Source organism: Musca domestica, unplaced genomic scaffold (genome assembly GCF_030504385.1).
Source record: "Musca domestica strain aabys unplaced genomic scaffold, Musca_domestica.polishedcontigs.V.1.1 11, whole genome shotgun sequence".
NCBI classification, from domain to species: domain Eukaryota; kingdom Metazoa; phylum Arthropoda; class Insecta; order Diptera; family Muscidae; genus Musca; species Musca domestica.
Window position 1 is genome coordinate 2,849,010 of NW_026712133.1, and position 72,089 is coordinate 2,921,098.

A 72,089-nucleotide genomic window follows, 5' to 3' on the forward strand; every position below is an offset into this window, starting at 1 on the left:
GTCTTTCATTCACCGTAAATATGTATTGTTCACTCTGAATAAATAGGTTGAAACGAATACAACAATGAACCACAAAAAAAGGAAACCAGCAATAAGCATGAACACCGCCAAATTTGTAGATTGACGATAGTTGCAAGCCTAATATTATTTATCTAAGTTAAGGCTTTTTAAAGAGAAAAGCTAACAATTTTAATTTATATTCGGTTCTTTAAAATTTGCATTATATGCTAATACTATGGACCCACAAATACCAATTTTTAGACATATTCGTGGGAAAATGTGGCAAAAATCCTCAAAACACCGAATATCGGGAGGTACCGCTATATAGGGCTATACAAAAACGTGGACCTATACATACATCCCAAAAACCCCACTACATCTTCGCGAAGAAACTACAAACAATCTTGTGAACAAACTCTCCCAAATATTGGTTAAACCTAATTTTCACGTGGTATCTCTTAAGAGAGGAAATCTTCAAGAGACGAAAATACAAACTTATACTGAGTCGCATTATAAGGACCTAGTTCGTGTTCTGGATTCTGAGAAGAAGAATTATTACACCTATTAGATCAAGAGCTTAAAAGGACTAGTCGTCGTGATTAAAGGGCTTCATAGTTCTACACCCATAGAAGACATAAAAGATGCTCTCGCAGCAGAAGGATTCGAAACAAGGTCTATCATCAACATTTTCAATAAAGATAAAGTTCTGCAACCTATGTTTAAAGTAGAACTAAAATACGTATCTTCGCAACTAAAGAAAAAGCGACATTTTCATTCAATTTATAGCCTTAGGCTTCTTTGTAATCGAGGTGTGAAAATTGAAGAACCTCAAAAAAGAAAAGGCCAACCTCAATGTACAAACTGCCAAGAGTATGGGCATAACAAAACGTATTGCAAATTGCTATCGGTTTGTGTTACTTGTGGTGACCTCCACAAATCATCGGAATGTCCACATCCCAAAACTGACCCAAACGTCTAAAAGTGCAACAATTGCGGTGGAAATCATACTGCAAACTACAGAGGATGTCCTGTATATATCCACTTAACAAAATCTAGCTTAGCCACAAAAAAGCGTGCAAGCTACCGGGTACGGGAAAATCCACAATTCAATATCAAAACAGCTGGGTTCCCTGAGCTAAACAAGAGGAATGAAACCACCGCTCCTAATTACAATCTCCCCTCACAGAATATGCAATACACCTAAGTCTGTTTTTACACGGTCTTTCTGTACACGGTTTTGATATAACACGGTTTGAAAATTGAATATTTTTAATTTCTTTACACGATTTTATTCCATTTAGCACGATTTGAAATTTTATGTACTTAAATTTTTTAGTCAAATTTAATTTTTGCGAAGTATGTTCATATCACAAAAAAGTATTTATGAATAAATAAAGGTAAGCCAAAAAATATTTTGTATTTATACAGTTATTTATGTTTTTTAATTTTGTTAAATATTTTATGTATTTTTTACACGGTTTTTTTTACACGGCTTCTTCTGGAACCAATCTACCGTGTAAAAACAGACTTAGGTGTACTTATATTCTGATGCTTTGAGAAATGACTCACCCAACTATAAAAATTCAAATATAGAATCATCTATCGAAAAACTAATCGTCACCATGAATTCTTTTATGACAAGTATGCAAAGCATGATGCAAGAAATTGTGAGAAATCAATCTATGATTATGCAAATAGTTTTAAGACAAAAATAGATAAAATTCGAATCTGTTTTTGGAACGCAAACGGCTTAAGCCAACATAAACACGGGGTCGAAAACTTTATTCACTCACTCAACATACACATTTTACTGGTATCTGAAACTCATTGCCCTTCTAGAAACTGTTTTAGAATAAACTGTTACAGTACATACGACACTAAACACCCTAGTGGGAGAGCTTGCGGTGGCACCGCGGTTATAATTTCTAATAAAATTCAGCATTACCCCATGCCAGTATATAAGTTTGACCACCTACAAGCTACAACAGTTGCACTATCTTCAACGAATACAGCTATATCTGCTATATATTGTCCTCCGAGACATAGTATAAGCAAAGACGAATTCGCACACTTGTTCTCATCTCTTGGTAGTAGATTCATTGCAGCTGGAGATTATAATGCCAAACACACCTTCTGGGTATCTAGACTTATTACACCCAGAGGTAGACAGCTTTTAAACTCCATTTAGTCCGCTAAACTGGGCGTGTTACCTACTGGCCAGCCTACTTACTGGCCTTCAGACCTGCAAAAACGTCCTGACTTAATTGACTTTGCGGTAACAAAGAATATTAAGAGAAAACAAATGTCCGTGGTACCCTCGTTTGACTTGTCGTCAGACCATTCCCCAACTATAATAACATTAAATGATGTTCAACTCGCAACTTCCCCGGATTATCTACCAAATAAATATACAAACTGGATGAGGTACAAAAAATATGTCAGTACACATGTGAATTAACACTTCTCTAAAGTCCGGAGAAGAAATTGACAATGCAGTTAAAATATTTACTTCGATAGTCAACACCGCTGTAATGTATGTTTTCACTCCCACTGAATTTTCTAACCTAGAAAATAATTCCTACAATCTATCGACCATTCGAAAACTCGTGTCTGATAAAAGGGAGGCCAGAAGAGAATGGCAGAAGCACCGCCCACCTAGGTTTCGGGAAAAACTAAAAGAGTGTGAAAAACTCTTACAACAAGCACTCAGATTAAATGAAGAGCGAAACCTAAAAATATTCCTAAATAACCTGGAACTCACAGAGAGAACTAACTACAGCTTATGGAAAGCCACAAAAAACTTGAATAGACGAATCTCCAATTCGCCTAGAAAATGGGACTTGGGCAAGAACTACAGAAGAAAAAGTAAACGCATTTGCCAAACACCTTGAATCTGTATTTACCCTAAATCCCGGACCATCGACAGTTGTTCAACCTTTAATTGACGACATTGTTCCGAATCCAATACGATTTTCTCTAAAAGAAATCGAAAGTTCTATAGCCTCTATGAAACTAAAAAAATCCCCGGGTAAAGATAGAATTACTCCAAACTTGCTCAAGAAATTACCAACACCGGCCATTAAACTATTGTTATTTATATTTAACAGCATTCTTCGAGTAGGGTACTTCCCGAAATATCTGAAATAGTAATGATTCCGAAACCTGGAAAAGATCCAACGCAGGTAAAATCGTCTTCTATCTATACTCTCAAAGCTGTTCGAAACAACAATACTAAGGAAGTTAACTCCCCATATTACAAGTAGCAATATTATCCCCGACCACCAATTCGGCTTCCGTATAACCACAGTACTATTGAGCAAGTGCACCGCATAGTCACAAACAATAGAATGGCATTCGAAAGGAAGGAATACTGCTCCGCGTTATTTATAGACATTTCCCAAACGTTTGACAGAGTCTGGCATCTTGGAATTCTATACAAAATTGGTGAAACTCTACTTAAAAAACTCATAAACTTTTTTGTAGTTATTTTTCAAATCGTATGTTTGTTGTTAAATCGAAAGACGTACTTTCAAATTCGAGATAAATATTAGCTGCCTACCCACAGGGTAGTATCTTAGGACCAATTCTGTATGTGTTATTTACTGCCGATATGCCCAACCCCAATGAAACTCTAACCTCAACGTTTGCTGATGATACTGCTTTCATTAGCATACACAAGGATCCTCTGATTGCGTCGGAACTACAATACCATGTATATCTTCTCGAAAATTGGCTGACAAAATGGAGAATATCGGTAAATGCAATCAAGTGCATACACGTTACTTTTGCTCTAAGACGTGAACTTTGCCCCACGATAAAAATCTTTAATACTCAAGTTCCACAGAAAGATACCGTAAAATATCTCGGAATGCACCTAGACCGAAGACTTACATGGAAGCAACACATCGATGCAAAAATCACGCAAATTAAACTAAAAAAGGCCAATCTTGAGTGGTTAACTGGTATACGTTCTTCTATTAAATTAGAATACAAAGTCCTATTATATAAGACTGTAATAAATCCAATTTGGACTTATGGCATACAGCTCTGGGGCGCAGCTAGTGCCTCTAACGTAAGTAAACTACAAAGAAGACAATCGAATATTCTTCGATTTATTACAGGTGCAGAAGCTTTGCCGAAAGTACTTAAACAAACTAGCACCCAAATAGCTTGGCCCGCCAACTCTTACTATTCGGAGGACACGATAGACTGCGCAGACATGACACTCTTTCTATCATATAGTTTATTTTTTGTCTTACTCTCTCATTATTTTCAGCTCTTGTCTGGCCAATTGAACGTCGCCCACTGTTATACTTCTACAGGTAGTAGTATGCTAAATTGGAAGCTGCTTCTGTGAAGAAATCGAAAAGACTATTACTGTAGTCCGCGGGAAGATTGGTGAAGAAATCGATAAGACTATTACTGTAGTCCGCGGGATGATTAGATATAACTGTATCTAAACAAAGCAACATTATATCCTTAAGACTATTTCTGTAGTCAGCGATTCACTTAGATATAACTGTATCTAAACTAATCTTAACTACCTACTCAATTAATTCACGGATATAACTGTATCCAAAAGAAAAATTGTGGCAAAAATCATCAAAATACCGAATATCGGGAGGTACCGTTATATGGGGGCTATACCAAAGCGTGGACCTATACACGCAAAGTTTCGCCACCGTAGCTAGAACCCATTACGACCAACAAATACCACTTTTTAGACAAATCCATGAAAAAATGTGGAAAAAATCATCAAAATACCGAATATCGGGAGGTACAGTTATATGGGGGCTATACCAAAGCATGGACCTATACATACAATGTTTCGGCGCACGAACTAGGACCCATTATGACCAAAAATACCAATTTTTAGACAAATCCATGAAAAAATGTGCAAAAATCATCAAAATACCGATTATCGGGATTTACCGTTATATGGGGACTATAACAAAACGTGGAACAATATATCTTATTTTCAATACCAACCATCCTAGACATAATACAAATTATCCTGCTAAATTTTGACGCTCCACAAATAATGTGGGCTGTATCGTGATTTCAACAGACAGACAGGCAGACATCGTTAAATCGTCTTAGAATTTTATGCTAATTATGCGACGAATATTTAGGCATGTTGCAAACGGAATGACAAAGTTAATATGGCCTCCTTTGCAAGGTGGAGGGTATAAAAATCAAAAATTCATACCGATCTTAAAGATCAAACAATGAGATTTGTTAAGACGTGAAACATGTCGAACAAAAAAAAAACTTACCTGTACTCACTTCATCACCCCATTTAAGCAAATATTTCACCGTGACATCTTTACCAGCTGATGTCCCAGCATTGACCCTCTTCTTACCTTACCTCTACCGAATTCCTACCACCTGTTAAAGGGCTTTATGTCAAAGACTTTTTTAATCCAATTTTCAAAATATGCTATTATATATGTAAGTTTTTACAAGGATAAGAAATTACTTCTCAAAGGTTAGAAATCCGAAAAAAAAATCAAAAGAATAATGAAGAAAAAGAAAAAATTTCATCTGAAAATAAATTATAATTTGGCAGGTAATTGACAATTTGAAATTGTATACCAACGTTTCTCTTTCTTTTGTTTACGTTTCCAGCGGCTTGGATGGAATCTTGAGGATTTGGTGTTGGCTTTATTTTTCTTGTGGTAGCAGAGTAATTATATTTTCTATGACAATTTTATCGTTAAATTTACTACCGACTAATTCTAGATGTGGCTTCCCAACTCGGACTTGAGCTCAACCCTGAGTATCTGTCTATGCCCAAAAATCAAAGTAACACAACTAAATTACACCTAGCCATTTCTAATTCGAAATTTTTTCTCTTTTTATTAAATAACTCGCGGGATGTAATTAAGGTTTTCTGTCGTCTGTTGGGAAAATTCCAAAAATTTCGGAACGACCAACCCGAAAATCTGCACCTCCATCGTTGGAGTGAACGAGCGATGGTGTGGCTCCAGGGATAGTTATGAGTTAAATTAAGATTTATTTTTCATATTATTATTTTTTTTTTTTTCAAATAGTATTTCATTGTACAATTCTTAAATTGCTGTTAAGTTAAGCTTTCATAAACCTTTTTTTAAATTTCATGTATTAAAAATGAATTTCCATTTTACTTTCAGTCATTTAATTCCTTAAAGAGTCTTTTTGAATTTTCTTTGATTATACTTTAAAAATTTGTAGCGCCAAATTTTCTTTGACATATATTTTTATATTTTGACATATATTGACATTTTGATTATTTTTGCCACATTTTTCACGGTTTTGTCTGAAAATCGGTATTTGTAGGTCATAATGGGTTCTAGCTTGTGTGGAGAAACATTGTGTGTATAGGCCCAGGTTTTGGTATAGCCCCATATAACGGTACCTCCCGATATTCGTTATTTAATGATTTTTGCAATTTTTTTCAGCGGACTTGTCTAAAAATTAGTATTTGTAGGTCTTAATAGGTTCTAGCTCCGGTGACGAAACATTGTATGTATAGGTCCACGTTTCGGTGTAGCACCCATATATCGGTACCTCTCGATTTTCGGATTTGTCCAGAAAATGGTATTTTTTATTGGGTTGTAGCTAGTGTAGGTATAGCCCCCCATATAACGGTACCCGCCGATATTCGACAGTTTGATAAAAATCGGTATTTTTAGTTCATAATGAGTTCTAGCCCGGTGGCAGGACATTGAATATTTAGTTCCACGTTTTCCTATAGCGCACATATAACGTTATTCGGTATTTTGATAATCCTGGTCACATTTACCCACATAATTGTTTCAAATTTGGTATTATAGAAGATTTGATAGATGACAATCCTTGAAGTAAAAAATTGTCTGTAGAAGATCCCGTTTTGGTATGGCCCCATATAACGGCCTCACTTACTTTATGGTTTTTTTGATAAGTTTAACTGCATTATGCAACAGGTTTATTGGTATATGAAGTTTAAGTGAAATACGCTTGAATTCAGGTTCTTCTATAACTTAATGTTTGTTTACTTGGTTTTTTTTATTATATAATTTTTGGTTAACGCTTTAAAAGACGTACAGATGCAGGCGCTTACTTCTATTTTGTGTCAGCTGACGATATCAAGAAGCAGACGTGAGAAATGATCGATTGGCAGAGCGACACCTCTGTGAGGCACCTCCTCCGAGTCTGATAGAAAGGATTGTATGCATCCCCAAAATCTTATGGGCGATGAACTCCTTCAAATCTTTCAAGACACCGGGACAGGACGTCCCGCCATGTTACAACATGCATCGACGGCAATAATACCATTTTTGGAAGTGATATTTGAGGTTTGTCTGCGTCTCTCTCACATTCCATCACTGTGGATGGAAGTTGTAGTTGTACTCCCAAAAGACTACAGGCCTATCTGTCTTTCATCTTTTCTATTGAAAACTCTGGAGAGACTAATAGACATTGAAATCAGATCTCGACTTCGATGAGCACTGCTCAATATACCTACATGAAAGGAAAATTTGTGTAAAACAGCGCAGAATGACGTCGTGGATTTTATGGAGAAGAACCTGAATGACTCGCGCTTCACCTTTTTAGCCTTTCTCGATGCAGAAGGGGCCTTCAACAATGTCACACTTAAAACAATTTATGGTTCCCTTACAAAACTTAATTTGCCACCACTCCTAATTTAATAGATTGAAGTTATGCTCAGTAGCAGAATCATCAACTTAAACATCGGGGAGTGCTCTGTCAGGAAATCGGTTACTAGGGGTACCCCACTAGGAGTAACCTTTTACCATTACTCCCACTTTTGGTGATAAACGATATACTAAAAGACCTGGAACATGACGGAACAAAAGTAGTGGCTTACACTGACAATGTGGTTCAGCTGATTATGGGAAAATTCTTGCAAACTGTTTCAGATCTCATGCAGGGGGCTCTTGTGAAACTATCTACATGGGTACGATGGACCTGGAACACCCCACCTTTTAACGGTATAGCCGTCTATACCAATGGTTCAAAGATGGAAAGTGGAATGGGAGCAGGAGTCCTCTGTGAACGCTTGAATATCCGGAGATCCTTTAAACTGAACAACGACTGCAACGACAAACCCACGGCGGCCGGTTCTATGTACCGGATTGACTCGGAGGCACACTTCTCCGACCAGGGGCCGCCAACCCAGCAAATACATGTTCGTGTTCGTCCATTTTTCTGATGTGGGAGCAACATTACCCGGAATGTTTGCTCCGTATTCTCATGGTCCGAGCCGGGATCGAGACCAACCCCGGACCATGGTTCTGCTCCGTTTGTCGTAATCGCATCCACCACAGATCGGTTTCGATGAGATGCAACGGTGCATTTCCGGAATTGTTCCGGCCTAAACCGGATACAGGAGTATAGCGATAGAGACTACATTGCTTCCTGCTGCGTCAATGTAGACCCCAGTGAGTCTTCATCTTCGGCGTCCTCATCGTCGTCGCAATATGAGACTCCCCCGCAATCTACTCAACAGCAATCTACGCAGCAGTTGACGCCACACATTGCTGTTCAGGTTCCGGATAATGCATCATTTCTCCAATTTAATTGCGATGGTCTCAGAGGTAAGCTTAACGAAATTGTAAGCTTTATGAGTCGGAAGATCCAGGAAACGAAGCGATCCAGGAAACGAAGCTGAGTACCACCTGCAGGCTTCAAAGTTGTGATGGATACAACGTACTGAGGAAGGATCGCTCCAGAGGTGGAGGATTAGCGTTCCTATTGTACCACTCTGTCCAGTACAGACCTATCTCGCCTGAGCTTGACTCTAGTGACCCGTACATGGAATGTATGGGGGTAGCGGTCAAGTGTGGAACCGCCGAGGTAGAGGTGCTCAACGTGTACATTCCGCCGTTAAATAGCTGTGCCTTACGTTATATGCCTAATATCAGTTCACTACTGGTAGGCAATAACCGTCTGGTGCTAGGGGATTTCAATGCCCATCATGAATTATGGCATTCCGTCCTAGGTAATGACCAGAGAGGCATGGCGCTGGCTGAGCAAATAGATAGCTCCACGTTTTGCACAGTGAATGAGGACGCGCCCACCAGAATAAGGGGAGTATGCCACAGTTCTCCGGACATATCCATCGTGTCCCCAGGTCTGACGAATGACGTAACTTGGCAATCAGTCATTTCTCTAGGCTCAGACCACCTCCCCATTATTATCGCCATCAACAGACCACCCGACTTCATTGACTCTGAACGCCGCACTTTCCTTAACCACGGGAAAGCCAATTGACAAGGATTCAGAGAGTATACCAATCGCCGCTTCAGAGAACTGCCCAACCCATCTGATGTTATGGTGATATAGGTGTTTCCGGGTGATGATAGGTGTTTCCTGGACATCATCAAAGCTGCAGCCGATCGCTATATACCTGCTGGTCGAATACCTGAAATAAGACCAAATTTTCCAGCAGAGGCAGCGTCTGTCTCATTCAACGGCGTAGAAGTGACAGATCCGAAGAGGTGCGCGTGTTATTTTAACCGGCAGTTTGTAGAGCACCCCGAGAGTGACAGGGCGAAGAGAAGGATCCTACGCCGTGTACGATCCCTTACAGCCGAGGAGGTACCACCACAATTTACGTTGGCAGATGTTGCACAGGTCATCAGAAGCGCAAAGTCATCCAAAGCGCTTGGTCCTGACGGAATCTCAATGGTGATGTTGAAGCAACTGGATGAACCAGGAGTTGAGTATCTTACAAAGCTTCTCAATCTGTCGTTAGCCACCCTAGTAGTTCCCGATGCCTGGAAAATGGGCAGGGTGGTCCTGCTACTGAAGCCAGGCAAGGATGCAAAAGTGATTCATACAGGCCGATATCACTTTTGTCACCAGTAGCAAAGACGCTTGAGGCTTTACTCCTCCCCAGCATAAGAGAGTGTTTTCCAGTAGCCGATCATCAACACGGATTCCGAAAATTGCACAGCACAACAACAGCTTTACACGCTTTACATGTCAGCAGAGGTCTCAACCAGAACAGGCCGTGCGATAGAACAGTTATGGTGGCACTTGATTTAGCCTTTGATACAGTCAATCATGCCACACTGTTCGAGGACATTGAGCGCACCACCCTCCGGCTAAGTTTGAACGTTGGATAGTAAACTACATGTGTGGACGCCAGTCGTACGTGGAATTCAGAAACAAGAAGTCGAGCATCCGTAGAGTTAAACAGGGAGTTCCCCAAGGTGGGGTGATATCTCCGGAACTGTTTAACCTCTACCTTTCTGACATTCCACGCCCTCCAGACGGCATAGAGATTATAACGTACGCAGATGATTGTACGCTTGTGGCGTCCGGACCCATTATTGATGACATTTGCGATCGGTTAAACGCTTACCTTATTGATCTTACAGTACGTTTATATATATGAGGGTTAACCCACTGGATTTGGATTTAATTGTCATATCCATTACTTTTAATTCAAATAAATCCTCTCAAAGTAGGTTAACCCTACAAAAAGTTCTAACGTAAACATGGCATTACCGCCTTTTTCACTGCGAGGAATGTAAAGATATCCGCCACTAAGTCGACGGCCACACTTTTCACCACATGGACTGCGGAGATTGGGCTATCTTTGAATGTGCAGGTCGATGGTGCTATTATTCCGACCACCAACTACCCCAAGGCATTAGGGGTCACATTCGATAGCCTCTTTAAGTCGTCCGCGCATACCACAGCTATCTGCGACAAGATTAGAAGTAGGAACAAGGTCCTCAAGTCTCTGGCCGGCAGTACTTGGGGAGCTGATAAGGAAACCTTGTTGACTTCTTACAACGCGATAGGCCGGTCTGTGGTAAAGTATGCGGCTCCAGTGTGGTCCGCTAACGTCAGTGCTACGCAGTGGGAAAATGTTCAGTCCTGCCAGAATGCCGCCTTTAGAACCGCAACAGGGTGCCTTCTCATGCCATCTGTCGATCACCTACATGAGGAGGCGAAGGTCTTACCGGTGCGACAGCATAACAAAATGCTGTCAATGCAATACCTGCTTGGGTGTTATAGACAAAGCCATCCAAATCACCATCTTGTGGATAGGCAACCCCCGCCCAGGCACGTTAGGAAAGACCTTCATGATCTAGAGAGAGAGGTACAGAGGTATAAGAGAGAGCCTCTAGATCATCAGGCCTATCAAGCGGGACTGAATAGTATTCACTCTAATGCGGTCTCAGAACCCATTGAATGATATAGAGTAAATACTGTGCTAGAAGACCACCCCCCTCCCGTCGCAGCTGAAGAACGAGAGCTGCCCCGACAAAACCGAATAGTTTTGGCTCAATTACAATCCAGATGGTGCAGCCGCCTAAATTTCTACTGGGCCCGGATTAACGGCGACGTACAGAACATCTGCCCAGCATGTGGCACAGGTCCACATGACACGCTGCACCTACTTCGCTGCCAGCCAAGCCTACTCACCTAACTCCAGTCTCGTTATGGACACAACCCATACAGGTTGCATCCTTTTTGAGACTGGACTTAGAGGCAGAACCTGATTGAATTGAGTCAGAAAATGGAAACCGAACGAAACTGCAGCGTTTTTCAGGCAGAAATCTTTGTTATCTTGAAAGCCATGGGGCTGCTGGAAACAGAAAGAATGAATTAGATCTGTTAAAATCAAATTTATGGCTATTCCGGAACGTAGAAATGCTCTAGAAAAATTTAAGTCGTCTGTCACACGTTGTTGAGTCCCTGTCATTGTAACATATCCGGCAATGAATCAGTGGCTAGAGGCGGATCTGAGTTAGTAGATCTAGATATCGATAGCTCAGTGAAGCCACAATTATGTCACTTCTTCCAAGTATTACATAAGCACTACCTTGGGAGATTCAATAAGAACTGGCTGATTGGAAGGGGATGTAATGTCTCCAAGAAAATATGGTCGATGATCTCCGACCGGAAATCAACGTCACTCACCTCCTTGACGAAATCTGACCTAAAGTTTACGGTGGGCCTAATTACAGGTCACTGCAACATAAGGGCCATGACTTTTACAACAGACGTACTATATTCTGCCGAACATATATGAAAACATTAGCCGGCAAATCGAGTACGAAAAATTGAAGAAACGATGTGGCTTCTTGATTAAATTGGCGTGATTAATCCTGTGAAATGCCTCTTCCAAATCGAGTGATAATAAAGCACAACAATCACCGGCACTAATAGAATTTCATAAGAGTCTCGGAATAAATATACAAGTGTCCATGATCCCTGGTTCGACGAGACGAACAACTGGCGCCTCGAATTATCCCGTGATCGGTGTTGGTCTACCGAAGAATAAGACCCTCTAACGCTGGGGTGTTACGTAAACCGTGCCCATCAGTGTTCCTCGGTTTGCAGTCAGGGTACCGACTGTATTCGTACAGTTGCCTCACTGATACCTGGGTGCCTCAGTGAGTAACAGGCTTAGTTGACAAGTCCTTGCCATGGTTGGGAGGCTATGCCATGGTGGACCTCGTCTCCTCCAAGTCCGACCTTTTCACATGGAGAAGAACAATTATAATAAAAATAAAAACAAACCCCCAACTACCACCAATGACACCATTGTTTCCAAGGAAGCAACGACCAAGGACCGGCCACAGGACACGATTTCCAACTCGGGAGGGGACGACTCCATACTGAACTACAGCGACGTCATCCACGACAACATCCAGCGACACAGCGAACAATTGTCCGCCCTCCTGGAGAAGACAAAAACGCTAAGGCTCAGTCAGGAAAGTATTTCTTCTGGCTTGGGAGATGACTCACCACTTTCGGATGAGGAACTTGACATCACGGTCATTTCCTCGTCTCAAAGTGGTAAGTCATCTCAAAAAGCCACCAAGAACACTCCCAGCGAGACTTGCGCAGAGTCCCAAATCCAGGAGGGACTAACGTCGGCCACTACCGATGTCACCAGCCTCGATCGGCAAGACGCCATCATTGTAGGTACTAGCGGGGATCCTGCCAGAAACCCTACATCTCATGATGGCGCCGACCCAAAGGAGGCGAAAGCAAAGCGGGGCTATAAAAGGTCGGTAAATTATTGTTAAAAAATTATCGGCCAAGACCCCGCGCAGATAACGGAGACAGGATTCTGATCAAGATAAACCTCAGGGTAATTGCAAAGTTCGAAAAGAACCACCCGCATTTACCAAGCTGTTCTCTTAACCAGACTCTTCTACCTCTCCTACAATCTGCTATCAGCAGTAGGGTAAACCAACCTGTGGTTCAACCCTCTGCTGAGGGCCCTGCGGAGGTCAGCAATTCCACCGCCGATAACAAGACCACCACGGTCGTTGTTCACGAGGTGACGGCTAATGCTGACCCTGCTGGTTCAAATCCACCTGCCAAAAAGCGCAGGAAAAATAAGGCCAAGAAACCGAAGCCCATTATAGCCATAGCCCATTATAGCCGTAGCCCCTGCAGTTCCACCGGAGGCCGATACCTCTTCACGCCCAGCGTTGAAAAGAGGTCGGTCTACAGAAGAACCACACCCTGAGGCCAAGAAGGCATCCACGGGCCCGGCTTCTCGGCCTTTGCCCACAACTTCCACTCCGTCCGCTAGCAAGTCGGTCGTGACTAAACCGCCCCCACCAGCCCCTTCTAGCTCTAAGCCTGACAAGGTCCACAAGGGAGAGGTCAAGTCACAAACGGCAGGCCAAACGGGACGGAAGAGAAATACTCACAAACCATCTACCCGGACAATCTTCGGGTATCAATCATCGACAAGGCTGAACCGGAATGTTGCTATTCGAAGATCGTCTGAGGGAGCTTGTCTTCACGGGAGAGGGTGACCCACGACGTATGCAATTCGGCAGTGCAACCGTTTACAAAGGCGTGAAAGTCATGTGCTGTTAGAACCATGAATCTAAGGATTACCTGATCACCGCAGTACCCGGCTTTCGCGACCTCTGGCAGGGATGTGATCTAGCGGCTGTATCCTTAAAGGACATGCCCTGCCGTAAGGTATTGACAGCTTGGGTGCCACCACCATCCGTGGATCCGGCACGCATCCTGACAATACTGGGCAAGCAGAACCCCAACCTCAAAACGGACAACTGGCGTCTTGTCAGTTCAAACACTGAGGGAGGGGGCCTGGTCATCAAAGTATCTATGGATACGGATGGCCAGGAATAGCTTCAAGCTCGTGGGGGAAAATTGCATTTCGGCGCTGGATGGATCCGCTTCCATCTAACGCCGTTGCATTAGGTGGAAGAAAACAGCGGCTACTTAGCATCATGCAGATTAATCTGCATCACTGCAAAGCTGCTGCTGCCGAACTCCTCCTATCCCTCTCGAAAGCTGAAGTAGACATAGCTCTGGTTCAGGAATCCTATATATACAATAATAGGGTAACTGGACTAGGGAGTGGGCAGTACGTCTCTTATGCGATCTCCAATGGTGATAAGGTAAGGACGTGTATTGTTGCCAAAAAGAGTGTAAATCTTATCTTCCTTAGCAACTACAGTGGAGGAGACGTTACGGTATATCTCTCTATCTACCGTACGAGCGACCTGACGCACCTGGACATGAAGTAGAGGAGCTGCTCGAAGATCTGGCTGACAAAGGACATATAATCATAGGTTGTGATGCCAACGCACACCACTTCCAATGGGGCAGCAACGATATCAACGTCAGATGTGAGTCCATTTTGGATTTTATCTTAAAATATAATCTCAAAATTTGTAATAGGGGCAACGATGCAACATTTCAAATCACAGATAATGCAGAGGTCATTGACCTCACCCTAACTAACAAGGATGAATCTCTAATACATGTTTGGAAGTCTCTCCTGAGTGCTCGTTTTCAGACCACCCGAAAAGATAGTTTTTAAAGTCTTAGTAGATGGTAATCTTCAAAAACCACATAGAAATCCAAGAAAGGCACATTGGGACAAATTTACGGAACTGGCTACACCCAGGCTTCACTGTTTCGACAACATGGTCTTAACCTCAACCCTCGATATAGACAACTCCGTAAATGCGATAACGAGTGCTTTGATTGATTTCTATGAAAAAGTCTGTCCGCTAACCTACCCAGGGAAAAAATGTCAACCAGTTTGGTGGTCAAAACATTTATCCAACTTAAGGAGGGACAGTAGGCGACTGTATAATAGGGCCAACAAGACCAAACTACGTACGGACTGGGACGCCTATAAGGCATTCTTTAACAAGTACAACAGTAAGATCAAGAAGGCCAAGCGCACCTCTTGGGTATGCTTCACGGAGTCGATAGAAAGTGTCAACGATGCCTCCAGATTTCGTATAGTTCTTTCGAAGGTTCCTAAATCCATAGGAAGTATAAAACGGACTGACGGCACATGGACTGACTCTGGACTAGAAACCCTTAACCTGCTAGCCAACACACACTTCCCTGGCTGTATCGACACTGCAAGCAATCGGCAAACCGATCAAGTGCATCGTGATCATACGGCTAGTGACCAAAACCTGGCTAAAAGAATAGTAAGCTTACCCAAAATCAAATGGGCTATAGATACATTCAAGCCTTTTAAATCTCCAGGACCAGACGGTATTATTCCCGCTATGATCCAGCGTGTCTCAGCATCATTATCCCCAATACTGGAGGAGATTTTCAAAGCTTGTCTGTGTCTATCCTACATTCCGGAATCATGGAGAGAAGTCACAGTCACTTATATCCCCAAAGCGGGGAAACCGAGTCACTCACTTCCCAAGGACTATAGACCGATAAGTCTCTCATCCTTTTTATTGAATACTTTGGAAGGGTGATAGACATAGAGATCAGATCTCTATTACCCAAGACCGTCATTAGCAATGCTCAGCATGCCTATATGAAAGGTAAATCTATTGAAACAGCGCAACACGATGTCGTAGGGTATATAGAGAAGAACATGAATGGTTCCTTATTCACCTTGGCTGCCTTCCTCGATATTGAGGAAGCCTTTAACAACGTCACGCTAGAATCCATTCATGATTCTTTATAAAAACTTAAAGTACCCCAACTCCTCATAGACTGGATTGATACCATGCTTAGCAGCAGAATCATCAACTAAAGCATTGGGGAAACATCCGTCAGGAAATCGGTCACTAGGGGCACTCCGCAAGGGGGGGGGGGGGGCCGATGTCACCAGCCTCGATCGGCAAGACGCCATCATTGTAGGTACTATCGGGGATCCTGCCAGAAACCCTACATCTCATGATGGCGCCGACCCAAAGGAGGCGAAAGCAAAGCGGGGCTATAAAAGGTCGGTAAATTATTGTAAAAAAATTATCGGCCAAGACCCCGCGCAGATAACGGAGACAGGATTCTGATCAAGATAAACCTCAGGGTAATTGCAAAGTTCGAAAAGAACCACCCGCATTTACCAAGCTGTTCTCTTAACCAGACTCTTCTACCTCTCCTACAATCTGCTATCAGCAGTAGGGTAAACCAACCTGTGGTTCAACCCTCTGCTGAGGGCCCTGCGGAGGTCAGCAATTCCACCGCCGATAACAAGACCACCACGGTCGTTGTTCACGAGGTGACGGCTAATGCTGACCCTGCTGGTTCAAATCCACCTGCCAAAAAGCGCAGGAAAAATAAGGCCAAGAAACCGAAGCCCATTATAGCCATAGCCCATTATAGCCGTAGCCCCTGCAGTTCCACCGGAGGCCGATACCTCTTCACGCCCAGCGTTGAAAAGGGGTCGGTCTACAGAAGAACCACACCCTGAGGCCAAGAAGGCATCCACGGGCCCGGCTTCTCGGCCTTTGCCCACAACTTCCACTCCGTCCGCTAGCAAGTCGGTCGTGACTAAACCGCCCCCACCAGCCCCTTCTAGCTCTAAGCCTGACAAGGTCCACAAGGGAGAGGTCAAGTCACAAACGGCAGGCCAAACGGGACGGAAGAGAAATACTCACAAACCATCTACCCGGACAATCTTCGGGTATCAATCATCGACAAGGCTGAACCGGAAGGTTGCTATTCGAAGATCGTCTGAGGGAGCTTGTCTTCACGGGAGAGGGTGACCCACGACGTATGCAATTCGGCAGTGCAACCGTTTACAAAGGCGTGAAAGTCATGTGCTGTTAGAACCATGAATCTAAGGATTACCTGATCACCGCAGTACCCGGCTTTCGCGACCTCTGGCAGGGATGTGAACTAGCGGCTGTATCCTTAAAGGACATGCCCTGCCGTAAGGTATTGACAGCTTGGGTGCCACCACCATCCGTGGATCCGGCACGCATCCTGACAATACTGGGCAAGCAGAACCCCAACCTCAAAACGGACAACTGGCGTCTTGTCAGTTCAAACACTGAGGGAGGGGGCCTGGTCATCAAAGTATCTATGGATACGGATGGCCAGGAATAGCTTCAAGCTCGTGGGGGAAAATTGCATTTCGGCGCTGGATGGATCCGCTTCCATCTAACGCCGTTGCATTAGGTGGAAGAAAACAGCGGCTGCTTAGCATCATGCAGATTAATCTGCATCACTGCAAAGCTGCTGCTGCCGAACTCCTCCTATCCCTCTCGAAAGCTGAAGTAGACATAGCTCTGGTTCAGGAATCCTATATATACAATAATAGGGTAACTGGACTAGGGAGTGGGTAGTACGTCTCTTATGCGATCTCCAAAGGTGATAAGGTAAGGACGTGTATTGTTGCCAAAAAGAGTGTAAATCTTATCTTCCTTAGCAACTACAGTGGAGGAGACGTTACGGTATATCTCTCTATCTACCGTACGAGCGACCTGACGCACCTGGACATGAAGTAGAGGAGCTGCTCGAAGATCTGGCTGACAAAGGACATATAATCATAGGTTGTGATGCCAACGCACACCACTTCCAATGGGGCAGCAACGAAATCAACGTCAGATGTGAGTCCATTTTGGATTTTATCTTAAAATATAATCTCAAAATTTGTAATAGGGGCAACGATGCAACATTTCAAATCACAGATAAGGCAGAGGTCATTGACCTCACCCTAACTAACAAGGATGAATCTCTAATACATGTTTGGAAGTCTCTCCTGAGTGCTCGTTTTCAGACCACCCGAAAAGATAGTTTTTAAAGTCTTAGTAGATGGTAATCTTCAAAAACCACATAGAAATCCAAGAAAGGCACATTGGGACAAATTTACGGAACTGGCTACACCCAGGCTTCACTGTTTCGACAACATGGTCTTAACCTCAACCCTCGATATAGACAACTCCGTAAATGCGATAACGAGTGCTTTGATTGATTTCTATGAAAAAGTCTGTCCGCTAACCTACCCAGGGAAAAAATGTCAACCAGTTTGGTGGTCAAAACATTTATCCAACTTAAGGAGGGACAGTAGGCGACTGTATAATAGGGCCAACAAGACCAAACTACGTACGGACTGGGACGCATATAAGGCATTCTTTAACAAGTACAACAGTAAGATCAAGAAGGCCAAGCGCACCTCTTGGGTATGCTTCACGGAGTCGATAGAAAGTGTCAACGATGCCTCCAGATTTCGTATAGTTCTTTCGAAGGTTCCTAAATCCATAGGAAGTATAAAACGGACTGACGGCACATGGACTGACTCTGGACTAGAAACCCTTAACCTGCTAGCCAACACACACTTCCCTGGCTGTATCGACACTGCAAGCAATCGGCAAACCGATCAAGTGCATCGTGATCATACGGCTAGTGACCAAAACCTGGCTAAAAGAATAGTAAGCTTACCCAAAATCAAATGGGCTATAGATACATTCAAGCCTTTTAAATCTCCAGGACCAGATGGTATTATTCCCGCTATGATCCAGCGTGTCTCAGCATCATTATCCCCAATACTGGAGGAGATTTTCAAAGCTTGTCTGTGTCTATCCTACATTCCGGAATCATGGAGAGAAGTCACAGTCACTTATATCCCCAAAGCGGGGAAACCGAGTCACTCACTTCCCAAGGACTATAGACCGATAAGTCTCTCATCCTTTTTATTGAATACTTTGGAAGGGTGATAGACATAGAGATCAGATCTCTATTACCCAAGACCGTCATTAGCAATGCTCAGCATGCCTATATGAAAGGTAAATCTATTGAAACAGCGCAACACGATGTCGTAGGGTATATAGAGAAGAACATGAATGGTTCCTTATTCACCTTGGCTGCCTTCCTCGATATTGAGGGAGCCTTTAACAACGTCACGCTAGAATCCATTCATGATTCTTTATAAAAACTTAAAGTACCCCAACTCCTCATAGACTGGATTGATACCATGCTTAGCAGCAGAATCATCAACTAAAGCATTGGGGAAACATCCGTCAGGAAATCGGTCACTAGGGGCACTCCGCAAGGGGTGTCCCATCACCCCTACTCTGGCTTTTGGTCATTAACAATATAATTATAGATCTAGAGGTAACAGGGACGAAAGTAGTCACATACGCTGATGACGTCGTCCTATTAATTGCCGGGAAATTCCTGCAAACAATCTCGGACCTAATGCAAGGAGCTCTAGTCACCTTATCACGGTGTGCGCGTCGCAATGGACTAGACGTGAACCCATCAAAGACAGAGCTCGTCCTTTTCACTAAAAGACGTAAATATCCTTCATTTACACCACCGAAACTAGATGGAGTCAGTTTAAACCTCTCGCTATAAGCCAAATACCTTGGCACTATCCTTGACCGCCGACTAAGTTGGAAGAGGAACACCGAGGAACGAGCTAAGAGAGGCTTGATTGCACTCTATTCCTGTAAGAATTCTATAGGCAAAAGCTGGGGCCTCAAACCGCACATCATCAAATGGATGTATGAGTCAATCGTTCGCCCCATTCTAACCTATGGATCTCTAGTATGGTGGCATTCTTTGAAGAAGTTTACTTATCTACGACATATTAACAAAGTTCAACGGGTCGCATCCTTACTAATAACGGGTGCCTTCAGGAACACGCCTCAAGCAGCACTGGATACTCTACTGGGCTTAAGCCCGCTGAATGTATATGTGGAGGAACAGGCATCCAGGAGTGCTCTTCGACTCAGAGAACTAGGTGAATGGCGCAGTCAACCCTTTGGACATTCTGCGATTCTAAGGCGTGTAAGGAATGTGGGAGAGATAGACTTTGTAAGTGACTATATTTCACCACGACTAAGCTTCTACCCACCTGACATACTCATACCTGATAGAGACGCCTGGGCTCAAAACAACCCACCTTTCCGCGGCATAGCTGTTTATACAGACGGTTCAAAGATGGAGTGTGGTACGGGAGCTGGTGTCTTCTGTGATACTCTTAATATTCGTGAATCCTACAAGCTTGGAAACAACTGTAGCGTATTTCAGGCGGAAATCATTGCGGTCAAAAAAGGCCATTGACCTGCTGGTCACGAGGAGCATTGAAGTCAGTAGTCCGGTGACTATATATGTCGATAGTCAAGCGGCACTGAAGGCCTTGAGTTCCTTTACAATCAAGTCTAGGACTGTTTTGAACTGCAGGGAAGCCTTTGAAAACACTGGGTTATCCATCAAGCTCTGTTGGGTTCCTGGACATTTTAACATCCCAGGCAACGAGACTGCAGACGAATTGGCCAGACTAGGATCCGAATCAACTACAATTGAAGTAGACAACTCGGTTAAACCACCACTGTGCCATTTCCTACAGGTTATTCACAAACATTACTCTGAGAAAATTCAACAAAAATGGCTGGATGAAATGGGATGCACCATCCCCACACGAATCTGGCCCACACTCTCGGAGAAGAGAACAAGGTCGCTGATGTCATTGTCAAAACCTGATCTAAAACTTGTGGTGGGTATCATCACAGGTCACTGTAAGGTGAGGGCTATGACATCGAAATGGGACAGCGACGGCATTGACTACTGTAGGATCTGTCAAGATGAAGAAGAAATCGAGACAATCGAACACTTGCTCTGCCACTGCCCAGCACTCATTAATGTGAGACACAGGCTAGTGGGAGAACTAGTGTCACATGACTTGTCGTCTTTTTCTAACACTGACCCTGTAGTAATACTTCAACTAGCCAGAAGATTCAAGTGGCTAAAGGCGACAAGGCAAACTCCTCAGCCGTAGATCAACCGGAGATTGAGATCTTCTCCTCTGCTGTATGTCCAACGTTAGCTAGTTTTTGTACACATAATAGCATTTCGTTAGCTAAAATGCAAAAAGGCGGAACAACAAAAAAATCAAAATCGAATTTTTAATTGATTTTTATAAATGCCTTTAAACTAAATTTGTTAAAAAATTAGTATCTATTATTCGTCAAATGCAATAGCACATTGATCCACAAAGCTGATCAATGCTGACTACATATTATGTACAAACTCATATTTCAACACCTCTACAAATATGTAGATTAAGTTTTCTTTCTCTATTCCATGTCATAATCTGTCAACGTGACAATTACTAACGTCGATAGTAAAAATACTCGTATAGAAGTTAAAACATTTAAAGGTTTTCTCAAAGGAAAACTGATGAGTAAACCGAGATCATTGAAAAAACGTGCAAATCTAAATTTTGCGAAAAAAAAAGTATTAAGACTTTTTGAGAAAATGGTTGAAGACGTTCCAAAATTGGAATCAAATTATCGTCGACAATATACAGCAAATATATTTCTAGGTGGACTGGATATGCAAGCAGTCAGTCAAAATGATACGTACTTTGGCATATGATCCAACTGGAGTTATTTATTTCAACACAAACCCTACAAACAGCTTCCACAAAGAATTGGAAGGAGATTCTCAGTTAAAGTTCATTTAAAAACTGGCAACATCTACTGGATTTAAAAAGACTCCCTGCAGACTGTCATTCTTTCTATGACAATATTCCTTTTCAAAAGTAGTTTTAAAATGTAATTCATAATTAACAAAATTACATAATAAATAAAAAATATATAACTGAACTTACTTATGAATATATGTATAAGAAATGCAATTAATAAGGAAAATCTTTAATTTAAAATTTTAATTATTTTAACCAATGGACGTAGGTTTTATAATCAATTATTAATTCATTTACTTTCTTAATGACAAAAAAACGTTTACAATTTTACAAAACACCTTATTATTATGTTTAAGCCTATTTATTTTGGATACCCCTTTTTGTGTTTCACAAAAACAGAAGTCAAAAAGACGTATCTAACATAACTCTCAAATAATAGAAAATAAGTAAAAAAGCTGTAAGTTTGTCCGGGCCGATCTTTGAAAACCCTCAACCATTTGAAATGATTTTGGCAATTCAAAAAAAAAATAAAATCCGTTAAAAATTTTGTTAAAATCTTAAAAATACCGAATGTATCCGCTATATTAGGGTCTATACGACAATATTCAAATGCGAAAATCATCATAATACCGAATATAAGGAGGTAGCGTTATATTGGTGCTATACGAAGGCGTGGACCTGCACAGACAATTTTCTGTCATAGGCTGTAGTACCCATTACGAACTTCAAATACCAAATTTCAAACAATTCCGGTGAATAATGTCGCTAAATTCATCAAAATACCGAATATCGGGTGAACCGTAATATGGGGGTATACGGAGACGTGGACCTGCACAGACATTTTTCTGTCATAGGCTGTAGTACCCATTACGAACTTCAAATACCAAATTTTAAACAATTCCGGTGAATAATGTCGCTAAAATCATCAACGTACCGACGTGGACCTGCACAGACAATTTTCTGTAATAGGCTGAGTATCCGTTACGAACTTCAAAAACCAAATTTCAAACAATTCCGGTGAATAATGTCGCTAAAATCATGAAAATACCGAATATAGGGAGGTAGCGTTATATTGGGGCTATACGAAGACGTGGACCTGCACAGACAATTTTCTGTTATAAAATATTTATTTTCTAATCATTCTACACATTTTTTCATCGATGGACATCCCAGCTTTCACTGCCTCCTGTGGCCTTGATACCGTGAAGCTTTCTTCTCCCTTGTTTGAGCTCCTTCATCTCTTCCACTAATATTAAACTTCTATTGAATTCCTGCAACTTTTTTAATGCCTTCAATCTGAAATGAGATTCACCCTTACTTACTAAATTCGCATGGTTTAGCTTTCTACCAAGGAAAACTATTTTTAGCTGACAATTTTTACACAAAAATGAAATCAAATTTGTCAAAAGAGGGCAGATGTTTGTGCAACATATGTTTTTCTCCAGCATTGTTAAAAAATGCTGCTTACGACAAACTATTTTTATATTATTCTCTAACTGTATTTTATTTTTGGAATGTTGTTGTAGCATCTCATACTTCTGTGTTTGATCTAACTCTTCTCAATCGGGTTCTGCCTCTAAGTCCAGTCTCAAAAAGGATGCAACCTGTACGGGTTGGGTCCAAAACGAGACTGGAGTTAGGTGAGTAGGTTTGCCTTGACAGCGAAAAAGGTGCAGCGTGTCATGTGGTCCTGTGCCACAAGCTGAGCAGATGTTCTGCACATCGCTTTCGATCAGGGCCCAATAGAACTTGAGGAGGCTGCACATTCCGGATCTTAGTTGAGCCAAAACTACTCGGTTTGTTTTTGGTATGTTGGGATATTTGTTAGAACCGCAATTTCGACTCAAATATTCAGGTAATCGGGGATAAACACATTACAATTTCTTAAAATTTTAGGCGTAGCATTTGTTTATACCCTTGTTGCCTTTGCCATATTGAGGGCACGAGATCCTAAGCGTGACTCTTTTGCAACAATAAATAGCAATTTGTTACTACATTTTATTGTAAGATTTATTCCGATTCAACATTCAAGGTTTATAGCTGCATAATATTGCCTTTTTTAGCTGCATATTGCCTGTGCTTTTTGTGAAGGCTTCTGTATTGGCAAGAACAATTTAAATTCTGGTGGTAGCTCATCTTCTGAATACAGCCTGTCCGAAAAGTAAACACGACGAATTCGGCAATTTGCATGTATTTGCACTCTCAAAGTTTCAATATAATTCGTGCCATACGCACGTCTTGTAAAATCGGATAGATTGAATTGTATTTGATTCCAACCTTCATCTAAGCGCATCGGCATTGTACATATGAACGGCTTCACGCGTGTCGTCGACTGGTAATTGCTGGCACGGAAACGTCTTCGTACGTTTTTATCATCCAATACCTATAAATTAAAATTGAATTAAGATGTCTATCTGATTTGTAGAGTAATGCATGCTCACTTGTACTTCAAAAGTAAAATATTTTTTTACATTCTTTATAATCATAACCAAAAAAGGCAATTTTATGCCTAACGTTTTTTTAGGGTCTGCAGGACATGTTATAAAAGTGGTGCTGACATTTGTACCCACAATTTCAAGAACCAAACTTTGTATATCATTGTCAGTAATACGTTTGATATGTCCATTCCTCACTTTCTTATCCCAAATTTGGAGTGGCTTGCTACCTATACTGTAAAGCACAGACAGAAATCCTGATTGGAAGGTATTCTTAAACATGACGATTAAATTTTACATTCGCAAAATTCCAAATACTTAAACTGAGTAACTTATTTTAAGGAAATAAAAATGGTTTGTTTGTTTTCAGCAATGGAGTTGCTCAAAAATGAGGAACTTCAAATAAACTATTCTGTAAAAGGGACTACAAGAACTTAACTAAGTAATGCTAAGTTCACATGGCACTTGATTCGCTCTCTATTCATTTTTCGACCAATAACAGCCTGTTTTTGTAAAAAAGCATGATAGAATATAGGTAGATGCATCAACGCTTAAGAACATACAAATTTTTAAAATGTTTTATCAAAAATAAGTATATTTTTAAATGTTTTCGTATACGGTGGTTTTATAATATGAATTTTTGAACAATTTTTACAAATTTCAATAATTTTTTATTCAACATTTTCACTTCCAAAATCAGTTTGACAGTTCATTATCTCAGCAGCAGTGTCGATGCGACTACCTGTATTCTATAATTTAAAAAAAGTAACTTTCACTGCAATCGTTTGTATTCAAACTTATTCATTTTTATATGGATTTTTATAAAAATTTTAAAAGAGGAGAGGAAGGTATATTTACTCTATCATTCCATTTATAACATCCCTAAATATTCATCGTAGACCCCATAAAGTATATATATTCATAATCAGCAAACAATTCTAAGTCGATTCAATGATGTCCGTCTGTCTGTTTCAATCACGATACATCCCACATTATTTGACGTAGAGCAGAACAACACAAATTGTATCTAGAATGGTTGGTATTGAAAATGAAGTGTATCGGTCTACGTTTTGGTATAGTCCCCATATAAGAATACCTTTCGATATTCGGTATTTTGATAATTTTTGCCACATTTTTCACGGATTTGTCTGAAAATCGGTATTTGTAGGTCATAATGGGTTCTAGCTTGTGTGGAGAAACATTGTGTGTATAGGCCCAGGTTTTGGTATAGCTCCATATTACGGTACCTCCCGATATTCGTTATTTAATGATTTTTGCAATTTTTTTCAACGGACTTGTCTAAAAATTAGTATTTGTAGGTCTTAATAGGTTCTAGCTCCGGTGACGAAACATTTTTTTAGTTCGTAATGGGTTGTAGCTAGTGTAGGTATAGCCCCCCATATAACGGTACCCGCCGATATTCGAGAGTTTGATAGAAATCGGTATTTTTAGCTCATAATGGGTTCTAGCCCGGTGGCAGGACATTGAATATTTAGTTCCACGTTTTCCTATAGCGCACATATAACGTTATTCGGTATTTTGATAATCCTGGTCACATTTACCCACATAATTGTTTCAAATTTGGTATTATAGAAGATTTGATAGATGACAATCCTTGAAGTAAAAAATTGTCTGTAGAAGATCCCGTTTTGGTATGGCCCCATATAACGGCCTCATTTACTTTATGGTTTTTTTGATAAGTTTAACTGCATTATGCAACAGGTTTATTGGTATATGAAGTTTAAGTGAAATACGCTTGAATTCAGATACCTTTATATATAAAAATGTTTCCTTTACCCTAAGGTGGAGGGTATTAAAAGTTCGGCCCGGCAGAACTTAATGTTTGCTTACTTGTTTCCGACAATTTCGCTTGCATATTTTCGTTACAAGAACCAAAAATACAGGGAGAAAAAAAATTTTCTTGTGTTTGTCACTCACAAAAAAAAAAAAACATGCACTACAAAAACTCCAAATATATTTTCTTTGACTAAAATTCCAAACAAAAGGAAAAATACTCTTACAAAGACAGGCTGTAATTACATAGACTAATGGAAATATAGACAAAGAAATGCTTCCACTGTTCAAAGACTGGACAAAATGCATATAGGCTTTAATTTTTCTACTAGGTAGTAGATGGCAACATAACAGAAATGCATTGGAAATTTCAAAAAAAAATGTTTTTCCAATATCGGCGAAAAATGGCGGAAATACGCGGAAAAAATATCAGGTATGATAGACATGTTCTCAAAAATCCATTCCAGAGCGTTTCTTGTACATTGAATCGATAAAAATCAACAACAACCCTTAAAATGTGTCAGCCCTGTTAAAGTATAACATAATGCTATGTCACGATATCGTGACATCACATATTTTTCCACAGCCAGCGCCATTTTTTGAAGAAAAGTAACAATGTAATGTCCCACATTATAATATTATATGTCTTTGCACCGTTTAACTTCGAAAAAATTCGTATCAGCAGATGTCGTCTACATCGTTTCAGGAATTTGAGTGAGAATATTGAACTTACTCAATTCTTAAAGGTTAAAAATATCATAAACTAAATTATATTTGCTAGTTGACAATTGTTCCCAAATAAAAGAAATGTGAAAAGAAAAATTCGAAAAATTCTGGAATAATCAAGTGCAAATTTTTAAAAACGATGAAATGTGTTTTCGATTTCGAGTGGTGTAAGAAAGAAAATATGTTCTTACGTATATGTTCCTTACGTACTACCGTAACTAATCTAACTTAACCTAGTCGCAGTCACACAATTGTTCTTATCTATTATTAGATTTAAAAGGAAACATTGCATGGCTGCGTGTCCCTTCATTCAAGTGATCTTGGCTACCTACTGGCGCATCGATATCTGTGTGTGTGGGTTATGACCTTTATTATTCTACACATTATCGTATGCGACAGCGCACAAGATCACTGAATTGTACACATGTAATATTTTATGACCACTGGGAAGTTTACAATTTTGAAATATTTATTTTTAATGGTTAGAATTTCCCACTCAAAAGTATGTACAAAACATTTTGTACAAGCGGGTCGATCGCATTAATCAGTATGTTGACTATGCAAAACATGATGAGAGCCATCTGGATAAAAAGACAAAACTAACTTTTCGTTGTCTATTTTTTCATTAGGTATGTTAATTTTTAAATATTATCTTAATTCCCCGCATAAAAATTGCAGAGCGAACAAATATTTTTGTTCTTTGTTCCATTCAAATCACTCATCATCTCATTCTCACTCATCACACTCATTCTCATTGCACCATAGACAAATAAATGTGTAGACTAAAAAGTTGTCTCATCTGTTATCTTTGAAAAAAAGTGCTTCAATAAATGTCGTTCATGCTTAAAATATTTATGATTTATTTTTATGTATGTATTAAAAATAAAACAGTGACTTTGTTTACATTGACATTACCCAATTATGTCGTGAAATATAAAAATTTAGAATCATTTTGCAACAACAACATATAGAACTTAAATAGCAGAAAAATGAACAAATTGTTTTTGAATTCGAGTGACTTTCCTAGCCCTGAGTAACTTTACTGGCCCAAGATAAACCATAGTGACATCTGCCGGAATGGCTATATTTTAATAGTTCTTTGTCTATACACCTAAGTCTGTTTTTACACGGTAGATTGGTTCCAGAAGAAGCCGTGTAAAAAAAACCGTGTAAAAAAGACATTGATCTTATACAAAAATGGGTGATTTGTTCCTAATCTTTAAAACCTATTAAAATTAGTGAAAAACAAGAATTTTTATTTTTTTCTTTACCAAACACGTCTTATTGCATTAACAGTTCACAAAATATTAACACGTTTCAATTGCTCTGACCAGTAAATTTTATTGTATGCACATAGTGCTATTCACATTTGCTTTGACCAGTAAAAATTGTTTGTACGCGCTAAAGGGGAATTCACTTAAATCTTTAAGCTAGTGTTCGCAAACTATCGATGGTTTCAGACTTTTTTCTTTCATAAATCTTTTTTGTGATATGAACATACTTCGCAAAAATTAAATTTGACAAAAAAATTTAAGTACATAAAATTTCAAATCGTGCTAAATGGAATAAAATCGTGTAAATAAATTAAAAATATTCAATTTTCAAACCGTGTTATATCAAAACCGTGTCCAATAGACCGTGTAAAAACAGACTTAGGTGTACATTTATTTGTCTATGCTTGCACTTTCAATCAGGTTTTTCGCTCTTAGAATTAGGTAAACGAATTAACCCGTGCATACGGCACGATTCGTAATTCATAGTAACATAATCAATTTTTTTTTTAAATTTTTTAGTTGTTGATTTTTATAGAAATTTGTAAAAAAGTACATGAAATTAGGATTAATAGTAATAATAGAACAAACTATCGACGACTTGGTCGACGTGTATCACAACACAAGAAAAACACATGTATTTATATGAATGTTACCCGAATACGTTGGCCGTAAAAAATTTCAAAGTTGAACAATTTCACATTGATATTTTTTTAACAATTTCTTTTTTTTTGTGTGTGTTCTAAATAGAAATGAATGATACGAAAAATATGAATGTTTGTTATTGGAAAATATTACTATTGTATGATTTTAAAAACTATCACTTTTTAAAACGTTTTACTTTTACTCGAAATTTGTTTTCCCATATTTGACTGAACAAATGCGAAATTCAAACAGGGTTGATTCGATGTTCACATTACAGTCAAATATTTGACAGATTTTGCAAACAAATTTTTTGACATATCAATGTTTTCAGAACCTACAAGAATCTACTAGTTTTGCAATTTTCTTCGATATAATAAAGGGGAAATCGGTTTTCGTTGTAAAAACATTTACATTCATGTAGTTCTGGAACAGACTATATATTAAATATTTTACTAAACATGAAAAATCAGTAAATTCAAAAATTTCAAATAAACAAAACCACTTATTGCATTCGTTTGTTTTTCTATTCATTAAACATCATGTTACAAATGTTGTTCACATGTGTGTTCACATTATGGACACACTGGTCAAATTTTTGTTTTCTGGCAAATAATTTTGTTTTCCCAAAATCAGCTGTTTATGTATTTACCGTCAAATAATTTGAATTTGATATTCCCCGGTGTATCAGTATGTTAAATGGTGATGTTATTTCTGCTGTGGAAAATACTTCTGTTGGTGGTGTTGATGCTGTTGTTTCTGTTTCACAGCGGAATGTTGATGTGCTGTTGTAAGTGGAGCTTGTTGAGTAGTTTAGTGTACTGTATATTATTTATTTGATATTTATATTTTCTTGGATTGTTTTTTTCGATTTTGTTATTTTTTTACTATTGTTTATATTTTGATCTTTATTATCATTATGCGTTTTTCAACCAGCTTAGGTGAAGTTTTTAGTGATAATCGTTTTTTGTCGAATCAGCTATTTAATTTTAGGGAAAATATTAATGTTGGACATATAAATGTTAGAAGTTTTAACTTAAATAAGACTTCATTTAAAATTCATGAAATAAGAAATATTTTAGAGGGGAAAAATCTTAATATTTTTGGCGTGACAGAATCTTGGTTGAAGCCTACAATTTCAAACGAAGCCATAAAAATACTTGATTACGTTTCATATAGGAGTGATAGACCTGGTAACGGAGGAGGTGGTGTTGTTTTGTATGTTGCGCAGGACATGTGTCATTAATTTGTGTGTAGGGGAAGTTCTTATGGTGTTGCTGAATTTTTTTTGTGAGGTAGTTGTTAATATTAGTTCTTTTTTAATTAGTGTCGTTTATTTGCCTCATGGTGATATAATGGCAATGGAAGATGAAATTTCTGACCTTGTTGTAAGGTATTCCAATGTCATTATTATGGGGAAATTTAATAATAATACGTTTGGTCTGACCCGAAGTGTATTGGTGCGAGATGTTTGTAATCGTTTAAATTTGTCTGTGGTGCATAATTCAATGCCAACACATATTGACGTTGCGCACAATTTAACTTCTTTGTTGGATTATTTTTGGTGTCGCATTTGAGTCCGTTATCGTGTTCAAATTCTCTTGTCCTGGCATTTCTGATCACTCGTTTATATTTTTGTCTCTGAATGTACCTCATTGTCGTAGCCGTCTGTATTATGAATATGCGGACTACAGTTCTGTTGACCCAGCAGCTATTTCGGATGCTTTGGCTTTATGCAACTTTGAAGAGGTATTTGCTACTATTTTAGGCCTACCTAATATATCTCTGTCAGCGACTTTTGAGACACATTAAACTCTTTGTCTCCATTCGGTGCAAAAAAAAACTTTAACGTCTAAACAAACACAAGAAGATTATCTGGGCGTTCATTTTTCTTACAAAAACATAGATATTACACTTACAATAAAAGTTACAAAAACACTGAAGAATGAAAAAACTTAACCAAATATACTCATTTTGTTGTCACTTACAATTTTAGTTTAATGTTCACACATATGAATAAAAACCTGTAAGGAAAAATCAAAAGTTTGGTGGGGACGACTTTATGATACTCTACACTACTATGCATATTTAGTAAAGCTCCCGTAACAAAAGAATTTGTTTCAAGTAGATCATACTATATGGTCATTGACCATGCTTATGGTAGCTACTGTATGTAAGAATTTTAAATTTGCGGCTAGCGGTAAACAATATGTACATTGGTGCATATCAACTAATACATGCATACGTGCTGCCGCTAGCCAAACACTTTTCCAAAAAATCCTGGAAGATTCAACAGCTCTGGTAGCCCAAGCGCATGATAAAATGATACAGGTAGACACTTCAACACAGCTGCTGGTACAATGAGCTGTGAAACCAAATTTGGAATTGAAATTTTTGAATGAAAAATATCGAAATTTGTAAAAATTGTTGAAAAATGCATGTCATAACAACCTCCGATTGGCATCGTATAAGAAACCATTTATTTTTGGAGATGTTTTTAATTTTATTTGACATATCAATGTTCGCGAGTGTTGATGCATCTACCTATATTCTTATACCATGCTCAAGGCAGAATAATCCTGTTCAGTTTGGAAAACATCTTCAGACCGACAAGTGCCCCGTGAGAACATAATGCTAGGAACACAATTGGAGCGAACGACGAATTTTTTCGCGGCGTATGTTCGTCGTAAAAAATAAAACACATATGTGTATATGGAAGTGCACACAATCACGGCACCGGCGAAAATTTCGTCGGTCGCCGCGAACTCAATTAGCTTTATTTACAAGGTGGCCATACTTGTACGAATTTTATGTGTTTTAGTAAATAAAGTTACTTTTTACTTTAAAATTTGTTATGGTCACTCTACTATCTGTTACTCGTATAAAAAAACATAATTAATTTGTTTATTTATTTGTGTACTTGCGCCTGAGTGAAGATGGATATCAGTGAATTTATAATAGAGAAGATGGACATAAGTGAAATTATAATAGAGAACGTAAAGAATTATGTGTTCTTGTATAATTCATTGTAGTCAACAAATGAGCAAAAAGTAAACGACTTCATCAGCTGTTTTATAATTTCGTCGGTATTGTGTTCCATACGACGAATTTTCGCGGCTCATTTTGTCGCCGCGTAGGGCGAAATTCGTCGTTCGCTCCAATTGTGTTCCTAGCATAAGTGCAGTTGTTTAAAATGACATAAAAAGTATTGAAGTTTGCAAACACAAAATTAACATTGTACAAAACTAAACCAATTGAATTACGTAAAATTGTACAATATTAGAAAACAAAATTCTACAATATAAACAAACAATTGTACCTACACATAAACAACAAAGCTTTAAATTACAAATAAAATAATACTTTGAATTAAAATTACACATTCAAATATTTAACAAATTAAAAAACGGGAAGTAAAAGTTAAAGATAATAACATTTGATCCTCGAGGAGCCAGATTATGTTTTTTAAAACAAATTTAAAAAAAGTGCAAAGTGAAGTGAAATTAAAATACAATTTAACAATATTATAAAAGTGAACTAAAATACGCTAGTCATAAAAGTGAACATATACAAATTGAACAACAAAAAGAAAACAAAGCAAACAGTGAATGATGTTGAGCAAGAAATCAAAAAAAAAAAAAAAAAAAAAAAACATTTGAACAAAAGGTTTTTAACAGAAAACAAAGTGGTATAAAAAGAGACATTCAAAAAAGAACCAAAAAAAAAATAGAAGTTTTTCAACAAGACAGTAGACACCGGCAAACACACACATACACACGAATACAGAACAGTGATCAGTGGAAGCAAATAGTGATAAAACAACAAGATACAGGAGTGAGAGACCACTGGAAAACTTAAAGAGACAAAAAAATAAACCACAGTAAGTCAAAACAAAAAAATATAAAATTTATTAATTTTTATAATTGCAAAAACAAAGAAAATAACAAGAGTGAATAACAAATTTTACTATATATCCACAGAATAAAAGCAACAAGCAAATCGAAAATTAAAGAAGACACAGCGGTTCGGATGTAACTAATCTAAATTCAAACAAGTAAAAAACCAGTAAGTTCGGCCGATTCTCCACAATATGGAACGAATTAGAAAATTTTCAAAAAATAAAATCCATTAATAATTCTGTTAAAGTATTTAAAATATCTAACATCGGAAGATGCCGATATATGGGGGATATACGATATTGTGGACCTATATAGACAACTACCCTTCAGGGGTTAAAGTGCTCACAGATAACTCCTTGTGTGGATTTTCAGACAATACCATAGGAAAATATGGCTATAAACATCAAAATACCGAATATCGGGGGTACCGCTATATGGGAGATATACGATATCGTTGACCTATATAGAGAATTCTCTGTCAGGGGGTAAAGTGCTCACAAAGAACCTCTTGTGTACAATTTCAGACAATTCCGTTGAAAAATGTAACTGAAAACATCAAAATACCGAATATCGGGGGTACCGTTATATGAGGGCCATACGACATCGTGGACCTATATAGATAATTCTCTTCCAAGTGATAAAGTACTCACAAGGAATTCATTGTGTGGATTATCAGAAAATTCCGTTGAAAATGTGTTTAAAATCATCAAAATACCGAATATCAGGGGGTACCGTTATATGGGGGCTATACGATATCGTGGACCTATATAGATAATTCTCTTCCGAGGTATAAAGTACCCACAATGTACTCCTTGTGTAGATTTTCAGACAATTCCGTTGAAAAATGTGACTAACATCATCAAAATACCAAATATCGGGGGTACCATTATATGGGGGCTATACGATATCGTGGACCGATATAGTCCATCTTCGAACTTGACCTACCTGCAGACAAAAGAGGGATCTGTGCAAATTTGTAGCTTCCTATCTTAATTCGTTTAGAGTGTAGCGTGATTACAACAGACGGACGGACGGTGCTAAATCGTCGAATTTTACACTGATCAAGAATATACATACTTTGTTGGGTCTAAAATAATTATTTCGATGAGTTACAAACGGAATGACGAACTTTGTAATTAAAAATCATTCGTTGTTAAAAATATATTTGGAAAGTAACATTCATGGTTTTGCCAAGGAAAATCCTTGATTTGTTTGTATCCAAATACAACAAAGATCAGTCCTCTAATCGGTCAATTTTGTCAAATTCTTGTTATACAAAATTTTGTTCTAAAGTCTGGGCGTACTACAACAAAGATTTTGCGTGAATGATCTGAAGGATTACACATCAATTGTGAGCATCGCAGGCACAAATGACGACATACACACATTGGAGGCTTCGAGAGTGGAGCTAAATTCATTTTATGACCAAGTAAAAAAAGCATATTTAGAATGCCGATATTTTATTTCAGAGGAAGGAAGAAAACCGGTTGATAGAACTAAACTGAGGACCCAACATTTAGAGGCAATCGACATATACAAAAATGCGATAGGAGTAATCGATGGACAAATCCAAACTCTCAAAGAAAATGAAGCAAAGGGAGAAATCAGAAGATTGACCCAGTTGGCTCAATAGGAAGCTGATTTTACCCTACCTTCGAGATTACCAACCTGCGAAGCTAGAGAAGTTATAAGCCAAAGTTTCAACTGCAGAGTAGCAGGATGGGATCCTATATTGATATATCTTTGTTCTAGTAAACTTCCCAGAACTTTTTTTAGCAGAATCTGAAGATTTTAATAACTTTCTGACCCACAAATTCAAAACGCTTGAATCAGTCAGGTTTTGAGATCAGATGAAGATGTTTTATGTGAACAAAATTACTTGAAAGCAACCAAAAGAAATTCGGAAGGGCGATATTTTGTCACCCTCCCATTTAAGGAATGCGAAGAAATTGGAGACTCAAGATATATGGCTTTAGCTCAATTTTATAGAATGGAACAAAAGCTTATGAAAAGTCCTGAGATAAAGGAATTATACGATAGCACGATTCTCGAGTAGAACTCTAGAACTCAGACATATGAGAAAAATATCTTCAAACGTATAAACAAGACTCCAAACTAATATCTCTCACACCACGCAATCATAAGACCTGAAAAGATTACATCAAAATTACGAGTTGTTTTCAATGCATCAAGTCCCACGTCAAACAAGCGAAGTCTCACTTACAATTTATATGCAGGTCCGGTTTTACAGCAAGATATTGTATTACAAGTACTAAAGTTGAGATTTCTCAGACACGTTTATAATGCTGACGTTACAATGATGTACAGGCAAATTTTATTGGACACTTGTCAAAAACAGTTACAAGGAATATTATTCAGAAAATCTTCGTCTGTCCTTATAAAAGAATATGGATTGTTAACGGGAACATTTAGTGTTAATTCTACACCTTTCCTGGCACTTCGAACGCTCATTCAATTAGCCGAAGACGTTAAGGACATTTATCCACTAGCTCCGAAAATAATTTTGGAAAACGTTTATGTTGATGACGTTTTAGCAGGAGGTCATTCGATAGAAGAGATCATAAAATCTCGCAAGGAGTTAATAGCCGCTATGGAATCGGCCGGATTTAAGCTAATGAAGTGGACTGCTAATGATCCAAAATTATAAATGACCTGCCCAAAGAAAAGCATAGCCCAGTGAATTTTATTAAACATAGCGCAGATATTAAGTATTTAAAAAAAGGCAGTGTAGTAGAAATTGATAGGTTCTGCGATGCCTTGGAAAAAGCATATGCAGCAGCATTATATATCCGACTACAGAATGAAGACAACGACATCAGAACGTTATTGCTTACTGCTAAAACGAAAGTTGCTCCAATCAAGAAAATTTCACTTCCCAGATTAGAACTTTGTGGAGCCGTCCTTTTGTCGAAATCAGCATCAACAATTTTGAATAATCTCCAGATATCAAACTTTGACCTAACAATCGTGCTGGCTGGTTGAAAAAACCGCCTTGCCATTGGTCAGTCTTTGTGGGAAATTGTACATCTGATATCTTAGAAAGAAGTGGAGCTGAACAATGGAATCATGTAGACTCTGAATATAACCCCGCAGACATTGCCAGTCGCGGATGCCCACCCAGTGAACTTATAAATAACAAACTCTGGTGGCATGGACCGCAATGACTCAAAATACCTAAAGTTCGTTGTCCAGTACATAAGATCCCCGATGATACAAACTTAGAGGCAAAAACACTAAAAGCAATGACTCTATTCGAAGAAGAAAGTGACCCTCTAAGAAATTATCCATCTTCATATGCGTTAAGATTTTGGAAAAACGCTGGAAAAAATAGACGAAATCTTAGAACCTCTTCAACGGAACTAACCGCTGAAGAAATTCAGGTTAGCAAGCGTGCTTGTATAAATCATACCCAGAAATTCTTTTATGCTGTCAATTATGAATCACTTTTAAGGAAAGTTCGAACATCTTCTTCTAGTTCATTACTGACACTGATGAATGGCCGATTAGTACAATCGCCTGCGCTAACTTACGATGAACGGTATCAAATAATACTAACTCATGGAACTCATGGCAATATTAAGCAAACTATTAGTAGAATTTGCTCACAAGATCACATTGCACGGTGGTAATCAGTTGGTGATCAGATTATTAAGATCCGAGTACTGGATATTCGGACTAAAATCGTTGGGTTAACAAACGATATATAATTGCAAAATATGCTTAACGCACAAGAAACGCACACAGAGTCTAATAATGGCATCACTACCTCCTAAACGAACTCTATTGGCAAGACCCTTTATGAACACAGGCGTTGATTTTGCGGGACCCTTCAGGCAGAGTCTGTTTCATTACGAGGGCCTATGTCTGTTTGTTTGTTTGCTTCGCTACCAAAGCCATTCATTTTGAGCCCACAAGTGACTTGTCGATATTTGCCTTTCTTGCAGCTTTCTCTAGATTTATTAGCCGTTGGGACTGTCTGTCATGTATCTATTCCGGTAGGAGCAGTTGATCTGTTAAAGCGGGATCGACTAGCCTTCATGAAAAATATACAAAATAGTACAGTTCAAAACAATTTTCATCAAAGCATTCGTTGGTAATTTATCCCGCCTGGCGCTCTGCACATGGGTGGCTTGTGGGAGGCCGGGTTTAAATCCTTTAAAAATCATTAAAGAAAGAGTATGTCAAAAATGAATTCTACATTAAATCACCATCATTTTAACCTGCATAGAGGCATGTCTTAACTCTAGAACCTTGACTTCAGCTAGCGAAGATCCTAACGATTTGGCGCCTTTAACCCAAGGGCATTTCTTAATCGTTACCCCGATTTTAGCTCCGCCCGAACTGAGTAAGATATTAGTCTAGTTAATAGATGGAAAAGGTTAAAAATCATCTACCAATAATTGTGTAATCGATGGAAGGTTGAATATTTAAATGAGCTTCATCGACGTACCAAATGGAAATATCAAAAGGATAACCTTAAAGAAGGTGACTTAGTTGTGATTAAAGACGAACGTTTGGCACCACATGAGTGGTAACTCAGGAGAATTATCAAGACCCTTCAGGGAACAGATCAAAATGTTAGAGTGGTAGACATAAAAACTGCTGGTGGCAACATCAGTCGGACCCATCCTTTCATAAGAATTAGTACTCCTTCTTCTCTTTTACACAGACGGCAGCATATTTACCAGTCCAAAATTGGAGAGAAACCCGTCGATTAATTTGCTGAAAGAAGCCCGCAACGCCCTGACCGCAACCAACATTCTTTTTCACACAGTTGAATCCATTTCTGTTTCATTTAAATTTGAAACAATTTCAGTTTGTGTTCTTGTTTATTCAAAACATTACGCACACATAGACAAACTGTTATATGCTTTGACAGAATAGGGACACCAAACGAAAAATATTGTATTTAGGAGGTAGCTTTGTTCTACCTCCTGTAATTGTGCCATGAAAGCAATAAAACAATTATAGCGGAACCGACTATACACAAAAAACATACATGAAAACAAACACTACATACTTCGGTGGCAAGGGTCGTTTAGCATTGAGTTTTTTTACCAATTTGGGCTAACGCTACTATTTTAGGCCTGCATAATATATCTCTTTCAGCGGATTTTGAGACACATTAAACTCTTTGTCTCCTTTCGGTGCAAAAAAAAAAAAAAACAAACACAACAGGATTATCTGGGCGTTAATTTTTCTTACAAAAAACAAGGATATTACACTTACAATAAACTTTACAAAAACACTGAACACGACACAAATTAGCCTACTCAAGTTTTCTGGCTGCTTCGGAGCCATTTTGAAAAAATAGGTAAAAACTTAGTTATTTACCTATTTTTTTTTGGAAAAATGTGCTGTGTTTTTTGAATCTTGCTATCTCGTTTTGTGGAATATTCCATTTACAATTAACTAGCGTTCTTTGGAAATCAATTTTGACGCAAAATATGGCGCCATAATTGCGGTACAACAATTTCGAAAAATTATTAGACATTTTGCTAAATTTTTGCCAAAAACAACACGAATTCTACGTGGAATATTATGGCGCAATTGTTGGCGTCATAATTTAACAACACCAATAACCTTGCTATCGTACATTTTTTTGTGTATGTTTTTTTTTTTTTGAAAAATTGCTGGTTACCCTCTGACATATACATACATCCATTTACATTTTACATAAACACAGACACATCGGAATATTACCAAATAATTATAAACGCCATGTTAAATCAAAACAAAAAATAAATAAATAAATAAAGACTAATAATAATAATAATTTTGGGGATTATTGAAAATAAGACGCGCCTTTAAAATATACAAGTTAATATAAATTTCTTTGGCGGAAAAGCGCCAACATTTTTAAGATAAACTAACTAACCTAAAAATTTCAAAGTCGAATTGGTTTTAAACTTATAAATGAACATAAATACTTATGAGTCTGTGAATAAATCGTCTTATTTTTTTTCTGGTATTTTTTCTCGAAATTCTGGGAAAAACATCCATATCTCTTTTAAATTAAACAATTCAACTTGGGGGACATAGAAGCATTTCTTGAAAGACACTTTTACATTTTGCTGAAATTTTTTTGGACTTTCAATTCGATGAACAATTTTGAAAATTTTAGATACGATTTCTGACCCAACAGTTTATACAAATTAGCCATTTTGTAGAAGTCTCAAAACATATATTTTTTTTAACAATTTTTTGAATTTTTTTTTTGAAACATTTTGAAATTTTTATTATGGTAAACGGCTGGCATTTGACCTAAAAATATTTGTTGATTCTTTATAATATTCTGTAAAATCGGTGCTGCGAGACTCTAATCTGAGATCCACAATATTTCTTTTTATGTAAATAAAAATTATCTAAAATTTTAAACAATTTGGAAACTTATTTGCCGCATAGATTACTAAATATATCACAATTCAGTGGAAGTACAATTTTTGAAGAACAAGAAGGAAAATATTATTTTTCAAAAAATTATTAATTAATCAAAATCGAGCGTTTATAGAATATTTTTTGACTCAGACAGATATTCAAAAGTTTTTTTAATATTTGGATAATTTGCTGAAAAATTAACCATCGTTTGTAAAAAATAAACTTTTTTTGACCCAAAATTTTTTTGTTGTCAAACAGTTTGTAAATCTTTTTTGGTGAACTCTTTCTTGAAAAAATTGCTATCTACTCAAAACAAAATCTTCCTAGAATAGGAATTCAATGTTATTATTGTAATTTTTTTGATTTTTTCTTTGAAAATTGGTATTTTTCGTGGCAACCCAGCACACATTTTTCTGCGATTGTTTTTTGAACAATTTTAAATAATAAAAACGGATATTTTGTTTACAGAGATAATTGTATAAATGCTTATTGATTTGCCGAACTTGGATTTTCAATTTATTTCGTCGAAATTTTTAATATTTCTCTGACCTCTTGCAAAGTATTAGCTAGCAAGTATTGTAAAATTTCCGCATTCCGAAACGCGATTTGCAATTAAAAATCACTCGTCGTTAAAATATATTTGGAAAGTAACATTCAAGGCTTTGGGAAGAAAAAGCATTGATTTGTTTGTATCCAAATACAACAAACAAACAAACGCAACAAATTGCGTGAATGATCTGAAGGATTACGCATCAATTGTGAGCATAGCAGGCACAGATGACGACATACACACATTGGAGGCATCGAGAGTGGAGCTAAATTCATTTTATGACCAAGTAAAAAATCGTATTTAGAATGCCGATATTTTATTTCAGAGGAAGGAAGAAAACCGGTTGATAAAACTAAACTAAGGACCCACTATTTAGAGGCAATCGACACATACAAAAATGCGATAGGAGTAATCAATGGACAAATCCAAACTTTCAAAGAAAATGAAGCAAAGGAAAAAATCAGAAGATTGGCCCAGATGGCTCAAAAGGAAGCTAATTTTACGCTACCTTCGATATTACCACCGTGTGACATGGACACTTTAAATCGAAGTTACAATACTTGGCCGACTTTTCGGGATCTATTTACCGCCATTTATATCCAGAACTTCAAATTGAGCAATTTCAAAAAACTTTTTCATTTGACTCAAAAAACAACTGGCGAAGCTAAAGAAGTTATAAGCCAAAGTTTCAACTGATTCGAGTTACAGTATACAGAATTTACAGCGAACAGTAAATAGCTGCATTCGAATTTTGGAGACACAACATGTCCAAGTAGCGGGATGGGATCCTATATTCTTTGTTCCAGCAAACTTTCCATAAAAGATTGCAAGACTCTACCATCGTGGGAAGCATTTAACAACTTTTTGACCAAGCTTTTAACAACTTTTTGTCAACACCAAATCAGCAGACTCAGAGCAGAAACGATTATACAAAGAAAATGAGATTAACAAGCAGTTTTCAAAGTAAACATGCAAACTTTCAGCAGCTATCCAAGAACCAGTACTTAAAGGCATGTCAAATTTTGCAAATCTAATCATTTCATACGAGGTTGTTTATCGTCTAACCATGGCGTGAAAGATTGGAGAAGTCGTTTTGGATGCAGAACATATAATTTGAAGCACCATACTATGTTACATAATGGAACTACATCACAAACATCAACACAAGAGGAAGTACGCCCTAGCAACAGTACTGCCGCTCTCACAACACTAATACAGCCCACATCAAATGAAGAAACAACGAACATAACCACTTCGACACTCAAGGATGACGGTAAAGTCAGTCCTCATCCAGGAGACACCTTACTTTTTGCAGCCATGGTTCAAATCGAAGCGAATGGTCATTATTACGACGCACGAGCTGTGAATTAATCGACTCATTTCGGAAACTTCTGCTAAAGCTTGCGTATTTAAATTACGTTCCGGACTTGACCCACAGGTTAGTTAGAAGTTTGGGCACCTGTTCTGAAATCGCTTCCGTCAAACTTGCCTTCACATAAAGGACACAGATGCATGACGCTACGAACTTGGAATTAGCCGACCCGAAGTTCTACATCAGTCAACCAGTTGATCTCCTAATAAGGATGGACATAAGCCCATTCATCTTTACAGTTGGAACACCTATGAAATCAATTGGTACCTTATTAGCTCAAAAAACAGTGTTTGGATGGATAATTGGAGGATCCTTGCAGAATGAATCACAAAAGAAGAGACAAATGTCACTTTGCAATACTTCATGGATTGAAATAATATTAACACGTTTTTGGGAGGTGGAAGAGAACCCAAGACAGGTTTTGAGATCAGATGAAGATGTATTATGTGAACAAAATTACTTGAAACGACCAAAAGAAATTCGGAAGGGCGATATATTGTCACCCTCCCATTTAAAAAATACGAAGAAATTGGAGACTCAAGAAATATTGATTTAGCTCAAGTTTTTAGAATGAAACGAAAGCTTGTGAAAAGTCCAGAGATAAAGGAATTATACGATAGCACGATCCTTGAATATATAGAACTCGGGCATATGAGAAAAATATCTTCAAATGATATACACAAGACTCCAAACTATTATCTCTCACACCACGCAATCATAAGACCTGAAAAGATTACATCAAAATTACGAGTTGTTTTCAATGCATCAAGTCCCATGTCAAAAAAGCGGAGTCTCAATGACAATTTATATGCAGGTCCGGTTTAACTGCAAGATATTTTATTACAAGTACTAAAGTGGAGATTTTTCAGAAACGTTTATAATGCTGACGTTACAAAGATGTACAGGCAAATTTTATTGGACCCTAGTCAAACACAGTTTCAACGAATATTATCCAGAAAATCTTCATCTGACCTTATACAAGATTATGAATTGTTAACGGTAACATTTGGAGTTAATTGCGCACCTAAAAGACACTTATCCACTAGCATCGTAAATAATTTTGGAAAACCTTTATATTGATAACGTTTCAGCAGGAGGTTATTCGATCAAAGAGACCATAAAATCTCGCAAGGAGTTAACAGCCGTTATGGAATCGGGTGGATTTGAGCTATTGAAGTGGACTGCTAATGATCCAAAAATAATAAATGACCTGCCCAAAGAATAGCTTAGCCCAGTGAATTCACGGGATATTTCCGATGATGCCTCGACAAAAACTGAAATATTTCGATTTTACAAACAAATAATCTTATAAATGAAACGTTTCGCTAGATTATGACGGCTGAATGAATATTTTTTCTTTACTCAAACATTTGGTTCGACCAAAAAAAACTTTAATCAAAAAAAAAAAAAAAAAAAAAATCAACGGCTTTAATTAAAATATTTGTTGATTTTGACAAATATTTAACTTGCTTGCTTTCGTTAAAGGTTTCCTGGGCAACCCAACACAAAAAAATACATACATGAAATATTTGTTTCCTTTATTGGACTACTTTGTAAGTTCTGGTTAAATAAAAATTTGCCCCAAAGACCCAAGACCCTAAGACCCAATTCTCAAAATAGATGGACAAACTTAGTCGTGAAAAATTTGCAAATTGCCTTAGTGTTTTGCAATATTATGCATCGACTCTAAGCATAGCAAATACAGAAGATGACATACATAGATTAGAGGCATCCAGAGTTCAATTAGATTCAGTTTATTAACAGGTGAAAAGAGCGTATATAGAATGCAGAGATTATGTTCCGGAAGAAGAAGAAAAACCAGTTGGCAAAAATAAATTGAGAAAACATTATTTAGAAGCTATTGATTCGTACAAAAAAGCTCTCGGAGCAATTAATGGACAAATGCAAGCAATTAAACAGAAGGAAGAAGAAGATAAAGTGAAACGAGAATCTCAGATGGCGCAAAAAGGGAATACTGAATCAGAATTTACACCGATTTGTAGACTGCCGCCATGTGACACCGACACATTTAGTGGAGGATACAATGCTTGGCCCATTTTTCGGTGATTTGTTCGCGGCAATTTCATTCAGAACACCAAATTAAGTAAAGTTGAAAAGCTGTTCACTTGACCCAAAAGACGACAGAAGAGGCAAGAGAGATAAATTATCATGTTCCGCTTACAAATGACGGATTCGATTTAGCTTGGGAGAATCTTGTATAGCGCTACGAAAATAAAAGGATGCAGTTCAACGCCCAAATAAATTTTTGTTTTAATCTACCCAACGTAACATTTGATTCGAGTATTACAATTCAAAACACTTCAACGTACCCTAAATAGTAGCATTAAGACTCTAGAGACTCTTGGTGTAAACGTTAAGGGATGGCATCCTATTCTTATATATCTTTGCTCCACAAAATTGCCACGGCCTTTTTTAGAAGAGTTCGAAACCTCTTTGCAAGATATTAAAACATTGCCCACATGGGAACAACTAAACAACTATTTGATCCACAAATTTAAAACATTAGAATCTGTGGGAAATATTAAACCTACAAGCACAAAATATGCGCAACAAAACCCCGATTTCAGTAAAAAATCAAAATTTGCTAATAATTTTCAAACCAATACATGGTCTAATTACCAATCACAATAAATAAACAAGCTTCGAATCAACAGCCAAAGAATCAACATAAACAAAAATGTCCACTTTGTGCATCAAATCACTTTATCAGAGATTGCCCTCAATTCGTAGAAAAGTCAGTAAATGATAGAATTCACCTAGTAAAGATTTCACGTCTTTGTTATAACTGTCTTTCGTCAAATCATGGCGTAAAAGAATGCAAAAGTCAGTTTGGTTGTCGATCTGGCAATATGAGACACCATTCCATGCTACATAAGGGAACGGAAACCCAAAATATAGATAGAGATGACGTACGCCCTAGTACTAGTGCTTCAGCTCGCACCCAACCAATACAGTCCCCAAAATCAGCAAATATTACTGCACTGACCCTTCAAGATCAAAGAAATTTTAATATAACCCTAGCACAACTTTGCTTTTTACTGCAATGGTCCAAGTTCAAAGTAGAGGACACTCATATGATGCCAGAGCACTTATTGATCCTGGATCACAGTCTACATTTATCTCAGAAAAACTTAAAAACAAGTTGAATTTGCCAACCAAGAAAACCCTTATTCATGTTACGGGACTTAGCCAAAATGTCTCGGAAACCTCTAAAAAATCATGCCTTTTTTCTCTTCGTTCTCGTTTAGACCCCAGTTTTGAGTTAGACGTATGGGCGCCAGTTTTGAAGACCCTTCCCTCTAATTTACCTCCACAAAATATCGAAACGAGTAAACTTACAAATGGGATTGGCATTAACTTAGCAGACCCAAATCTCCACACAAGTCAACCAGTTGATCTTCTCATAGGAATGGATATAGGTCCTTTAATATTCACGATGGTGACACCTATGATATCTCTTGGCTCGTTCTTAGCACAAAACACCATATTTGGTTGGATAATAGGAGGACCAATACCCGAAAACACAAAAGCCTCCAATAACATATACGTGTTTAATATAACTGCAATTTTGGGAGGAAGAGCCCACACTTGTTCTGCGAGCAAAACTATATATATTGCCTACATATATCTGAAAATGCTTCCACTAAAACCCTGGGGATTATATGGAATATTTCAGAAGATTGTTTCTCTTTTAAATCACCCTCTATTGAAAACAAACCCAACTATACAAAAAGAGAAGTTCTGTCCACCATAACCAAATTATTCGATCCCTGTGATTGGTTAGCACCCATAATTGTCGTAGCTAAATTAATTATGAAACAGATATGTTTAGACAAAATAGATTGGGAAGACATTCTTAAACCAACTACGCTATTGAAATTAAAGAATTTTTGAAAAAATTCTGCAAAAATTGATTGCCTCACTATACCTAGATCGATAAAAATCAGATAGAAATTCATGGATTCTGTGACGCCTCAGGAAGTGCATACGGCGCAGCTATAAGAAAGATCTCTTTGGCACGACTTGAACTGTGCGGGGCTGTACTTTTATCAAAATTAGCCACCTTCCGACAACAAATATTGCTACACATTTCTGGACAGACTCGACAATTGTTTTAGCCTGGCTCAAAAAGCCTCCGTGTCATTGGAACACGTTTGTAGGCAACAGAATATCAGAAATTATTGAAAACGGGGGTAAGGAGCGATGAAGCCATGTTGACTCTGAAGCAAATCACGCTGATGTAGCAAGTCTAGGGAGTTCACCGATCGGCTTAAAGCAACATAAATTATGGTGGCAAGGACCACAGTGGTTGAAACATCCAAAAACAAGCTGGCCATCGTATAAAGTCCCACTAGATACAAATTTAGAAAAGAAAGCGGTTAAAGTTTTTACTCTCACCAATATTACTGAAGATGTCAAGAAAGAACTTATAAAAAACGACCCTTTGAAAAACTTCTCATCCTTGCCCAGAGCATATTGATCATATGCCTTCGCCATGCGATATTATAAAAGACATTTGCGAGGTCTTGGATTTTCAAGTACAGAAATTAAGCACGTCAAGCTGCTAACTATCATGGTCACCCAACAACATTACTACTCAAATCCACGAGTACAAGTTATCGCAACGAAAATCAAAATTTCCACCTAGTAGTAGTCTCCTGACTCTAAACCCATATATTGATTGCAATGGTATTATCAGATCCAATAGCCGTCTGATCTGATCTTCGATCTTTCCACCGAATCCTTTTTAGCCGCTTTCACTCGGTTTATTGGTCGAAGAAGATGTCCCTCCTGTATATACTCAGACAACGGTACAAACTTTTTCGGTGCTTCTAAATCCCTAAAAAAGGATAGAACAATATTTATGAAAAATCTTAGATCAAAAGTTATGACTCAGAATTCTCATCAAAATTTGAAATGGAAATTTATTTCTCCTGGAGCCCCCACATGGGTGGATTTTGGGATGCAGGAGTTAAGTCATTTAAAACACATCCTCGAAAGAGTTTTCGAAATCTTAAATTCACTTTCGAGGAATTTAATACGACACTAATCGCATAGAGGCTTGTCTCAATTCAAGACCTTTGAGTTCGGCAAGTGATGACCCTAGTAAAATAACTCCATTAACTCTAGCGCATTTCCTAATTGGGTCGCCTCTGCTAGAACCAGCAGAACCTGATATTTCCGACTCAGATATTTCATACGTTAATCGTTGGAAACGACTCAGAATATTTTCACAACATTTTTGCCATAGATGGAAAACTGAATACTTGAATGAGCTCCATAGAAGACACAAATGGAAATATCATAAGGATAACTTAAAAGAAGGGGACCTCGTAGTTCTGAAAGACGACCGCTTATCTGAATGGAGATTAGGACGCATTGTCCGAAAGTACAAAGGGGTTGACCTTAACATCAGAGTTGTAGATATTGTAGTAGCGGTGTAACTAGTCGACCCATTACCAAAGTTGTCAAAATGTTTACCGACTGACTAGTCGGCCCCCTTTTTATTTAATGAACTTGGTACTCACTTCTTCTCATTTACAGATATGGCGGCCTACCTACCTACCTACACGCAACTGGGAAGATGACGGAAAAGAGAGACCCACAAACCGGCGTCTGGACTGATAACGTCCGCAACAGTAGGATCAGCGGCAACGTGAGCAACGACAAGAGCAGCGCCCCAAGAAGAAGACTCACTACAGAGAAGAAGACAACATTCTAGCAGCAGGTCGGGTCGGCGGGAGAGCCCAAGAGAGCGACCGAGTTTCTGGCAGTATTCCTGTGGGTTATGCCAAGATGACCACGCTCTTAGCACATGCCACCTTTCGCTTGGGTCTTGGTGTTTGTCCCAACTGCCCTGGTGCGTTTCACAACTGATAGTGTCGATACATGGAAAACTGTGCGAGCCCTAATTTGTCAATCGTCATCAATGTCAAAAATTGCCTATTCAGCATTTCAACGACTGGGGCTTAGGTCATTCATGTACCAAAGCAAACGATTTGCAATCTTTAAAATAATTGAAAGGCATACAAATGGCGCTTAGGCTTTAAAGGTAAATGCCACGCAGAACCTACTCCGACCCATTTATCGAAAACCCAACATCATATTTCAATCAACAAGCTCTCGCTGACCCCGACCCCCGTAGCATCATTCTAATCGATCTTGAATTGGGCGCAGATACATATTCAGCAATACAACAAGAAGGATGTACGCCTGCAGGAGTTGGTGACGTAAAGGCATTCCAGACAAAAATCGGATATGTATTTTCTGGTCCCATTAAAAATATGCCTACTAACTAAATCATATTTGTTTTCAAAGGTTTCATAGCGGGGGAGGCATGTACATGACTGTACCAACAATTTTTCAAGAGTGTGCTATATTTTTAACCAAAAATGTATGTGCTATTTATTTAGCACATACTGTAGAATAGCGGTACGCACCGCATATATTTATCACATATACATATTTGCAAGCATAGAATTTGTCATTTCTCTTTGTGCTTTCCATTGCATTGGAAACGTCAAGGCGACGTCTGTGGTGTTGCAAATCACGGTTAGGTCATTCCAAGTTTTGTTATTAAACCTTTAAAGACAGCATCCCCCATCGTGACCGTGAAAAAAAGTGCTAAGTCACAAGTATTTAAATAAGTGGCCAAATAGCACAAGTGTAAAATATTAAAAAAAATAAAATAATTACCTGTTAACTGAAATACTCACCTGTGAAAACTTACCTTTTGCAACATTTATAAATAAACCTGAACTAAAGTATATTTAACTGAAATACTCACCTGTGAAAACTTACCTTTGCAACATTTATAAATAAACCTGAACTAAAGTACATTTAACTGAAATACTCACCTGTGAAAACTTACCTTTTGCATCATTTGTAAATGAACCTGCACTAAAGTGTACCTAACTGAAATACTTACATTACTTACTTATTTAATAAATGCAAATTAAAAATTGAAAACAAAAATTTTTTGTTAATAAAAAAATTAAGGGTCAACAGTGTAAGTCTGAAACACTGTACACAAGTATTATTGGTCGTATCCAGGGCGCAGTTCTGGACTATCAACGGGAAATCAGTCGCACGCAGTACTGTTCACCAATGCATACGGGGCACCAAGGCCACGCATGCGCTATTTAAACAATTAATGGGTAATCTTCCAGCTGATAGAGTGAAGGCAGGACGTCCATTGCAGTATTTTGTTGTAACTAAGACCATCCACATAGACGTTGTGCCCAATCTGTCCACAGAAGCCTTTTTAGGGGCAATGCGGACGTTTAACCAGCAGACGAGCCCATTGTCAGACATTATACTGCGACAATGCTATTAACTTCATAGCAGCAAACAACAAACCATGTAGCAATCAATCAATTACCTTCAAATTCATTCCAAACTAGGGCTTATTAGGGTCTGTGACGTCAAAACAGCAAAAGCGACTTTCAAGAGGCCAATTCACAGATTGGCATCCCTGTATATTGATTTTCAGAGAAGTCACAATAAATATGACAAACTAACAACACAAAAGACAATCCTCATCACAAGACAAAACTATACAGTCAAAAGGGAAAGTCGTATCATATGATTCGCATGAATCTTCATTACACTTCTTATTTCGTTCCTTTTCTACCGATAATACTAGCCTCTCGGATCAATGTCACGGAGTTTTCTCCCAACCCAGAATTGTATTTCAAAGGCTTAGGTGAACTAAATTGGTAACCGCTACCTGGAAATAAATTATATCTTACGATATCAGACCAATTTGGGAAAGAAACAAGATTTTGGAAACCGGTATAACAACATTTTCAAGATTCTGCAAACAATCAATAGATATAGAATCATGTGAAGTACTCTACCTCCAACTTCAGCATACCTGGGACAATATTATTTATGAATCAAACATTTTATCTCCAAAAAGAAACCGTGTTGAATGGTTTCCAGTCATTGAAATGTTCCAAATCACCGGGTTCAGATGGTGTACCGTCTTTCAGTTTAAAAGCGTGTGCATATGAACTATATCTTTCTCTAATAAGTACTTTAATGATTCCCTAACCCTAGGTTATTTTCCTGTCATTTGGCGTTAGAGCTTTTTTTATTTAAATGTATAAACCTGTCAGTAGATGTGTTATTGTTATAGGGGTATTGCAAAACTAAGTGCGATTCCCAAACTTTTTAAGCGTTTGGTTACAAAAAGAATAACGTATTTCGTTACATTTTTGTTTTTGTTAAAGGAAGATCAACTTTGACAAATTTATTAGAAATGGTCTGTTAAGTTCACACTGGATTTATGCTGATTTTAATAAAGCTTTCGATAAGTTTGTGCATAATTTGTTACTATATAAACTTGACTTAATGGGTTTCTCCTCAATTCTTCTAAGGTAGAGATCGTCTTTTTTGCATGACAAAAGAGTTCTTTTAATAACACTCTATATTAAAATATTACTGTATTTTATAGTGGTAGCCTTTTGGGTCCACTACTTTTCGTACTTTATTTTAATTACCTTCCATATAATATTCCTCACTCTAAAATATTAACGTTTGCTGACGATGTTAAACTTTTTGGTACTCTTAATTCTCACAACCAATCACTTAATCTGCAACATGACTTGTATTCTAATCGATCTTTCTACACTAGAGAAAAGGCAATTAATGCTTAGATGTATTATTATCATCAAACTTTTGCGCGGTCAATTTTTCAACTAACATTAGCAAAATCGAACTATGAATTCAATAATCCTCTCCGGAGTGTATGTGCTGATTGCAATAAATTATACAATACGATTTCCTTGTGTGAACCCTTGCATTCCATAAATAACTCTATCCTACATTCACAGTTTGTGAACAGTTGCCAGATTTAGTTTCTGTGACTTAGTATTTGTATTGTTTAGTTTTACTGTGGTATAGCTAAGATACATTCAAAATCCTAAGTCTACTACCCCCCTATAATCCGGACTATGGGGTGTACGTGCTCCCCACGTTATGCGGAGGTGGCGCTCTCGGCAGTGGCGGGAAAGTGAAGCGTTGGGAGCAATCGAAAAAAATGGATTACGTTGGTTCTCAACTTGTTATAAGGTGATAGGACATTTTTTTACATATTCCTTTATACAAACTGAAGTCTTGAGAGAGCATCAGCATTTCCATGGTGATTCGAATTTTTGTATTGTTTACTTATATCCAGAAAGGATCAAAGACCATCTTTGAAGCCGGTGCGCTGTCGTATTACTGATTTCTTTCATTGGACTGAATATTGAAGCAAGTGGTTTATGATCTGTTATTAACCTAAAATTACGATCATATTAGTAGTCATGACATTTCCGAACTCCAAAAATTATTTATAAGCCCTGCTTCTCTATTTGACTATTATTTTTCTGACTATCTGATAAAGTGTTTGATGCGTAAGCTACAGGTTGCTCTGATCCATTGAAATTTTTGTGAAATCACAGCACCAACACCGTATGATGATGCATCTGTGGCTAACACTATAGGTTAATTCTCATCGAAATGTAATAAGTAATCCGTTTCAATTCTTAAAATGTCTCTTCTTGTTCCCAAACAAATACCGCATTTTTCTTACGAAGAAATTTAAGTGGACCAAAAAGAGTAGAGTCATTCTCAATAAAACTGCAATAACAATTAATCTTTCCCATAAAAGATTACAGTTCCAAAGGCCTCTTGGATCATGAAAGATTTATTGGATCATGGAATTGCTCCTGTACCCGTCTTCGAAGGGTAAATGCCAGATTTAGTAATCACGTGTCCAAGATATTCAACTTTCGGTTGCATATATGAATATTTGGGTGAATTACATCGTAATCCATTTTCCTTTTACCTGTGGAACATATATCCTAAATTCTTCAAATGTTCTTCCTCGGTCTTTCTTGTAACTATTTTATAATCTAGACAATTAACACAGCCTAGAATACCACCGATTACGTGCTCAATCAGGTGCTGGAAAATAGCTGGAGCTCTAGCCAAACCAAATGACAAATCTTTCATATTGAATAAACTCAACGGTGTGTTAACCACCAATAGTGATTCAACGCTATAACCTCAACCTCAAATATTTCTACTTCCAAAAGAGCAAATTCCAACCCACCTGCTATTGTTGTGCAGGCTCCAGTATTAACTTCTTCAAATTGTTTAGCCGCTGTAAATGTTGATGATCATTCAACTACAAACCAGCTTATTGATGTATCTCGTTGCAAAATAGTATTTCAACCTGAAACTTCTACTATTAAATCCGTAATTATATGAAATTTAAGTAACGTTATGTAAGCGATGACGATTCAAATATCTTGAAAATTAAATTAAAGTTTCAGCAGCGCGAAATTTCGCCGTTTAAAATAACAGTTGCTAACAGACTTTTATATATTATTAGTAATTAGTTTTGGTCCGATGATATCTTGGTAAAAAATAGTTTTTAGAGAACGGTCCAATGGAGATAATTCTGTAAAAATCTTAAATGCGCCACAAAAATAAAACTAAATGAAGCTTGGCAAATCCTGTATCAAAAAATATAATAGGATTAAATACTAATTTAAGATATGTTTTCCTTAAAAGTTTCTTTTCTGAATGTAAAATAATTGTTTTTACTGAAACGTTGTTAAAATCTGATGTCCTGTACAATGAGTTAGTCTCTGATAATTATCAAGTTTAAGGAAAGGATAGATTACATAAAAAAAGGTTTCCATCTCTGTATTTCCATGTCGTGTGTATATACAATGGTTTTATAAATATAAATTTTGACAATGTCAAACGAATACATTTGAAAAAATTATAAAGATGTGATTGCATGACTTGACCTCCTTAATTTTACCATGGTCTGTTCGTCTTCATTGAATATATCGTTTTCGAGATGCTCTCGCTGTGTACTTCCTGAGAAAAGTTATCATCCGACGCTGTTGTTAACCTCAAATTCCCAGAATTTAATTTCTGCTAATGCTTCTATTGATAGTGGTAACTTTGGGAAAACAAATCTGTTAAACTTCGCTTTCTCTTATCGAACACTAAACTAACTCTGTACCTACAGTTAGACAAAATTTAGATCAGGGTCCTGTTTGGTTTACTTCTACACTGAGATTATTAAAAAACTAAAATTTAACCCTGAAAATCCAAATGTTATTCTCAACATTTAAAAAATTAGACAAAACCTAGTTCCAAAAGCTTTTTTAAATTTGTAAATTCCAAAAGGAAGGCACATTCATCAAGCGTGGGTCAAAGAGTTTGATAACTTTTACGTAACTAAAACCATATATCTTGTTTGTTGCGTCATGTATTAAAATACGGCTGTATACTATTAATTTATTTTTATTAATTTTATTAATTTTACTATGATTAAATGAATCAGTACAAATTTTGTTTTCAATTGTCCCTTTACGTTTTACGGGACACTGCATTCACAACTTTGAAAACAGTTTGCCTAATTTTAGCAAAATTAAATAATAAAAAGTCATTACAGTATCTAGTTGTTATATAAAAAATTGCTGAAATAATTCATATTTTCCTAAAATCTGGAAGATTGGGAAGATTCTACCAATCAAAAAGAAACAAAATTCATCGGATATCAAATTTACTTAAAGAAATAGATGAGGGTTTACATTGCGATTATATCCCTAGTTATCAATTTGGCTTTAAAAAAGGCATTCGACTGTAGATGCTCAGACAAAATTTAAATTTAATAATTGCAGCTAACGTGGTGAAATTATGTAAAAGATATTTTACAAATATAAAATTTTATATACAATTTGTATATTTGAAATCTTGTTTTGAAAAAGTGTCATGCGTGTTCCTTAGGGGTCATCTTTTTAATATTTACATGTATGACTTCATGGTATTAACGGGTCATTTGGAAGACTGCTTAATATTAAGTCATTATCGGAGAAAACAAAGCTAGGGCTAATTCACAGGGGCTTGTTTAAATTTAGATTAACAATCTTTTGATTTATAATTTGAGTTGTTTAAGTTTAGGTTAGGTTTAGGTTATGGTAGTTTTAAGGTAAATAAAATGAGACATGCCCTCAAATATTGAAGCGCCAGGAGCAAACACGATGCACACAATTAATTTTAGTACATGTTTCATCCGATTTTTTATTTAAGTCCCTTATATCCGTAACTTTAGACACCTAAATGACTTCACTCGATTCATAAAGATTTTTAAATTTATTTGAAAAAAGGTACATATCTTTAAAGGGAGGTTTATTCGATTTATTCATTTTGTGAAAAGAAGAGTGTTGCCCTAATATGCGGTTCATATCATTACCAGAAAGAACTTCAAATTTGGGTTTCAAGGCATTATCTTCCATAAAAAGGCATTCTTCCATAGAAACAACTATTGTCTTTTAGGCTTATCTTGTATCTGCATCACCTGAACTAAGTCATTAGGTTTTCGACACATGGACGTCTGGACCCAAAAATCCATCTTTATGCGGTATAGCTGTCTATGTAGACGGTTCTAAGATGGAATGTGGGATGGGTGCCTGTGTCTTCTGTGATATCAATTTCAAATTTATTGCACACCAAATATTTAATACAAGTCAGAATTGAATGGATATTGGAACAAACGAACGAATTCTGGACGAAGATGTATCAAATTTTATGAAAATCGGTAAATATATATAGCTATTAGTATTTAAGTCCATCACACCCGTAAAATGCTCTAAACAACAACGATACTTATTTTTATAATTATCCTTACAAAAAATCGTTATGCCGACTGTTGGAACATGTCATACTGACAATTGGCAAGTGGTGCCGACTGCTGGCAAAAAAACATTATTTTAATTAAACTCAAAATTTATGTAGTTAATAATACTTTATTTATTATTAGAAGAACTATAAACAATTTCGAATCTGAATAAATTAACTTTGTAATAATCGAAAAGTTCCACTCACTCACTTATTTGTTATTAGAAGAACTATAAACAATTTCGAATCTGAATAAATTAACTTTGTAATAATCGAAAAGTTCCACTCAGAATGGTGAACGATTGAAAACGCGAAAATCCTTAAAGTGCCGACTACTGGTACACTTATCCTACACATCAAACCTCAAATACTCTCATTAAACATGTCAATTAATGACCCATTTGAGAATGGCCTTCATAAAATATAAAGTACTCAAGATTTTTTTCCATATATCGCCGATATATATTGCTTAAGGGTGGCTTTCGTTGGAATAATAACGGAAATGTACAAAGAAAATTATATGCTATCACAAGGTCGCGTGAGTAATGATGCTTAATAGTATAAAAGCAAAATACAAAGTCTGCCGAATACGAAGCGCGTCAATTTACTTACACAGACTTGGACTACTTTGGACCAGTGAGTATCAGTATGCATCACTTTGTTCCCCTTTTTCACTGTTCAGGCTATATACTAGAATAAAGCAGCCGATCATGGTAGTGATGCCTGCCTGCAAGACGTTCCAATCATTCCTAATTGAGGCCTGGAATATGACAAATTCCAGACCATAAACGTATAAAATTGCTATTTTATAAAAAAACAAATAAAAAAGCAGTAAGTTCGTCCGGGCGCAACTTTAAATACCCTCCACCATTTGAAACGAATTAGGAAATTTTCAAATAAAAATCCATTAAAAATTCAGTTAAAATCTTCAAAATAGAAGGTTCCGATATATGGGGGATATGCGATATTGTGGACCTATATAGACAAATCTATAAAAGTACTCACACAGAACTCCTTGTGTAGAATTTCAGACAATTCCGTTGAAAAATGTGGCTAAAATCATCAAAATACCAAATATCGAGGGGTACCGTTATATTGAGGCTATACGATATCGTAGATAATTATCTTCTAGGGGATAAAGTACTCGCAAGGAACTCCTTGTGTGGAATTTCAGACAATACCATTGGAAAATGTGGCTAAAATCATCAAAATACCGAAGATTGGGGGGTACCGTTATATGGGGGATATACGATATCGTGGACCTATATGGACAATTCTCTTTCAGGGGGTAAAGTGTTAAAAACGAACTCATTGTATAGAATTTCAGACAATTCCGTTGAAAAAAGGGGCTAAAATCATCAAAATACCGAATATCGGGGGGTACCGTTGTATGGGGGCTATACGATATCGTGGACCGATATAGCCCATCTGCGAACTTGACCTGCCTGCAAACCAAAGACAGATCTGTGCAAAATTTTAGCTTACTATCATAATTCGTTTGAACTGTAGCGTGATTACAACAGACCGACATGGCTAAATCGTCTTAGAATTTTACGCTGATCAAGAATATAAATACTTTGTTGGGTCTAAAATGATTATTAGGATGAGTTACAAACGGAATGACGAACTTAATATACCCTCCATACTATGTATGGTGGAGGGTATAAAAAAGATAAAATTGCTATGTAGCACATGTGAATACGGGAATATCTGCCTGAATCAATCCAAAGGACGAAGTGGTGATTGCGAATTATCTCCCAACATTGACTTTTAGATGTAATGTTGACCTCTCCTGATCTCAAACGGGGTAGACTTGTAGGAATTTTCCGGAGCAAATATGATCTTGCACGCTTAGCAAAAGTCAAAAAGTCTCGTTGCTGAATAACACATTTTTCCAAACTGAGTGTTTTAAATGTTGACAATGATGAAGATGCTAGTGAAGCCTCCCCATACAAATGGTCGCCTTAATATTGGCAACGCATACTGCATTTCGAAATTATCCATTATCTCTGGTCCAGGTCTTCGTATAGGGCCCATATACCAGTACCTCCCTATATTCGGTATTTTGACGACTTTAGGTTCAATACTTACCGAAATTGTTTGAAATGTCGTATTTGAAGTTCGTAATGGATGCTACAGTCTATAACAAAAAATTGTCTACGCATTGTCTAACGGTACCTCTCTATATTCGATATTTTGATGATTTTAGCTACATTGTTCACCGTTTATTTCAAGTTCTGAATTTGAATTTAGTAATGACTTATGTCAAACAATGCCTGTGTGGGTCTACGTCGTATAGGCACCAATATAACGGCTATATTCGGTATTTTTAAATTTTTAACAAATCATTTTCAGGATTTTATTTTCTAATTCGTTCCAAATGGTGGAGTGTATTCAAAGTTCGGCCCGGCCGAACTTACTGCTTTTTAACTTGTTTAGATTTATAAAGAATTGTTAACGGATTTTATTTTTTAAAAATTTCCAAAATCGTTGTAAATGGTGGAGGGTATTCAAAGTTCGGACCGGCCGAACTTACTGCTTTTTAACTTGTTTTGATAACAGTTTTACCTCTTCATTTTAAATTTATAAATTAAAATTATTCTAATAACGGATTAACATCACACATTGTGATGTTTTACATTAATGCCATTGGTGTTAAATGGTTTGGATTGTCAGCCCGAACAAAAAGGAAGCTTTTATCTTCAAAACGAGCCAACAATTCCCAATGGAATTTAAATTTAAACTCCAATATATTTATGTATACATATGTAGCACATAATATATAACCAAAAAGTCACAGATCCAAAAATAAATAAAATTAATAAGGATCAGTTGGATGTTAAATATGAATTTAGTCCTTTCGGATTGAAAGATAATTAAATCCACTTTAAGGATCACTAAGTATTAAAATTTCGTCCAAATTCAACTACTATTTTATTTTTATTACTACTAGTATTGTATATTTTATTAATACCAATATCAAGATTTCATACCACATAAAAATAAATTGTTATGGGTCCAGACTTCCATATGCCGTGTAATGACAGAGCGCACATCTGAAGTTCATCATATATTTAATCAAATCATAATTTCAAATACTTACAGTGATACAAAAATGTTCAAAACTATTTTGTATTGCTGTGCTAAATGTTACACTAATTGGGATTTCTATGTGATTTGTTGAAGATATTCCCATAGCCTGCAAGTCCTAATGAGATGCCCAACAGGAGAGTACGTTTGGTAAAACGTTTATCTGCGGAAAACATCAAGTTCGGCCGGGACGAACTTTTAACATACCGTATTCCCTTTAAACTAGAGAAACCAGTAAGAACGTTCGGATAATGCAGTCAAACTTTTCAAAAAAAAAAAAAAAGAAACATAAAGTGAGTAAGTCCTTTATATGGGGGGCCATAACAAAAAGCGTACCCATTTAGACAACTTTATACTACAAAGATTGTTATCTACTGCACGTCTGAAGTGCCAAATTAAAAAAAAAATCCGTCGGTAAATGTGGCAAGGATTATTAAGATACCGAACATCAATGGGTACCATTATGTGGCGACAATAGGAAAACATGAACCTAGATTTTAAATATTCTGCCAACTCATTAAAACTACAAATACAAATTTTTAGACGAATTCGTGGATAATGTGACAGAAATCATCAAACTACAGAATATCAGGAGGAACCGTGATATGGGGGCTATAAAAAACGTAGCGAAAATCATTTAAATACCGGATATCAGGAAGTACCGTTATATGGAGGCAACACAAAAACGTGGACCTATACATACAATATTCCGCCACTGGAGCTAAAAACCATTAAGACCTAAATATACCAAAATATGGCAAAAATTATCAAAATACTGTACCGATCATTTCCAAACCAAACATTCTAGACACAGTACAAATTGTTCTGCAAAATTTTGAAGTTCAACGTCAAATAATGTGGGCTGTATAATGTTTCAACAGACAGACGGACATTATTATGAGAACTGATTAATTCTGTAATTTTTTTTTAGTATAAAGAGAATAGAAAAGTTATACAAATTTCGAGCCGTTCAATCATTCCATGTACGCATTTAGCTGTTACTCTCAAATGTCCTGATCTATTGATCTACCCAAAACACATTTTATTGAGAAGTGCGAATCCGACCCAAGCTCCAGTACCATATGAACACCGTTTTAAGTATCTTTGTAAAGAACTAGAAGTTTAAAATTGTTATGTTATTCACAAGTGGACATGGGAATATCTGCCCCACTTAACATAGTGGTGATTGCTAATTATTATTTATTTATATTATGAAAGAAGCCTTTCAATTTTAAAACGTGCCAACAATTTTCATTTGACAATTTCCATTGGATTTACCAGCCAAAGGTCAGAGATCTAAAAATAATTGAGAAATTCATTTACATTCCTTCCGAAATTTATGGTGTTGATGAGGAGGAAGAAAATTCTAATTCCGACAGTCGTTTGATTAATATTTGAACATGTCTGTCTAGTTTCAAAACATCATCTTTGCAAGAAATGTATCAACCTGTGTACGCTTCGGCTTGGGGGGTAAATAATGAAAACATTGGACACGATCTTAACAGAGGAAATATTATGTTTACAATCAATATTCTAAGATTTCGTGATAGATCAATTATCACAGCTAAATAGAGCAAAGATTTATAAGTAACCGGAGTTGCAGATACGATAAGAGCATTTTCACAGGAACTGAAAATAAACTTTCAATAAAGGGATAAAGCCATACCATTTTGCAACAACAATAAACTTTTCAAATATTTTGAAAGGCTAGATTACAATACTACAAACCAATATTGGAAATATGAAACTATGCAAAAATAGGAAACGAATAAAGTTTTAAAATTAATAGTTGTATTCCAATATGACCTCAAACACAAACGTTACAAATTTAAATCTCGTTAATATAATGTACATTTCGATTTACAATTTTTAGACCGGAGATTGTTTCACAAACTAATATCTTAAAAATAAACCGTAAACTAATTAAATAGGTTAAAAAATTTAACTTGTTTTGGAGTTTTGATGAACAACGACCGTGTTTCCCCAAGAACTTCATTATTTCTATAAAAGAATTGTTTAGAAGTTGTAACTTCTTCAACTAACACACTTTTATAGGGATAAACGTGGCTATTTTCAAACCATAGTTGACAATGAAATGAAATTACAAATGTTGCAAAATACCGGTGAATCACAACTTCAAAGAATTTGCATATTACGCAAATCAATTCCTCGAAAAAAAGGTAAAAAAATAATTCTTATTTAGAACAAAAGCAAGTACTGCATGAAGGTAAAAGGTCTATTCGGAGACTGGTCCGTCTATTGTGCAAATTCTTCAATTAAGAAAGAGAAAAGGAGAAATAATATAATAAATTACCAGTAAATAAACACTAAAAGTAATGCAAGGTCGATTTTATGGTACCCTACACCAATTTGTATATCTCGTTCAGGCAATAAGTACGATCTGTTTTTTGTTTACAAAAATACATGGACATCTGAAGGAACTATGGTCTATCTCGCTTTCTTCTCTATGTTAAAAACGAATGATTCTCCGGTGTTCGTACATCGCACAAAAGAAATGGCTGAAGTGTCAGTTGATTTGGATCCTCGTCTAGCCATTTCATCGGATATGAGCCGCATATTGCGGCAACACTCTTATTTTTCACAAAACGCAAAAATCTAAGATAACTCTGTGTGAGCATACAAATACATTTTAAAATCTTTATGAATCGAGTGAAGTTCCACGAGTAGAAGCCAATATGCCATACATAAAAAAGGGAACAGGAATTTCCAAAACTGAACAAAGAGTCTACGATTAGCCATAATAAAATGGTATAGGTATGTGCATCTACACATCGATAAACACAGAAAATATTCATTGTACTAAAACAACAATAACTTAATTTTTATCATTATTAAATATAAATATCCAAAGGTTTGCTTAACAAAAATCGTGCACCACTTGTATATTTATGTAAAATATATTGTGGAGTTACGTGTGTGTCAGAAGTAAACGGAAATTTTCCAAAAAAAATCAACAAAAATGTATGTATGAATATTTTGCAAAGTTATGGGTTTTGTTAAATCATGACGCCAAAAATTTCGCCATAATACTCCACGTAGATTTCGTGTTGATGATGGTATGTAAAATAATCAGCAAAATGTCTGATAATTTTATTCAAATTGTTGTCTCTCAATTATGGTGCCATAAGTTGCACCAAAATTGATTTCAAAAACCCTGGTTGTTTTTGCAAACGCAATATTCCAGAGAACGAGATAGCAAGACTACAGAAAACAAAACTTTTTCAATATGGCTTCAAAAATTACTTCACTTTAATATGTAGCGTTAATTTTGGTATAGTTCACTTCTGCAGTATTTATATTTTTTAACACTATCTGGCTCGTTAGGGACTAAATTTTTAATATCAAACCATTTATGGTTTTTTATAATTCAAGATTTGTAGCTTATGAGCATGTACAATTACTTGGTTATAGGTAGGTTTGTAATGTACTTTAGTTTTTCATGTAATATAGATTTTTGCTGCTTTTAATGTTGGTTTTAAGTTTCAATTAGCAGTTTTATGTTAAGGTTTAAAAGGTAAGTAGTTAATTCAATGTTATTTCTTCCATTGTGCCGGTGATAAGTACAGACGCGTTTTATTTTCGATGCTAATGAAATGTGTCTTTTTCATAAGTAAAGTAAAATAAATAACATAAAAGCAAAATGGAGGCTATTCAAAAACTTTGGAAAAATCTAAAAAACCTGCTAACAATCACTTGTTTATTAAGAATTTTTGCAAAATAATTTTTTTATTATCTTTTCCCCAAGTAGCAATACATAAATCGGTTTGTTATAATGTTAGCAACAACAAGTGTACGTCACTCCTTCGAACTGAAGGGAGAAATGTAAGTGAGAACGGGTAAAACGTATACTTTAAGTTACAGCCAAAACCCAAAGCCGTTCTAAATCGGTATCGCCGAGTATTTCCCACAACAAAAATTTGTCAGGTGAGACTACACCGAATGAAACAAGAGAAATGTCATATAAACACGTCCAAAATAAATATTATAAAGGTGATATCACATGATGTGATTGCACATCAAGAAAGTATCGCTTTAAGTAAGCAAGCGTCTCTTGAAAAAATATGAAGCAAAACAAAGTTCCTCCAGGCATGATATGTCTTAGTAACGAAGCGAAAGGCCACTTCTAGAACTCCAACCAAGGAACCAAATGCTAAAAACCAAAAGTCTACAAATAATGACCTCAAACAACAGATTCTCAATTCTCGGCTCTAATGAAGAGGCTGACGAAATAATACAACACGTTATATCTCAAAAACCTCTTCCACTATATTTTCGCCGAAAAACTACAAAAACAATCTCGTTAACAAACTCTCCTAAATGTTGGAAAAAATCTAATGTTCATGTGGTATCTATTAAGAGAATAAATCTCCAAGGGACAAAAATACAAACTTTTGCTAACCGCATTAGATCTCAAAAACCTCTTCCACTATATTTTCGCCGAAAAACTACAAAAAAACAATCTCGTTAACAAACTCTCCTAAATGTTGGAAAAAAATCTAATGTTCATGTGGTATCTATTAAGAGAATAAATATCCAAGGGACAAAAATACAAACTTTTGCTAACCGCATTATAAGGAGCTAGTTCGTGTTCTGGATTCTGGATCAGCTCAAGAGCTTAAATGGAAAAATCGTCGTAATTAAAGGGCGAAGAGGACATAAAAGATGCAGCAGAGGGATTCCAAACAAAGTCCATCATCAACATTTTTAATAAAGATAAAGTTCCGCAACCTATGTTTAAAGTAGAACTAACATATGAACCTTCGAAACTAAAGAAAAAGAGACAAATTCATTCAAAGGAAATATTTTGCTTACAATCATTATTGTAAGATTTCGTGATACATCAATTTTCACGGCTAAATAGAGTAAAGAGTTATAAGTAAACGTAGTTGCAGATACGATAAGAGCATTTTACAGGAACTGCAAATAAACTTTTCAAATATTTTGGGAGGCTAGATTACAATACTACAAACCAATATAGGAAATATGAAACTATGCAAAAATAGGAAACGAATAAAGTTTTAAAATTAATAGTTGTATTCCAATATGACCTCAAACATAAACGTTACAGAGTGAAATATCGTTAATATAATGTACATTTCGATTTACAATTTTTAGACTGAAAATTTGTTTTACAAACTAATATCTTAAAATATAAACCGTAAACTAATCGGATTTTTAAATAGGGTAAAAAATTCAGCTTGTTTTGGAGTTTTGATGAACAACGACCGTGTTTTCCCAAGAACTTTCTATAAAAGAATTGTTGAGAAGTTGTAACTTCTTCAACTAACACACTTTTATAGGGATAAACGTGGCTATTTTCAAAACATAGTTGACAATGAAATGAAATTACAAATATTGCAAAATACCGGTGTATCACAACTTACAAAGAATTCCATGTTACACAAATCAATTCCTCGAAAATGGAAATGAAATATATGAAGATTATTTAAAACAAAAGCAAGTACTGCATGAAGGTAAAAACTCTATTCGGAGACTGGCTGGTCTATATTTAAGAAAGAGAAAAGGAAAAATAATATAATTAATTACCCGTAAATAAACGCCAAAAGTAAGGCAAGGTCGACTTTATGGTACCCTACACCAATTTGTATATCTCGTTCAGGCAATAAATACGATATGTTTTTTGTTTACAAAAATACATGGACATCAGAAGGAACTATGGTCTATCTCGCTTTCTTCTCTATGTTAAAAACAAATGATTCTCCGGTGTTCGTACATCGCACAAAAGAAATGGCTGTAGTGTCAGTTGATTGGGATCCTCGTCTTGCCATTTCATCCGATATGAGCCGCATATTGCGGCAACATTCTTATTTTTCACAAAACGCAAAAATCTAAGATAACTCTGTGTGAGCATACAAATACATTTCAAAATCTTTATGAATCGAGTGAAGCATTGGGGTGTCCGAAGTTCCACGAGTAGAAACCAATATGCCATACATAAAATAGGGAACAGGAATTTCCAAACAATGAGGAAAAATGAGGCTACGATTAGCCATAATAAAATGATATAGGTATGTGCATCCTCACAGCGATTTACACAGAAAATATTCATTGTATTAAAACAAGAATAAATTCATTTTTATCATTGTTACGTACGAAATTGCGTGTAAAATAAAAACACGAACGTTTTAATTTTAAATTCAAAAAAATATATATGGTAGATTTATTAGGATAAATTAATAAATTAGAAAAAGGTGTAAGACAGATTACCTCTTGATTGGTTTGGTAGCGAGAACAAGAGTGAGAGTTAATAAAATCGAAAGGAGCCGTCGGCGGCAAATTAAATACTCGTTAGAATCTGCACTTGACATTTCAATTTTGTAACAAAAAGGAATATGCAGATCGTAACGAGCAAAGATCCGATAAGGTCTCAAACACAATGAATGTTGAGACGCAAAAGGAAAGTAAAGCAGTGCAGTTGTGAGCAATAAAATAAAATTCAATTCAATTTTATTATTTTTTCCTCAATTTAATACAAAAAGTTACGTATAACAGACGCCCGATAATACCCATCCAAATATCGTATAATGGGCAATAGGCAATCCTGGGGAGACTTGCACTCGGAAAGGGCCTTATCAGATCGTCAACCGCTTCGGATGTTGTAAGCTTATTGGCGGTAGTAATAGTATCCGCATTCTCTAACACATCGAGTTTCGCGATTAGTTCAATATCGAAAATATTGCTGGAGTCCATTATGCTAAGAGAAAAAAAATATTTTAATTTTCTTAGTTCGTCGGTCAGAATGACCAAGTTAGCTATCGGCCGCTTTACAACGCCATTTGTCGTACGAACGTCCACGACACGAACATGTCCGTCTACACCGGGATAAACATTTATAACACGACCTAACTTCCATGAGGTCGGTGGTAGATTTTCTTGTAGAACGACGACTAAATCACCCCTATTTGTACCGTACCGCATATGCAAATTTTTGAGATATTCCTCCTTCCATCTGATACAAAATTGATGAGCAAGCGCTTGGACTTTTCTAAACCGATTCACGAGCGAGATCGGTGGTTCATTAACCATGGGTTCAGGAGGAGCTAGTAAAGGTGCGCCAATAAGAAAGTGACCGGGTGTTAAGGAAGCTAATTCAACGGATTCATCCTGACATAGGACAAAACGGCCGCGAATTCAAACAAGCCTCTATGCAAGCTAATACTGTCGCCATTTCTTCAAAGGTAAACCGAAGATTTCGACAATGTTTTCGGAAATGCTGCTTAAAACTTTTCACTCCAGCTTCATGTTAGGATTCAACAAATTTACGCCATTCCGAGTAAGTAGTTTCTACAAGGGGGTCGTCCCAACAGATTTGATCTAACCAGACCTTTTGCATAATAATTTTTGCCGTGACAATAACTGGCCCTAACCAGCCGACAGGGTCAAACAGCTTAGCTATTGCCGAAAGAACTTCCCTCTTTGTATACCTCGATTTTTTCTCTATAGACTTGACATTGTGACGACGGAAGTCGCCGACTCGTTTCCGTCCACACAGTTCGGTGTTTTATTTTTTTTGTTGAATTTATTTTTTTTTCTTATTATTATTATATTCTTTTTTTTATTATTATTATTTTTTAATCATTTGGATTATGTTATTTTTTTTTTATTATTGTTATTCTAAATATATATACTTGAATTCATGAATTAATCCATGCCTTAAATAGAAAGGACCTCGTTATTTCTTTGCCTGGCCGATTGCCCCTCATAGTTGTTTGTGTCGAATCATCAGCATCATCAAAACAACATACCGTTAGGTCACTGTGCGTTGGACATAAACAAGTAGCAACAACATACATGCGGTAGGGAACTGCATGTGCGCATTGGACATAAACAACAACCAACAACATGCCTGCGCAAGGGCAGCTAATGCACTCGTTAGACATAAACAGGTAGCAACAACATACATGCGTAAGGGAAACTGAATGTGCGCGTTGGACATAAACAACAACATGCATAGGCAAGGGAATCTAATGCGTGCGTTAGATGTAAACATGTAGCAACAATTTGCATATGCTAAGGATGCTAATGGACAACAATAAGCATTCTGTTGCTAATGAAAGGCAGAAGGCTATAAAAGGGGCTCATCGAAATAGAAAAGGGACAGTCAGTGAAAGTGAAAAGTGGAGGACACATCAGCAAGCCGTAGCCAGAACCAAACATCCTGCAAGTGGTGAGTAGAGTGGTGGAATTATAAAAAGACACTCAGTGCTTCGTACGGGTATAATTCCGAGCAGATCCGTTTCGTATAAGTGTGTTTCGGTTGCCACTTATAAATCCAAGATAAGCCGTTTCGTATAAGTGTGTTTCGTTCGCCACTTATAATTCCGAGTCAAGCCTTTCGTATAAGTGTGTTTCGAACGCCACTTATAAACCCGAGTTAAGCCGTTTCGTATAAGTGTGTTTCGTACGCCACTTATAATTCCGAGTTTAGTCATTTCGTATAAGTGTGTTTCGTACGCCACTTATAATCCGAGTTCAGAAGCGTCGTATAAGTGTGTTTCGTACGCCACTTATAATTCCGAGTCAAGCCTTTCAGGATAAGTGTGTTTCGTACGCCACTTATAAACCTGAGTTAATTCAGTTCGTATAAGCGTGTTTCGTACGCCACTTATAAGTCGAGTTCAGAAGCGTCGTATAAGTGTGTTTCGCACGCCACTTCCCAATCCGAGTCCGCCAGTTTTGAATAGGTGTGTTTCGAAGGCCTCCTGTATTCTGGGTCCACATTCTAAGGAAGGAGTGCTTCGTACGCCGATCCCGAGTTGCCATAGTCGGTTGTCCACCACTCGTACTGCCGACCAGGTGTCATTTTGGTCCGAGGTGTGTGTTTCCAAGCCACATATTTAAATTCACCACTGCCAGCGATCCCGTCTCGACGTGTGTTCTCCACGCCACGTCTATTTGCCATTCCGAGCCCCAGGAAGCCCTGAGCCTAGCTACCGAGTTCCGTTAAAGGTCTCGACGCCAAGCCTGCGGAGTATTCCCGATAGAACTCAGCCAAAAAAACTCTGTCAAAAATCCCGAGTAATAATAAATAAAACGAACTGTTCCTCAAACGACAAATAAAACTGCTTCTTCTTTACTCTGGTCACTGATTCAAATAAATTTCAGTGACGTACCCTTGGCCGCCGCGAGCTTACCCCTGCCCACGGAGGAAATAGTGTCGTTACAGTGGCGCCCGAGCAGGGACCTCAGAGTAAAGAGTCGACTATATAAAGCAGAAGGAACAGTTCGGGGATTACAAAATGGCAACTCTACGTACATCATGGGCATGCGGTCTCCGTAAAGAGGAGTTAGGTAAATACCTCAATGAGTTTGGCCTGGATATTAGTGGAAACGTCGAAGAACTCCGAAGGAGATTCGGACAGTTTTTGGGTGAGGAACACGCACCCGAGGACTTAAAACGGTTGCTACAACTACAAGACCTTCACGAGCAGTCAACATCGAAATCAGATAGCAAAACGGGCATTTCGCCTAAGAGAGGACCCTCTCTCGCCGTGACCGATCCCAGTGGTATTACAGCGCCACTGGACCCTGCTTTTTCCCGACCATCTTCTCCAACAGGTCTGGCTGGAGGACGGAGAATTACACCCCTAACCACCGACATACGAGCAATTGCGGATCAAGTCCGGAAGTGCAACATAAGTTTCGAAGGCGGTCCCTAGATCTGGAAGAAAGTAGCCTTCACGCCATGACAAACACCCACAAAAAAAAGCATTAGATACGTTTGTAAGGAGTTTGTTTGTTAATTATTAAGCGTGCGCAAACCAACATCCTTGCCACAAGCATTACATATTTGTCCAAAGTTATACAATATGACATTCAGGAAAAATTATGCCCATGGACAATCCATCAGAAATAATGTACAAAAGGTACGGCTACTTTTACAAGTGAAAGAGTATTTTATTCCGAACTTGCCTTTGTTGGTGGAACACCGTCCTTGAGACCACCTTTTCCGCCTAGAAGTAATATCATCTCAAACTTTAACCGTAACCCAAACAACCATTCGAATTTTAATCAATCACAATTTAAACCACAACCCAAACATTCACTCTAACGTTAATCCAAATTTCAATTGTAACATTACTTTCAATCACAACCGTAACTTTCCTGAAAACTTTAGAAGGAATTCAGCTTTCCCAAATAGTCTTCAAAATCGACGACCAGAGCCCATGGATATAGATAATTCAATCCAAACCCGGCAGGTCGATTACATGAACAGACAACCTAACAATTTAGCAGTAAAAAGAACAGCAAAGTCTTTTGAAGCTCCAGTGAGTAAATTTCATCGGAATTTTCAAATACATACTGATTGTATGCCGAAGGAAGAAGATCAAAACATATTGATGTAAAGTATCACTTTATACGAAATGACTTAGCTAAAGGAATCATAAAGCTTCAAAATATATCATGAGAATCGCAAGTTGCAGACAAATTTACAAATCATTGGATACAAGCAAATTCATAAAGTTTCGAGATGAACTACAATTGAAACATAGTGATTGAGAGTGGGTGTTGTAACTCCCTGAATATTACAATTTTTTAAAAAAATCAGTAATTCTAATACTGTTTCAATCATTTCCTAGAGTTCCTAGAACGAATTGAAGAACTAGCAAATATGTACGCATTGCAACTTGATGTGCTGCCGAAAATGATGCCGGAGATCATGAAAGGTAAGGCGTTAGTATGGTTTCGCAACAACAACCGACAATGGCAATCATGGTCGGATTTTCGAGGAGACTTCCAACAATTCTTCCTCCCAGCCCGGTATTTTGGACAGTTGGAAGATGAAATTCGCAAGCGACGTCAGCGAGAGCTTCCGCGACTACTCGCTGAGTATGCAAAACTTGATGCGGCATAGTAATTACACCGAGGAGCAGAAGCTAGAACGGATATTCCGAAACGCTTTGCCAGAATACCTTTGGTATATCAGAAGACGAGATTTCCGAACTCTTCATGACCTGCTCGAAATGGCGGACGATCTGGAAAGTCTGCCGCCCATAAACCAAACTGCGCGCGAGCAGCATCGCCGTCTCGATCCCACGGAGAACACACGAGACCCACCACAGTTGCCGCCAATTAATCCGAGAACGGCGTGTCGTCGGTGCGGAAAGGAAGGGCACTTCGCAGCGCGATGTCGTTATGAGCCCATATTGTTCTGTTGGGAATGCGGTAGGCGTAATATACGAACAATAGACTGCTGCCGTAAGAGTTCGGGAAACGCGAGCAGGGCCCGTACAAACCGAGGGGACACGGGCCCTCAGATAACCCTCAGATAGCCCCTCAACTGAATACCGCTCTCCATGTTGAACCAACGCGACTGGTGGCCAACATAGGCATCGGCAAACAACGAGTCGCCGCTACCGTCGACACAGGCGCCACCAGCAGCTTCATCAGGGAGAACCTCGTTCCGCAGCTAGGCGATGATATACGACGGATTCCCTTCAACGCAAACGTCACCTTGGCCGATGGCTCCCAGCGAGAAGTGCAACACGCTGTAGAGACCACAATCGATCTCGGCAACCAAATCGTCCCCATCAGACTGCTGTTCATGCCGGATGCCACCGAGGACATCATCATAGGATTGGACTTTTTAGCGAAAATTGGGGCCCGTATGACGATGGCGGGACTATTATGTATATTTTCCAGCAAGAAACAGTCCATAGAAGTAAATCATTCCTTTTCCAAACTTGCGTCTGCCATAACGCTCGTCAGCATTGCCGCCGAGCGACAGAGGTAAATCCTGGATCGGATGGACCTCAACCGGTAAGTGCCCATATGAATGCCGACCAACAGAGAATCAAAAGTTTTTTCGATGCTGAGCTCCAGAAGTTCCAAGTTATTCACGGACCATCCACCGCAGCCACCCATCGCATAGTTATGATCGACGATCGGCCGTTTAAACTTCGTTACGCGGCCCGGAACCCTGCCATGCAGGCCATTATTGACGCAAAAATCAACGAACTATTATCCAATGGGTTCATTGAGCCGTCACACAGTCCCTACAGCTCGCCGATAACCTTGGCACAGAAGAAGAACGGGTCTTGGCGGCTGTGCATGGACTTCCGCCATCTCAACAGCAAGTCAGATCCAGACGCCTATCCGCTACCTCGTATTCAATCTATCTTAGATCGACTGAGAGAAGCGAAATATGTCAGCAGTATTGATTTGAAAGACGGTTACTGGCAAATACCGTTGGAAGAACAGAGTAAGAAATACACGGCGTTCACCGTTGCTGGACGAGGTTTATTCCAGTGGCGTGTTATGCCCTTTGGCCTTCATTCCTCACCGGCAACGTTTCAACGGGCTCTAGACAGCGTTATCGGACCGGAGTTGGAGCCATTTGCTTTCGCGTATCTCGATGACATCATCGTGATAGGCAGAACGTTGGATGAACATCTGGCCAACCTTCAGGAGGTGTTTCACAGGCTACGATCGGCAAATTTACGAATTAACTCCGACAAATGTCAGTTCTTCCAGAAGGAAACTAAGTATCTGGGTCATGTGGTGTGCGGCGCCGGAATCCAGACCGACCCGGATAAAGTAACCGCCATCATGGAAATTAAACCGCCCGAGAATGTTAAGGAACTGAGACGCTTCCTAGGCGTGGTGTCCTGGTACCGCCGTTTCGTCCCGGAGTTCGCCACCTTGGCTAACCCATTAACCTCACTATTGAAGAAGGGGAAATATTGGCGATGGACCGAAGACCAGCAGACGGTTTTCGAAATACTTAAGGCCCGATTAACCCAAGCCCCAGTGTTGGCCTGCCCAGACTTTGGTCGAACTTTCTTACTGCAGACTGACGCCAGTGACTGTGGACTCGGTGCGGTACTCAAACAAGAGTTCGAGGAAGGGGAACGCGTCATTGCATATGCCAGCCGTACGCTCAATGGGGCAGAAAGAAACTATTCGGCCACGGAAAAAGAATGTTTGGCGATTGTCTGGTGAATTCCAAAGATGCGGCCGTATCTGGAAGGATACGAGTTTCAGGTTCTGACCGACCATTTGGCCCTGAAGTGGCTGAATTCCATTGATAATCCAACTGGGAGACTGGCCAGGTGGGCGTTAGAACTGCAACAGTATCGGTACGTTATCCGATATCGGAAAGGAGGACTTAATACAGTGGCGGACGCCTTATCGCGACAGCCCGTCGAGAGCCTCCAGCGGGCGGTAGCCGAGGAAAAGGTCGAGTGTCCATGGATTCGGTCAAAATTGGTAGAGATAGAGAATAACCCCAAGAAGTATCCCGACTATGCAGTCGTGGGCAACCAACTGTACCGACACATTTCACGCCATCCGGACGACGAAGACAATACGCCTTGGAAGTTGTGTGTTCCCAGTCCCTTACGCACACGCGTCTTACAGGAAAATCATAACCAACCGGCGGCTGGGCATTTAGGAATTCGGAAGACCGGAAAGCGTGTCTGTGAACTCTACTATTGGCCAGTAATGATGCGAGACGTGGCTAAGTACGTAAGAATATAAGCCAAGTCAAAGGGCCCCCGTGGGAGAGATGTTAATCACGATTCCCGAGGAACCCTGGGCGACGATATATGGCGACTTCGTGGGGCCATTACCGCGTACTAAGCATGAAAATACTGTGTTGCTAGTCTTCTTCGATCGTCTCTCTAAATGGGTGAAACTCGTGCCAATGAGGAAAGCAACAGCAAACGGTCAAGGCCTTCAGACACCATATTCTAGCTCGATTCGGGATACCTAAAGCCATTATCACCGACAACGGCAGTCAGTTCACCAGCCGAGAAATAGAAAGGTATCTAAAAGAGATTGGAGTCAGACACCAATTTACCGCCCCGTATTGTCCCCAAGAAAATCCCACGGAGCGAGCGAATCGAACTGTGAAGGAAATGCTGGGCCAGATCTGCCGAAACCAGCATAACAAGTGGGATGAATATCTTCCGGAGGTGAATCTAGCAATAAATACGAGCACTTCTGACACTACGACACTACACTATCTCCGAAGGAAAAGGTAGAGGATCTTCAAGACATTTTCGAACTAGTACGACATCACATGGCTCGCGCAGGAGAAGACCAGAGAAGGCTTAATAATCTACGTCGAAGACAATGGAAACCCTCCATAGGGAACTTGGTCTGGGTTCGTCAACATCCGTTATCGAAGGCAGTTGAAAATTTTGCGGCGAAATTAGCCCCGAAATTCGACGGGCCGTATGTGGTCTTGAGCTTCAAGTCGCCGGTGATTGTGAACGTGCGTGGTATCGACCGAGGTGATCTGAGGTCCGCACACCTCAGCGAGCTAAAGCCGTACGTTCCGCCGGAAGATCGCGAACACGGTCCTATAGACCCACAAATGAACGTGGAACATAATAATGACAACGGTGATAACGTTTCTCTCGTTTCTTCCCTAGATCTAAACAATTCCGCCATCGCCATGGAAAATCACGCAACTCTACTGAAGACCAAGGCTTATTACAAGCAGCAGTGGCAAGATAGGGTAGAAGAGGCAGCGGAAAAGCCGGCCACATCAAAGAAGTGTTGCGTGGTAAAACGCTCACGAAGGTCCGCGAAGAAGGTCACAGCAACTCCACTGTCGTTGCCACCGTGCTTCGTCAGACTTGAGCGCCTGGTGCTGAAACCGAAACCGAAACTCGTCGCCGTCGTCACGCCCCTTACCACTATCAGATCCCCGGCAGCCGAGGTAATAGAGATTTCGGACGAAGAGCCGACAACGCCACCGCGGCCGAGACGTGTGCCCTCCAATACCCCAACACCTCCACCGACTGTATCGCCGCTACCCAGCGTCATTGTCCTGGATGACGACTCCGAGGACGAAGCACCAGTGACGTCAAATAGTAGCCCGTATCGGCGGAACGCGAACGTTGGCACCGCTCCGCAACCTGCCCCGTCAGCAACGGAACGTCCCAGGGGAAGCGAAAGCTCGGAGGAAGAAGCCCTTGGCATAATGTTCAGCCCCCCACGAGTCGCCACGTCACCACGGTATGCAGAGTCCACCGAATCGGAACCGGAGGAAAACGGTTCCCGGCTGAACCCCCGGCTGATTCCCACACGAGACGAGGTCGAAGCTTCGAGATTGCTCAGTGTGGTGGTGGTACCCGAGGCCCGGCCCTACCCCTACGAATTTGCCTGTCGGGAGAATCTGCCGGAGGAAGTCATACAAGGACTGCAAAGGCACATACGCATGGGGCTCGAGTTACGTTTTCGAGGAAAACAATTCAAAAGAATCGTGGAGGTATGTAATCGGCGGTTCCGGCTACTAATTAACCGCCAGGGAAAAGCCATTATAATGCCCCAGTGATGACGCTGTCTCCGAGGAGAGGGAGTAGTGTGACGACGGAAGTCGCCAACTCGTTTCCGTCCACACAGCTCGGTGATTTATTTTTTTTTGGTTGAATTTATTTTTTTTCTTTATTTCTTTTTTATTATTATTATATTCTTTTTTATTATTATTATTTTTTAATCATTTGGATTATGTTATTTTTTTATTATTGTTATTCTAAATATATATACTTGAATTCATGAATTAATCTATG

The 72,089-nt window shown here is 38.1% G+C and overlaps 2 protein-coding genes and 1 long non-coding RNA gene across 3 annotated transcripts; 2 read left to right on the forward strand and 1 right to left on the reverse strand.

The window, feature by feature from the left end:
- The first annotated feature begins 13,463 nt into the window (after positions 1-13,463).
- On the forward strand, positions 13,464-22,190 carry LOC109612854 (uncharacterized). The gene is made up of 3 exons (XM_020037295.2): positions 13,464-14,396; positions 14,456-14,627; positions 21,539-22,190. The coding sequence occupies exons 1-3, from the start codon at positions 14,163-14,165 to the stop codon at positions 21,589-21,591; spliced, it is 459 nt and encodes a 152-aa protein (XP_019892854.2). The 5' UTR covers positions 13,464-14,162; the 3' UTR covers positions 21,592-22,190.
- A 1,432-nt stretch (positions 22,191-23,622) lies between these two features.
- Positions 23,623-24,492, reverse strand: LOC101897665 (cilia- and flagella-associated protein 20). The gene is made up of 2 exons (XM_005175626.4): positions 24,082-24,492; positions 23,623-24,023 (listed from the first exon to the last, which is right to left on the reverse strand). The coding sequence occupies exons 1-2, from the start codon at positions 24,355-24,357 to the stop codon at positions 23,700-23,702; spliced, it is 600 nt and encodes a 199-aa protein (XP_005175683.1). The 5' UTR covers positions 24,358-24,492; the 3' UTR covers positions 23,623-23,699.
- Positions 24,493-30,989: 6,497 nt separating this feature from the next.
- Positions 30,990-47,711, forward strand: LOC109612858 (uncharacterized). The gene is made up of 3 exons (XR_009343931.1): positions 30,990-32,388; positions 32,489-32,573; positions 46,294-47,711. It is a non-coding gene; the product is annotated as an uncharacterized LOC109612858 (long non-coding RNA).
- Positions 47,712-72,089: the final 24,378 nt, after the last annotated feature.

What these genes read in the sequence shown, in the direction of transcription:
- LOC109612854 (XM_020037295.2), top strand. Translation starts at nt 14,163, where the DNA reads ATGGATCCGCTTCCATCTAACGCCGTTGCATTAGGTGGAAGAAAACAG. An exon ending in CGATCTCCAATGGTGATAAG is followed by an intron (nt 14,397 to 14,455) that starts GTAAGGACGTGT and finishes TAGCAACTACAG; the next exon opens with TGGAGGAGACGTTACGGTAT. An exon ending in CAACGATATCAACGTCAGAT is followed by an intron (nt 14,628 to 21,538) that starts GTGAGTCCATTT and finishes ATATATTTCTAG; the next exon opens with GTGGACTGGATATGCAAGCA.
- LOC101897665 (XM_005175626.4), bottom strand. Translation starts at nt 24,357, where the DNA reads ATGTTTAAGAATACCTTCCAATCAGGATTTCTGTCTGTGCTTTACAGT. An exon ending in ATTTTACTTTTGAAGTACAA is followed by an intron (nt 24,024 to 24,081) that starts GTGAGCATGCAT and finishes TTTAATTTATAG; the next exon opens with GTATTGGATGATAAAAACGT.